This window comes from Vipera berus (genome assembly GCF_964194415.1).
Source record: "Vipera berus genome assembly, chromosome: 1".
In the NCBI taxonomy this organism is placed as follows: Eukaryota; Metazoa; Chordata; class Lepidosauria; order Squamata; family Viperidae; genus Vipera; species Vipera berus.
In genome coordinates this window covers 216575484-216647572 of record NC_138202.1, presented here as the reverse complement: position 1 = coordinate 216647572, position 72089 = coordinate 216575484, and positions in this window count along the sequence as shown.

Below are 72089 nucleotides of genomic sequence, written 5' to 3'. Positions count from 1 at the left end.
AGTCACCATCCCAAACTCAGACCAGATGACACCCTGAGACTTTGCCCCTGGAACCTCAGCCAGCTATGCCAGTCAGAGTCCAATTGACCTTACTTGGCTGATAAATATGGCAAGGTTGGAACTGGCTTCATGATTAAGAATTTCCTGGGTATTTTGGCTGGCAGTTGTTTAAACTAACAGCCATGATACCTTTCTAGTCTATGTGGCATGTTTTGGCCTTTGGAATACTACTTTACAATGGTTGCATGGCTTATCTGGCATTTTATATAGTAATCTGGTCAAGACATTTACAGTTGGTAAATAAGATGAAGTAGCAAAATCAAGGTCTATGAATTTTACTGAAGGGCCTCTGGGTTGGCTATAACCATGAGGAGACCAAAGCAGGAGTGAGTTAAGGAAGGAAGAGGTTTCTAAATGGTGCCATGAGGCTTTTAAAACTGTTGGCCCTAGTAAGGAATTTATGAGGTGAGGAAAGCTTTGGTTCAGGCAGCAAAATTTCTAACATTCCTCTCCAGATAAGAAATATGAGGTGAGGAAACAGCCATGGTCTTGGTTAAAAGTCTCAAATTCGTGAAATAGGTACTACCATGTTTTCCCGAAAATAAGACCTACCCCGAAAATAAGTCCTAATTAAGACCTCACCCACTTGCCCACCTCTTCCCTTTCCAAGCCAGACTGCTAGCACTTTCAGCCATCTGGCCCCCTTCGCAGCTCTGCTCACATAGCCACCAAAGCTGCTGGAGAGAAACAGGAAATCAGGTGTGCCTGATTTCCAGCTCCATTGCGTTTCTCCATTGCGTTTCTCCACTGCCATGTGCAGGGAAAGAAAAGTTTGTGGGACTAAAAAAAAAAGTTCAGTCAGACCTTCCGACTTATGAGATTTGTGTGTGTGCGAGAGAGAGAAGTGAGAAACGTGATGGAGCTGGAAATCAGGTAAGCAAAGAAATGCTTGGGGGAAGTGAGGGCATCTGGGCAGTAGTGCAGCAACTGCCCAGCTCCACAGTGGTGGGGAAATGCGATGGAGCTGGAAAGCAGGTGATGCGTAGGGCAGATTGGGGGGAATCTGCCAAGTCTCATGGCAGCAACATTGGTACACATGATGTGCAATGGCGCGTCCTGCCACAAGTGACCAAAAGCGGCTGCAGAACAAGTGGGGCAGTGTGGGAGGCCTGGCTATGGGAGCCTCTGACAGCGTGAGCTGGAGGAGATTCCCCCCTCAACTGTTAAGTCTCATGGCAGTGGCACCATCCTGCTGCGAGCGAGCAAAAGTGGCTGCAGAAGAAGTAGAGTGGTGGCCATGTGGGCTGCTGCCATGAGGCGAGACAGGTGTGTGTGTGTGTGTGTGTGTGTGTAAAAATAAGACATCCCCTGAAAATAAGACCTAGTACCTCTTTTGGAGGCAAAAAATATATAAGACCTACCCCGAAAATAAGAGTATTTACAAAAGATACTATTGTTTTTTCTACCATCAGCTAAATTAGACATATTACATTGAGAAAAATGTAATATGTCTAATTTATTTTCGGGGAAACTTGGTATATACGTTTGCTAAGTCCTGATATGCCTAAAAAGGCATTCACTGGCACACAAGCAATACAGGTCACTACATTAAAACTGTACTGATTAACAATATAGTTCTTTATGCAGGATGATTCTTTCTTGGTACCATTCATTGCACACAAAAAACATAGTGCACCATTGGAATGATTTCTCTAATTGGAGTCCCCAGATGAGGGGAGGGAAGCTTTGACTGCTTCTCAAACAGGTGATTTGATTCATATACCTTACAATAACAAACAATAACCCATCCAAAACATGCACCTCCCCAACAGTGCATGTACACTGAACATGTACCAATATTGGCATTGTAGACTCTCTCCCTCCTGTTATCTACCTATGGGTTTGATGTGACAATGTGCATGAACAAGTGGTAGAAAGATGGGGAAAATACATTTTTCTTTCCAGGTAAATAAAGCATAATAATTCGGAGTAGGCACTGGAAAATTTTATTTTTCCCTTAAGTTGCTACTAGCATGTAAGAAGAAAGGGAAAACAAAAGTACAGGCATGTTTTATAGATGAAAGTTAGTATAAATGATGATCAGAGAACAGAATGAAATCAACAGCAAAAAGTGTATTTTCCTGGATAAAATGCAGATTATTGCATGTTATTAAAAATCTACATAGAATTAGAACTCTAATTTCATTATAACTCAAGTTGAGTTTGACATGTACATGTACTAAGATGTATCCATTACTTTCTGCACTGCAACATTCTGGAGCATGTGTATTTTTAAGTAGTTTTTTTAAGAATAGGGACATAGTGGTTCAGAGGTTTAAGACGCTTAGTCTTAGATCACTAAAGGTCTATAGCTCAGCATTCGAGACCTAAGAGCTGAGTTCCCATTGCTTGTCCCAGCAGTTTGAAAACATATAAATGCCAGCAGATGAATAGGTACCACATATAAGCAGGACTTTTTTCTCATAGAAAGCTCAGAATGGCGTTCCGGCACCTTTTTTTGCAAAAAAAAAAAAAAAGCTCCCCCTATTGGCTTTCGAAAGCCTATTGCAGGGATAGGCAATCTTGGCTCTTTTTTATGACTTGTGGACTTCAACTCCTAGAAATCCTGAGCCAGCCATGCTGAGGGGAAAGAGAGAGGTTTCCAAGCTGAGCCATGCTGGCTCAGGAATTCTGTGAGTTGAAGTCCTTGAGTCATAAAAGAGCCAAGGTTGCCTACCCTGCACTAGAGGAGGACATTAAAATTATTTACAAGGTTACTTCTTTAGGAACTAAACTTTTAGAATCTAAAACAGCTAATTCAAAAAAGCCAACAGGAAAGAACCTCACATTTTTCATCTGCTTCTGTCTTTTGGAAGGTAAAATTAGATAACAAAATAATCTATTTCCTATGTTAACATCTCTGCAATTAAATCAATAAAGGTAACAGGAAAGAAATGAGAAACATTTTTCTCAATGTAATATGTCTAAATTAGCTAATGCTAGGAAAAAAATAGTATCTTTTGTATATACTCTTGAAAACTATTTTGAATCTATAACCATCTATTACAACTAAACCACTTTAAATTAAACAATTCTTAAGAATGAAATATTCTTAATTTGGACTTTACTTTTACTGTTTGGACTGTTGTGTGTTTTGAAAAATAGATTATTTAGAATCTAGTTATGTTGCACTTCAGTCTTTAAAGAATTAACCTAGTATATACATAACAATATTTATTTATTTTATTTTATTTATTTTAATCCCATTTATATCCCGCCCTTCTCCGAAGACTCAGGGCGGCTTACAATTTAAGCACAAACCAATGTGCTTAGCAATAGCCTTCATTCTATGTATATGCCTGCTTATTAGGGCTTTCGCCCCCCCCCCTAAGCGGCATTATTACAAAGTCAGCTTATTGCCCCCAACAATCTGGGTCCTCATTTTGCCTACCTCGGAAGGATGGAAGGCTGAGTCAACCTTGAGCCTGGTGGGATGCGAACCTGCACTAATTGCAGGCAGCTGGTGTTACTTAAGGAGGCATTAGCCCACTGCTCCAATATACGATGTTTTCCATTGTGAGCTTAACATCAATAACAACATTTATTAAAAAGGCTAAAATAATTTCTGGTGGTATTATCTGTACATTAAAATTTTGTTTAGTCACAAACTTTCACTTTTCACATTCTGGACAAGCAGTGGTCATGTATCCTAGCAAAAGATGTTACATATGTGCATAAGTGTAGTCAGTAGCATATGCCTTTTTAAAAAATATCAAACATGCAAAGAAACAAAAATAAGTCCAAAATATCTGTATTACATCCAGAAATGCCAACTTTGCAACCAATATTTCTCATCCATAACTATGGCACCCTAAGGATACCTGTATACATGCAAATGCTACTCTGGGATCTGTAATGCAGCAGGGATTGCTTTTTCCTTCCAGTAACAGATTGCTGGGAAATACCAAACATGGCATTGAGAATTCCAATGTTTGTTACAAATTTTTCTGGATGTGGTTGGAAAGAGGCCAAGAAATGCCAGCACAAATACATCACAGTTGCTGAACGTGCACACACAACTAATTACAATCTTCAATTAAATGTGATATATCTAAAATGAGATGGGCTGTCTCAACTGCAACTTGCAAACCATTCCATTTTGTGGCAAAACAATCCAGGACAAGCTGATCAGCAGAGCTTAGAGAGGACTCATTAACACAATTTTTGGGAAGCAAAGAAACAGAAGGGCAGTTTAACATCTTCCAGTTGATGTTATGTTATGTAACATCTTCTGGCAGTTGAAGTCCACGAGTCATAAAAGAGCCAAGGTTGCCTATGCCTGGCCTATTGGCTTTTGAAAGCCAATATGAATTGCTGCTGAGTGCGCCAAAAGACCCGGCCGGCAAATGTTGCACAGGCAAGTTGGCTGCAGCGAAGGCAGGAACTTTGCACCCCACCCTGCTGCCCGATTACACCATCTCAGCTAGGTAAGTAAGATATTATTTGCAAATAGGATGGCAATAAACAATTTAGGCTGCATTTACATCAGGGCTTTTCAACCTTTCCAGAAATTGTACCACTTTTAGAACATGACAATATTCAAGCACCACCAGTGCTTAAGAAGGTGTCAAAAACTTGATGACTAAAAAAAAGGGGAGGGGTATTTTGGGTTTCATTGGTTAGATTTATTTATTGAGAGAAATGGCTAGTTTATAATATTATAGAAAAGCAAAAAGTTGAGGTTCAATGTTAATGCTTCCTTCTACTCCTGTAACAGAGGAAGTCAGAAGTCAGTGCCTTTTCTTTTTCCCTTCTCTCCCTCACTTTTCCCTTTTTCTCTCACCCTTTGCTTGCAAAAGCCCCCCCACTTGCTCACACTTTGCTCACAAAAGCCTCCAGTTGCTCTCACTCACTCCTCCATCTCTTTCAAAGGCACCTTGTTCAGTCTCTCCCCCACTCACTCCATCTCTTTCAAAGGCCTCTTGCTTACTGCCCCGTTGCTTCCAAATGCCATTTGCTCATTCACTCACTCACTTACTGCCCCGTTGCTTCCAAACGCCATTTGTCGTTCACACACTCACTGCCCCGACGCTTCCAAATGCCATTTGCTCGTTCACTCACTTACTGCATTTGGAAGCGACGGGGCAGTAAGTGAACAAGTGCCTGTGCCTGAGGCTATCAGCTGTTTGGCACCGGAGACCACTGCCACGAGGAACACAGCTCTGGGTCGGGGTTCAGAGCAGCTCCGGGTGGGGGCTAAGCACAGGCCGTGGCGTGGCAACTGTGGTGAGGGGAATCCCCATGGCATGTGGCTCCGAGCCTCAGGGGCAGGGGTGCAAAGGACGGGCAGTGATGCTGTAGCAAGACACCGGCATCACTCCCAGTGATAGCACTTCTGAGTTCTGGCACCTTTTTTTTTTTAAAAAAGCACTGAATATAAGCATGCAGGAAGATAACACCATTCTATGTTTTACTGTATGCTCTGTGCTGCAACATGATGTTGTGCTGGTCACATGACTGTGGAAAGATCTCTGGATAATGCTAATGTTTCTTAGGCTTAAGAAACAAAAATAAGCACTGACTCCTTAGGTCAGCCCCGACTAGTGGAGTAAAACCCATAGGGACACCATTACCTTTAAGGATAGTCCCTTTAGGAGGGCATTGCAGTTGTGCAATTCATTAGAAATGGGCATGCATAATTGTGTGGAAGGCTCTCAATCTAGATATATGCATAATTAGAACTACTGTACGGAAGACCATTTTTCAGCAGGAACTATGAATGCAAGGAATAACTCCAGATTCTGCATCAGTCGCAATGGGGAAAGTACAACTCTATACAGAGTAGAGACGGAGAGTTCCCAGATCTAAATACAACCACAGAGTCTTGTCAGAATTAAGCCTAAGTCTGTTTCTTACCATCCAGACCTAAACAGCCTCCAGATGCCAGGATAAAACATCAACAGCAACACTTGGGCAGCAAGATAAACCATCAAGTATCATCAGCAAACTGTTGATACTCAGCTGTATGTCTCAGCCCGTGATGAGTTAAGCGATACCATGACCTCCCTCTTGCAGTGCCTGAAGGCTGTTAGGGGCTGGATGGGGAGCAACGGGTTGAAACTGAACCCTGGCAAGACCGAGTGGCTCTGGGTTTGGGGTTCTTTGGTCCCTGGATAATTGCCATCTTTGGTCTTGGATGGGGTGGCACTGCCCCAAATGGACCCTTTGTGTAACCTGGGGGTACTCCTGGATTCATGGCTCAAGAGCAGGTGGCAGCCATGGCCAGGAGGGCCTTTGCACAACTGCAGATTGTGTGCCATTTACGCCCTTTTCTGGACCAACAATCCGTACTCACAGTCAGTCATGCCTTAGTTACCTCCCATCTTGACTATTGCAACACGCTTTACATGGGGCTGCCCCTGAAGAGCATCTGGAAGCTCCAGTTGGTACAAAATGCAGCAGTCTGCATGGTTATGTGCAGACCTCTGTGTGCACATGTGAAACCTCTCCTGCAGGAGCTGCATTGGCTGCCAATTTGCTTCCAGGTACAATTCAAGGTACTGGTTGTCACCTTTAAAGCCCTTCATGGCTTGGGACCAGGTTATCTGAGGGACTGTCACCGGTCACATCTACTTCACCCACTAGAACAGGGAGGCAAGGAATGTTGTGGGTTCCATCCCCTAAGGAGATGCATCTGGCGGGATCAGAAGCAAGGCATTCTCAGTGGTGGCTCCCTCTCTCTGGAACATCATTCCCTCAGAGATTAGACTGACTCCCACTCTAACACTCATTCAGAAGGCACTGAAGGCCTAGTTCTGCCAGCAGGCCTGGGGAACCCAGAGAGGGATAGAGCCCATCAAATGGCTAGTTTAATGTGTGTTGTCGCTGGAGGAGGAGGGGGGATTATTATATTATTTTTTATTTTTCCTCTTGTTATTTTTATAGGGTTTTATAGGGTTATTTTTTATTTATGTAAGACACCTTGAGTCATCATGTGCGAGTAGGCAGCAATACAAATCTTCTAAATAAATAAATAAAATTTCTAAATAAGGTACTGAGTCTTGAACTAACAGATGACTTCACTCAGCAAATCCATGATAATATGAATAGAAGGGGAAAGAACATTGAGCCTTGAGGCATCCCATAAGTGAAGGGCCCAGGATTAATCTCTTTGGCCCTGTTAACATGGATTGGAACTCACCAAAGAGAAAGAAGAATCACTGTCACATAGTGATTCTATGTGACAACTCCAAATTCTGTCAGTCAGTCCAGAAGGATATCATAATGAATGGTTTCGAAAGTTGATATAAGATTAAGGAGAGCCAGGATGGATGCACCATCCCATGCCAGTTCTGCCAATGGCTATCAGCAAATATCAGCAAAAAATTCTGCCTCCATTCCGTGTACTGCTCTGAAGCCTGACTGAAATTAGTCTAGATAATATTTAATTTCTTCAGGATCCTCTGAAGCTGTTGTCTGATCTTCTAACAAGATGCCTTAAAAGGGGAAGTTGGAGACTGGACAAAAATTGTTCAGAATTGTTGGAACCAGTCACGGCTTCTTGAGGCAGGGGCACACAAAGGCCAGAGGTATTACACACATCCTCAGGAAAGCTGACATCACCAGATGGATTTAAGCCTCATATCACCTCCTGGGCAGCCTTGACAACCCAGGAAGGACTTAGATCTAATAATAGATAGATGCCTGGCTCTAAGTCTAAAGGATCCTGTCAACATCATCCAAAGTCACACACTCAAATTCTTCCAGGTAAATCCAGAAGGTTATGCCACAGGTACCTCAACCAACATTTCAATCAGAGAGTCCAACTCTGAGAAAACCTGCATACTTTATCTATCAGATAAGTAGAATATTCTGCACATTGGCCCTGAAGGGATTTCTGGGACTCATCCACCCCACTTAGTAAGGAATGACTAGATAGCTATTAACAGAGGAAATAAGGCAGAAAAATAGCTCTGTTTCTCCATTCTTAACACCTCTGTGTAATCCCAATTATTCCCATGTTCAGTCAAATTCACTTTTTGTCTTCCTCCAGTGGTGCTCCAGGCAACTATCCTGGCACTCCTCATTCTGGAATTCAGAACCAAGGAACAGCTTAGGATTGATTTCCTGGAAGAAATCATATAGGGCAGGGGTAGGCAACCTTGGCTCTTTTATGACTAGTGGAATTCTGGGAGTTGAAGTCCACAAGTCATAAAAGAGCCAAGGTTGCCTACCCCTGATATGGGGCCATAGGATTCAAGGCTTCCCCACCCATTCCAGGCTGTGACTAAAACCTCAGCCAAACTACTCATCAGATCCTTGAGTGAAAGCCCAAGTTTCCTCTGGAACTCTCTGGAACCCACAAGTCACTTGGGGGCGAGTCATTTTAACAAGCCATCATCTGTAGGGGGAGACTCTGGGAAGATCAGAAATGAAGGGGCTGAGGGATACCTTGCTCCAAGAGCTGCTGAAAGGAAGCCAAGTGAGGAGGGTGACTCACATCGAACTTGCCCTGCTTGCCCAGTCTATAATTTTGTTTGTCTGAAACTTAAAACACCCAAAGCGTTTTGGGTTTTGGTGGTGCCAATCCAACTTGAAGCAGTTCAGCAGAGACTCTGGAGTGTGGTAGTTTGTCCACAGAAAGTGCATAGCCCCAGTCTGTGGCTAACCTACAAGGAGGTAGATCATAACTGAGGTGTTTAGGGCCAGGAGTTTCCAGTTCCTCCCAAAGCAGGTTGCATCTCCCTCCTACTGTATATAGCAGGGCAAAAAAGACAATGCAGCTGGCCTTGATTCTATTGAGCTCCATTATTGGATTTCTTACATTACTTCTAAAAACAATATCCAAAGAGGATTTGGAGGTAAAGTCATGATCAACAACTAGATTTCCTATAGCTGCTGCTTTGTAAATGAGGTCAAGGCAGGAGGGACATTGCCCTGCCTCCATTTTCCCTCCTATTACATTGAAGAGCAATGGCCTCTTGCTGTCCTTACATGTGGTGACTTTCCAAGTATCGCTGACCTGTGATTCCCAGTAGTCTTGGGCTGGCTGTTTGGGGCAGGAACTTTCATTTGTAGATTTCTCATACAAACCCCCAGGGAGGGTAGAATGTAGAGGTTTTGATGGGGGTGAGTAGAAAAAATAGCTCCTATTAAGGTCTCACTCTTTTCACCTGGTAGCATTAGCCTTGCCAGGTGAGCTAAAACACAATAAGTCTACGGTGACCTTTCCTTATTCCACTCTGACTACAGTGGGTAAAGTTACCCACCACTTCTCCTCCTCATACATTGTAGAGGGCACCTCGCTGTCATAAAACAAGCTGGCTTCCTGCCCAAAGGGAATGATCTGTCATCTCCGAGTGCAGTGATCCATGTCCTGCAGTTATTGCAGTGCATATGACACCGTCTCTACTGTATAAAGCACCTTAGGGGGTCTGGTACTGCTGGAGGACTTGTTTTATAGCACTGAAAGGTGTGCAGAAGGATTTTATGGAAGCCTCAGAGGCCTAGACAAAGGTCTAATCTGGAAATGTTCAGAAATGTGAAGGTGCATAATATGCATGCAGAAAGGCTGCATAAAATATGGGGAAAGAATATGTTTCTTTAAAAGGGAAATGTTTTCCACTTCCACTAACAAGAAGATAGGGATGCTTGTGTGCTGCCTTTGAATTTATAGCTGAATCTCTAGGTAGATTATGTGTACACACACACACACACACACACACACACACACACATATCCCAACCTTCTACTGGAAAAATCTCTCCTAAGCTGAGGACCTCACCATCCTTGAATGTCTGCTGCATCTGAAGCCTGCCTTATTGCTCTGGATGGGTTCATTCTTCCTCCTCCAGTCATAGATGCCTTTGAAACTCTCAACTTCTAGGAATTTCTTGTCTTGTTCTGGATGCTGCGAGATAGGTTTCATAGTGGAGAATTACAATAATGATTTAGAAATGAATCCAATCATCACCTCTGCTTGAAACTTTATTTTATAGTTCATTACCTTCTTGTGTTTAATTCTTATAATCTTTTCCAACCTGGAGGAAGGGAAAGCCTGTGTTTCATTATGTTTGCAAAGGGCCCAGGTTTTAGATTTTCAGATGATCATAGTGTCTTGGATTTTGTGTGTCAGTTTGGTATGACATGCAAGCTCACTTAAGACTCCCTTGGCTCTGAGAAAAGAGAGATTCATAGTACAAATTTGCCATTTGGCAGCCCTTGAGGATTTTAGCACTTTTCAGGCATTCTAGATCATGCAGAATGTCTGAATACCCAAACTGGGGGCTGCACAATGTTGCACTAGAATTCATCTGGCAAACTATAAAGTCCTTCCCCTCTTCAATTGCTAGGAAAGCAGGTTTTGCCCAGCCAGCACAGATGCGTAACTGTCTTCTTCAGAAAAGTAAGCAGATCTTCTGCAGTGAAAAAATAAGCATAAAAACTCAACAGCAACAAAGCTCTATTGATTCCAAGCAAGTCAAAAGCAATCACACTCACTTGCCATTCATTCTAGTCCCCACCACTAGTTGGCTGAGCCCTAGGACAGGTCCAGGAAGTGATGGTTGAGAGTTCTGGACAAAAGCATCTTTCAACAAGCCTTTTCAATAAGCATTATAATTTAGCATGTCTTGGGTTGCACAATCTCTATAGGAGAAGGAGTGGCAGAAACCCCCCCCCCCCGGGGGGGCAGAGTCAAAAGAGAAATCAGCCTTGAGTCACTACATTTCCACAAGCAGTCCAAATCCAACCTCTCTTGAAATCCATTAACCCTAATCAAGTGACAAAATACTGCTGACCGCTGGTTGACTAGATTCTTGTGCATAGGCATGTGCAATAAATCACCTTAATTGGAACTTAAATGTGTGGTCCAGTTCTTTTGCACTTGACCGTCTCATACCTATTTGCACATTGCTTGAAGATGATGCAAAAGCCAGCATGCATCAAACCATTAACAACCACCTCTTTGTTCTCAGAAAGCTCCTTTAATCATTTCTCTAATAATAGTTGCTCATACCTCACACATCAGCTCTCTTTTCATTGGCTATGTGCAATTACTGTGCTTTGTTGGCTATGCACAATTAGTATACCTCTATCAGGAAACTATGGAGTTATTTTGGCCTATTTTATATTATGTAATTTTTGTCCTATTGTTTGACTTACTACCCTCCACAATAACAGAGAGGAAGCCTTTCTGCATAAAATTGTGCTAATCCAAGCTTCCCAAATCTTCCACAAATATATCCACGCATGATAAACCCATTGGATACATCTTCTGAGTCTGCCAGGTTGTTTGATTTTTGGTGCAGAATAAATTAGGCATCACCCAGGATCCTACTTGCTATCTCCATTCTGCTGCTGTTGTGTAAAAGAGTTACAGGTGAAATAACCAAACCTCCATTCCATGATAATTAACCCATAGTATTGTTTTCAGTAGCTCTAGAAATTTATGTGGCTTTTGATAGAGGTATATACAGTAGACAAAGTCAACTTTTCACCTAGTGCATGTTCACATTTCTCTTTCCTTAATTTTACCTACCTTTGGCCTCATTTTGCCAGTTAATTGCAGCATAGTTTAAAAAATGCACAACAAACATTCTGACTTATGATACCTTTCCTGCTTTGCTCTGCTTTGCTTTATGATTAGATTGTTGCTTAAGATGATGAAAAGTTTCATCTATGGCCCTTAGATCCTAGAATTAACCCCTTTCTTCTCAACTTTCCATTCACTGATGTGAATCACCCAAAGGAAATATGATCCAAGTTTTATATTTTTGTAAGCATAGGTATAGAAATACTTTGCTACTTCTAAAATATCTTTTCTTTCAGTAGATGGCACTGTTTGTTAAACTGATTACTTTTAAGATGTTCTAATCTATGACAAGCTTGGATAATATGCAGTCTGCTAGAATTTTATGGAAAGAATAGTCCAAACTTGCATTTACATGTCTTTATTACAGTGAGGACTCAATTAGAAAGGATTTGAACTGGAAAACAAAAACTTTATCTCCTGTGGTAGAGAGAAACTCTTGTAGGCACAATTTTCCCTTAAAATTTAGTAAAATTCTGTGCATGTATCCATCTTATTTACATCCAACTTATTTGTGAAAGAGATTACTTTTCCTCTCAAGATTTATTGCTCTGTTGCCAAGATCATAACAAATGCTGCACTGATTGCTAAATGTCAACAAAGGATTAATAAGACTCATCAACCCTGTAGCTCGTGGAGGGTATAATTCTCTTTTTCTTTTGATGCTTGTCTCCAAATATATTGCATAGTCAGCCAAATGATTCAACACGATTTTGCATTTTTATCAGCATATTGGGTTCTCCCCAAGGACTTTGGATAGGTAGATCTTGTTTGATGGCATTAAAATTATAATCATAGAATGTAAACTGTTCCAAATAAAGCTGCCTTTTACAATTGACTGATGGTGATTTTGTCAATGCTAATGGTGTTCAAGTGGTGCTTCAGATGTTTTGGGATCACATCCAAGGTGCCTATTATTACTGCTTTATAAAACCCTAGTAAGACCACACCTGGAATACTGCAGCCAATATTGGTCACTATATGACAAGAAAGATGTTGAGAGTCTTGAAAAAAGTCAGAGAAGAGCAACTAGGATGATCCAAGGCCTGCAGACTTAAACATATGAAGAACGGTTGTAGGACTTGGGTTTGGCTAGTCTAAAGAAAAGAAGAAATAGAGGAGACATGATAGCAGTATTCCAATATATGAGGGGCTGCCACAAAGAAGAGGGGGGTCACGTTATTCACCAAAGCACCAGAGGGCAGGACAAGAAACAATGGTTGGAAACTAAACAAAGAGAGAAGCAACCCGGAATTAAGAAGAAACTTCCTGACAGTGAGGACAATTAACCAGTGGAACACCTTGCCTCCAGAAATCATGGGTGCTCCATCACTGGAGATCTTCAAAAATAGGCTAGACAGTCACTTGTTTGAGATGGTATAGATCCTCCTGCTTGAGTGGGGGGCTGGACTAGGAGACCTCCAAGGTCCCTTCCAGCTCTATTCTATTCTAATTATTTAATTAATTAATTAATTAATTATGGGTACTACCTTTGCTTTTTTATATACAACAATGTGAAATTACAACTGCTAGCTCTTTAGCTGGTGTTGTCTTTCATACACATTGAGTTTATCATAATAACTAGGATGTCTTAATGTGTTGGCTTAGGATATGTGTAGATTCAAGTACTGTGGCCTTTGGTAATTGACAGCTGGAAATTTTGTCAATCCACAGATTTTCTAAGTGCTGTCCAAGATTTTTTTTGCTATGGCTCCCAATGTGTCAATGACCACTGGGACCCCCTCAGCCACTTTATGTATTCATGTAAGTTCCAGTTTTTAACTTGAACCACTGCTTGTGCTTAGCTGTCTTTTACATAATCAGCCAATTCGTGCTTTTCTTCTTTGACAGTTTGTTTGCCTCCATTTCTGCAGGGCAGGTATAATCTATCAATATTATTATTATTATAATTGTCCCACCTATTTTATATATAAATCAAGGAGGTGCCATTGCTTTTTCCTGCTTCCTATTTCCCCACAACAGCAACCCTGTGAGATGGGCTGGGTTGAGTCAGTGTGTCCGGCCGCAAGTTACCCAGTGGCTTTAATGCCCAAGGGAGGATTCATACTTACAGATGATCATGGGATTGTCCAGCACTGGGATAAAAAATATATGGTTAGTCAAAAACATAATGTTCATTCTGCTCACATCAGACAACACTAACTTCCCTTTGAAGGATGACTGTGATGGACTGTAGTCTGGAGTTGCAGGAGGAAGGGGCTCCCTCCAGAGGGAAAAGAGACAGTTGAGATTGGAATGTCTGGTGGGCAGGAAGAGAGCAAGATTGGACCCTCCCTAGCAATTCACAGAGTACCTCTATAGTTATTGCAGATAATGGCTTTAGCTGGCCAGATTCTATCTTTAGGTGAGCAACAATAGAGGAGCTATTCAGAAGTAACTGTGTGGTTCCTGATTTCTTTGGACCTGACAATGACCCAATGGGTCACACAGTTGGTGTGTGTGTGTTTATGTGTATGTACCCACACAAAAACACAGCATATATATACACACATAGATACACACACACACACACACACACACACACAGAGAGAGAGAGAGAGAAGGGGTGGGAGAGAGACATACCCACACATATGTACACATTCAGAACATATGCACACATGCACAAACATGCAGATAATGTTGAAAGCAGTACCGTATATTGGTTTTAAAATTGCCGAATTAAAGGATATTAGAATGTATTATATCATGCTGTAACTTCACATCCATGATATTCATAACTCACATACTGCTTTTTCTTCTTTCAAACCTCAGTTAGGAAAATTGGGGGGAGGGGGAGGCAGGATGGTATTCTGCTTTTTTAAAAATAATCATCACCTTCACCAACCACCATTCCTCCACTGTGGTAGTACTGGACCTTTCCACTTAATAGTCTCGCTGCAGCGAGCACAGATACGTCTTCAAAAAAACAACAACCTGGTGGAACTCTTGTAGAATGGCTGCTGTGCAAATTTCTGGGGAGATGCTGCTCTTTCAGTGGGAAGGTGCTGTTTCTAGCGGTCATGGTTCATGCATGTTCCTTGCAAAAGAGAAACATGATAAAGGATGTATAGTCATTACAACACTGCCAGGTGGAATGCCAGATTGTCTGATTAATTGTAGAGCATAATTGATTAATTGTAGAGCATAATTTATTTAACAATGGTGGGATCTTCATTAATTACTCAAAAAAATTTATACCCTGCCTTTTAATTAAAAACCTACTGTGGCAAAAACGCATCCTTCCTCTCTTCCTTCCTTCCTTGGAAAGCTGGGCAGACTGTATCAGAGAAACTGATGCTAGAAACCCTACTTGCCAGTGGATGTCAGTATGAGCCCTAATGTTGGTGTAGCTCAGCTGGTTTGCAGAAAGACCTTTGCATAGGAAACTGAAGGAGGAGGAGGAGGATCACTCTTGCTAGCTTTCTTTTGGATTTCTCACTGTTTTTTCAGAAGACCAAGGATCAATGACTTTTCCTTTAGAGACATTTAAAATATAACAATATTCCATATATTTCCAGGGAAGTTGATCAGTATTCAAAAAAATAGAATAAAACACATGGTTTAAAGCAAAATCAAGCCAAGCCAAGCCTTTGGTTAAGATTGCCACAACTTTTGAAGATTTGTTGCATTTGTTACTAATGATGTAATAATGCCCAAATATTCCTAGAGCCTTTTGGAGTGAGATCCATGTAGCTGCCATTCTGTTGGCATTCCATAAAACGTTGAAGATCTGATTGTTCTTCCAGACCTTACGATGTGACAAATGAGGCTCCTTGGGTATGTCTGATTTATTTATTTTTTTGCTTTCTGTTTATATATTGTGCCTAGTTGCCCTCTTGTTTTTTGGTTTGCACCAGCTTTTATATTACTACTTATGAATTACTCAGAGTCCAAATTGGATTACATAAATAAAGTAAACACTCAGCGGTATGAATGCGGCATCAGTTTCCACTGATTTTATATCAGTTGTTTCTACACAAATGTAAATTGAGTATAATCCATGACTCTCTTGTCTTGATCAAGGCCAGACCTCCTTCCTGATAATATCACTCATCACAGATGTGCTTTATCAGGTAGTTAGGGACACCTGCTCAGCTTACCTACCCACTTATTGTAAAGATTTACAGAATAGCCTTCAGTCCAAATGAAACACTCTTGTTCAACATTGCAATGGTTCTTTTTAATGGTCAAGAAGAGATGCTACATTCTCTGGCTGTATTGACATTTGGGAAGATTGGGTGAGAAAGTAGAGTAGAGTGTCAGATTTTTCACCTCAAACTAACAGGCTGAAAGTAATTTACTTCTTTTCCAGCTTAGCTATTTGTACTTGGAGTTCCTCCAATTTAGAAAACTGACACAAAGCTAAGTATATGATTCTTCTGCTCAGCATCAAGTTGCTCTCTGATAGCATACCTGCAAAGATTCAGACATATCCAGGTAAGGTTGTCCTTCATACTTTGCCCAAGGACAAGCTCATGATCAAAATAGTCAAATTTAAAATTTAAAAAGCAGTTGGGGACAATTGCATTTTGCAGGACTTCAGTGTAGACCATCCGAAAAAGTCTTATGCTCTATGGCAGGGGTCTTCAAACTTGGCTCTTTTATGACTTGTGGACTTCAACTCCCAGAATTCCTCAGCCAACCAGGGCTGGCTGAGGAATTCTGGGAGTTGAAGTCCACAGGTCATAAAAGGGCCATGTTTGAAGACCCCTGCTCTATGGGACCAGCTGGCAGCATCATCTGCTGCCTCGAAGAACTGGCATGTATTTGGATAATACTGTAATTTCCTTATGCGTCTCTCTGTACTTTCAGTCTTGCAGCAAATAAACTTTTGTTGCATTGTCTACATTCCTTAATTTTGCTTATTGCTTCTGAATCCTAAAAAAGAACCCCTTGGCTCAGCTGGCCATCATTACCAGGACAATGGCAGCAATTCAAATTTCCTTATCAAGTGAAACCCTACAGTCTGTCACTTTAGAACAGTGTTTCTTCAAGTGTGGTTGGAGGGTCTTTGGGAATTCCCTAAGACTCCTTCAAGGGTCCACAAGATTATTGTTATTAATAAACCATGAAATAAAATAATAATAAAAAACATTTTATGCTATGTATAATGAATTTCACATTATTTTTACATTTTTAATAAATATCTACAAATTCAACCATTTTAATTTTTAATATGGTAACAATAAATATAAGGCAAAACAAAACAAAACATAATTTTTAAATGTAAGGGGTGAGGGTTTCCAGAGAACAAAAAGAGAAACACTGCTATAGAATACTGTAATTGGGAGTTGGATGGCATAAATAAATAAACAAACAAACAAATAAACAAATATTCTATCTATCTATCTATCTATCTATCTATCTATCTATCTATCTATCTATCTATCTCCTTCCCTCCTTCCCCCTCCCTCCCTCCCACAACTGAGTCTACTCTATCCAATCAGTTCAACAGTGATAGCCTTCATTGATACTTAATTTCCCGGCACCATCTTCTTTCTTCCTCTCCTCCCCAAAACCCAAACTAGGGAGATAGGAACAAGACTGTGAGAAGGAAAACACCTTCCTGTTTGAACCCTCTTGTCTCGCCTCCTACTTGCAAGAAACCCAGTACACAACAGTAACTTTAAAGAACTTACTGGAGCAAAACAGATAACAAACCCCAAGGCTCAAGCTGGTACACAAAATGACCGTTTGAAATAAGATTGGGTTTGTGAGGGCATGCACAACCACAGAAAGAACACGGAAGTACATTAAAGTTATTTTTTTTAAAAAATCTGGATTCAAAAGTAATCAGTGAGCAAAAGAGTAGCCACCCAATGCCACCCAATCTTGATTAAAAATGTAGATTGAGGCTCATGGACAATAGCTGTGAAAGAAACTGAGCCAAACTTTGAATATATCAAAATAAAAGAAAATAGGCTTCCGGTTTGCGCATGCGGCGCTTTCGGACACGCAGAGAGAGCTCCCTCCCTGCCGTCCGATCTTTCTTCATTGGAGGACCCTGAAAAGGGTCAAAAGTCGCCCTGCAGGGGCGACCACCGCAAGGAGGCCATCCTGTGATCGTGGAAGGGCAGCAGCCCTCCGCTTGAATCCGGAGCAGCTCCTTTTGGCCCGAAGAAGAGACCGGCCATCAACATGGCCGATCATTAAGCCGTTCCCTGCTGAAAGTCAAAAGCACTGTCTAGCACAACGAAGCAATCTGGAAGACTTGGGTGAGACTTTTCCTTTTTTATCCCCCTAACTGCCTGCCTGTGGGACTTTTCTGAAAATTTTCTTTCCCCCTTTTTTTGAAAAAACAGCTTTTGTATACTTGGGGGAATAACATTTTAAGCCTTAAAGTGAAGAAAAAAAACACCATCTGATTAAGCAAAGAAACTAAGCAATCTAATTCCTACCTATTAAAAAGCTCATATTTTTGTGGGGATCTACTACCCTATTTTCTGTTTAAGATGTGAACTAAGGAAAAAAGAATGGACTAATTATATAAAAGCTTTATATTAATTTGGAAAAAAAAAAGATTTTTACAACTTATTCTATATGCTACTGATAACATCCTGTGGCTAAACTTGGAATTGCAAGTAAACCTTTTGCTTATTCTGACAGCTGACTGAATAAGAGAGTTGTCCTTGATATTATCTTCAAAGATAAGTGTGGGAACACCTGGCACTGAAAACAACTTTTAGGAGCATTGGAGGTGGAAAATTACTGACTTCTATTAAAATAGCCTCCATGGAAGACTTACCTGTAAACACTAATGAAATGGATGACTATATCCCACCACTTAACTACAAATTGATATCGGACACAATCTTGGCTATAACTGAGCAAATAAAAGCCAAATTGCATGATCAACCTGGCAACTCAAAGCCACCAGACCAAACTTTGACCTTAAATGATGAACGGACAACCCAAAAACAAATAGAAGAACTATATATTAACACTGAAATAGGAGACTTCAAAGAGCAACAAATGCAGCCTACAGAGAACTTTGAAGTCCAAACTCCAACTTTAACTACAAAACTTACAGTTCAAAAAACAAGAACACCCGAAGAAAGCAACATTAAGAGCGAAGATATCAAAGGCCTTCAAATACAGTATGTTGAGGATTCAGCTAATCAAACGATAACAACATTAGCTACTACATTCTACCTAACCCAGATGGAAATGGAACAAGAATTACATCAAACATCAAAAACTGAGCTATTAAAGCAATATTTCAATGATTATAAAGGGGACATCAGCTTTGCAAAACTGTCATTTGGATGGTCTCTGTGGATTCAAATAAGAGGAGGAAGAAAGGGAGACACATTTGAGAATTTAAAGACACTAAGATGGAAGCCTGATTGGCACAAAAGGAAGGCGAGAGTTAGATTTAAAGATTTAGACTTGTCTTTTTTGGGGGATTTGTAAGGACAGAACTTAAAAAATCTTTTTTGACGGACTAAGGGGAATCTTAAAAAATATATATAAACTGATTTCATATTTAGGTTTTAGATTTTTAAAGGAAAACAATATTAAGCTTTTAGAATAAAACTTTGAATTATACTATAGAATTTAGAAACTTATAATATAAGATAGTATTTTAATAAGTGTTGAATGGTTAAGACAAAAACTCTTTTCTAACAATTGGTGATTTGTTAAGATGAAAACTAGAATTTACTGTTAAATCATAAGAATAATTTGTAATGAACAATGTAAGTTTTGTAGACAAGAGAATTATTCTTTACTGAAATAGGGAATTGTAGGTTACCCAAAAAGTAAGCTTTCTTCTGTATATTATAGGCCACTTTAGAGTATTTTATTGCAATTAGGTAAAACTTAAAAACAGGATTTTGATATGTATTAGTCTAATTACATTGAAAACTTTCTTAATTGATTAGGTCATATCTAGAAATGTACTAACTTGATCACTTTATGTGAAAACTAAGGGAATTAGAGAGGGGATCTTTATTGATGCAACCTGAACTATTTACAAACAACTTGTTATTTGTTACTTTTCACTACCCAACCACCATATTGCTTCACAAATACATTTATATGTAAATACTGAAAAACCAATAAAACTTGAATAAAAATAAAAATAAAATAAAATAAATGATGTGTGTGACTGGGTTTTTTCCCCAAGCCTTGAAATATCTTGGAACAGGTCTTATAGTCTCTCTCGCCTGCACTTAGGATGGGCAGCATCCTCAAAACATCACACAGGCATCCTTGATTTGAAGTCTTTCCACTTTACTGTTCACCTCTACAATGGTTGAATGACTCTAGAGCAGTGTTTCTCAATCTCAGCAACATTAAGATGTATGGAGATATGGAGATATGTGTCAAGAACAAAGAGATATGTACGAAGGTCAAGAAACCTGCTCTAGATGCTTCAAACTGACATTGGGAAAAATGACTTCATACAAAATGTCCCTCTGGCAAATTCTTTCCTGAGCCTCAAGGAAGAACAGGAAAACATTTGCATGCCCTCAAGAAGACTATTTAATTCCTCTCCTGGTCATTATTTTGGACTTGGTAAAAAGGAAGCCCCACTCATAGGAGTATTGAGCTCTACCAGTTTAGACCCAAACACTCTTAAGAATATGATGTCTGAGGTGCTGTTAATTTATTGGGTGTCCTCTTAAGCCTAGTTACCAGGAAGCATAAGAGAAAATTAAAAAAAGAGAGTCATACCTGGCAAGGAAATTCTTGACCTATATTAAGACGGTGGCCTGATTTCACATGTGCAGAGATGAGAAACTAGGCCTCAAGTGGAAAATGAGACTTAACACTTAGCCCATCCCATCCAAAGGTGTCCAATTCACTTGTATTTTGTAACAACTCAATATATCCTCACAGCAAACAGCAAGATGCATTTTTCCAAGCTTCCATTTACTTTGAAATCCATACATCAAAATGGCAAGTCCACCCAAAGATGAAGAACAGATTTGTCTTTTTACTGTCTTGAGGCAGTAAATGTTTACTTTAAATGTCCTGAAGTGCCTGTCCTTCTAATACCCAGCTTCTTATATCCCAATGCTCTCTTTTTTTGACTGGACAATTACTTTTTGAGGATTATTCTTTTGTTCCTTTCCTCTTCACCAGCTTATTCATCATGGTGATTTATTTATCGTTCCTAGAATTATTAAACTGTTCACAAAAGGGGTTCTTTGACTGAACACCAAGAGAGTCCCTAAGCTCCATTACACAGATGACAGGATGAAGCTCAGATGAAAAAGATGTGAAAAAGAAAGAGAGGACAAATAAATAATTTAGTCATGCTTTTTTACTGGCAGCAAGAATGACAAATGTCACAGCCTCTCAGCGAAGGAGCATGATGGAAAATAGCTTCTTAACATTGATGACTGTACCGGCATTCCTTTTTACAGGCTGGAGTCAAAGATGATATTGTTTAAAATTATGACTTCTGTGGCCCAGAAGTCCTACAGGGGAGCCAGGTCAGAATGAAAGGGTAATGGTAAAGACCTTGTAATGAAATCTGCCATGGATGCCTGAAAATCATAAAAATAATTAGCTGCTGCAAGAAGATCGGACAGACTGACTACCAACAATGGCATGACACAGTAGCAACAATGGTGCATTGGAAGATCTGCAAGAAGTGCCATTTCTCTGCAAGCAAGAACTGGTAGGACCACAAAATAGAGAAAATAATAGAAAACTAAAAAAAAAAAAACTATAGTGCTCTGGGACTTTAGAATTCAATCAGACAGGCACCTGCCACATAATACCTCACACCTAGCAATTGTCAATAAGAAAGACAAAAAAAAATCTGAATAGTGGACATGGCAATATCTAGAGACAGCAGAAGAGAAAGAATTGGAGAAGATAATAAAATGCAAAGACCTGCAAATAGAAATAGAATGACTATGGAAAAAGAAAGCAAAGGCAGTACCAATAGTAACATGCACCTTGAGTGCAATCCCAAAACAATTGGAGCATCACTTGAACACCATTGGCATTGACAAAACCAAAATTGGTCAATTGTAAAAGGCAGCTTTACTTGGAACAGCTTACGTCTTGTGATGATACATTTAACACCATTAAAAATCCACACCTATATATCCCAGGACCTTAAGGACTCAATGGGTTGATAAAAATGCCAAACCCAGTCTAAAATCTGAATGAGTGTGGGAACGATCATAATAATAATCAATAAGGACCATGCTAAATGTTGGAGTTTCTGGACATCTGATGACAAATGGGCTACAGGACTTAGGATTGTTGGCTGAACAACCAGGACCAACTCCCGCAAGAAAAAATTGTTTATCCATTGCAAATATATAAACATGGAAAACAATAGGGACCTTTGGTTCAATCTTAAAACATCTAGAGCATCATTTGAATATCTTCAGCATTGACAAAATCACCAGTTATAAAAGGCAGCTTTAATTGGAACAGCTTATATCCTGTATGATACCTTTAACACCATCAAACAACATGTGCCTATGCCAGGGAAGGACTCAGTTGGATAAAAATGCCAAATCCAGTTAAATGTCTGGCTGACTGTACAATGAACCATAATAACAATAAAAAGCTCTGATTTGCTTAAAGAGCTTTGATAGTAGTGGAAAAACCATACATCACAGCAGTTCTTATGCTATTAGGTTGAATATAAAAAAAATCAGATAGTGATAAATTTACTCCAGTTCAGTTTCAGCCTTCTTTGTCAAGAAACAAGGCCAAACAGAAATCATTACACTTTTCAACAGTGTTGGGGCCAAGCCCACCTTGAAGTTTAAATCCCTGGAGCCTCAGAAATAAAGATACTGCCTTACTTTACCTAGTGTCTATTTTTAAAATAATGCCTCCCTATGAACCCATAATCTTGTGATGACATGCTGTCATTCACTTTAACATATGGCTTATGTTGCCTTGTTTTGCCAGCTGAGGTGGGTGGACATAGTTCAGATTCTGAAGAATGAATGAATGGCAGGTGCCTGAATGGACAAAATTAGAAAAGCTTTATTGATCAGTTCTTCATACTTACAGAAAATTCCTTTCCCAGTCACCTGCAGTGGGTGCAAAGAATGTCAGAAAAGGCTAGCCTTGGCAACAGGCTGCCTTTGTTGGGTGAGTTTTATAGCCCTTCCCCCACTCCCTCCCCTTCCTAATGCTTAGACTGCTTGAGGGAAATTAAGTCAGGAAATAATTGCAGAGTTTAGGCATCAGCAAGGGTTGTTGTGGTATGTGAGAGTGACCTTGGAAGGTGGGAGAAACAGTCATACTGCAATTCCATCTGCTTTACTTGTTAAACTGCATTAAATTAGGGTGTCAATACTGCTGAATGCTTTCTTTTTGGCAGTGGAAGAAAATATTTTCCTATATGGTCAGATAAATGAAATTATACCTCAGTTTTGGCATCCTTTTCTAATTTCCCCTCTGTGTGCACAACACTTCCATCATTACCTAATGGAGTGTTTCAACAGAAGGAAATGTCATCTCCCATCTTTTTAAAAAGTTCTAAATGCGTATTTCAGTTGTACTTCCCTTCATCCTTTTAATCGTTCCCACTTACTGTTATTTACTTGCTTTCCCATGCTTACCCAGATTCTCAATGTGCCTATAAATTAACAGGCTCTAATGACTGTGATCATTCATTTAAAAATAAAATTTCAAGGCCAATAAAAAACACCCCATCAATTCCCTTGCCAACATCCCTCTTGCTATCCAACAATCATATATGTGATCAGGAGGATATGACCCAGGGCAGACATAATCCTAAAGCCTAACTTCCAGATGTGTGGATTTTATTGCCCAAAGATCTCCACCCATTAATCTTGTTCAAGTAAATAGAGGGTGCTTTTGCTACCTTCCCACAGCGCTTGATATTTTTCTTACTTGCTGCAATAACAAATCCAGTGCACAATTAGGTTGCAGGTGAGTTTGCGCGTGGACCCTCTAATGACTACCACTGCAGTCCCCTGTCAGTTACCTGGTGGGAATGCTGACCAGCATATAGCTATTTCATGGCAACATAAGCATAACAGTAGTCCGGACAATCACAGGATACTCTGAACTGAGTTGTCAACATCTGGCTGAGGTGAAAATCTTGGTTGCATAACTTTGTGGCATACCAGGTGGGAAAAGCGGATGGTCTGGGTGAAGATATGAGAAGTTAATGGCAGGTGTGGATGGGCTGTTTGGAGGGGAAAAAATATACCTTCAAGCCAATTTTGCAGCTTTCTTAGCAGCATTTTTTTGAGAGAGGCGCATTCTTTCCTAAGTATGATAGGAACAATTGGCCCAAGCTCACCCAGCTGTTTTAGTGAGTTAGGTGGGAGTACAACTCACATCTCCTAGTTTCTAGTCTATTGTTTTAACCACTAAATCAAACTGGCTCTTAGCAACGAAGGAGGGAATATTAAAAAAAATGATCTGCTCCAGGTGTCAGGTATGCTAAGTACACCATGAATCAATAATGTTATTAATATTTAAGGGGTCACAAGAACTACCCTGATTGGAATATAAAAGACAAGGCACAGAAATAAATGGGCCTCGGAAAGAAGAGGAGAAAAGCAAACTCAGCCTCCCCCTCACTTTATTTATGCATGTACTTATTTTAAATATTAATATTCAGCTTTGGTAATTAGCTTCATTCACACTCTCATTTTAAGGCCCTGTACTGTAGAAGGAAATTGGCAGTTTTAAAGCTCATCTAATTTTCATTCAATCAGAACTCACATCAAGTACTCAAGGGCCTGAGAAGGACCCAACATGAGGAAACAGCTGGGAGAGGAGGATTCACAAGGTTTGTGATCTGTTGAAACAACAATCCTGAACACACCTGACCGCACAACATATTTTTCAGCTGGGTTGCCTGGTTTCTAGTCACACCTGCAATATAGAGAGGCAATAATTGCAAAAATGAAACCTGTAATGGAAATCTGCTACTTTATAATTAACATTTCACAAACAGCCATAAGTAAACTGCTATGGCAGAGCAGGCAACCTTTTGAAGCTAGAGGGGTAAGAGTTGTAAGAGAAGCTGTTACCTCAACACCTGCCAGTTTATGCATGTGTGCACACTGACAAATATTTTCCTCTATGCAGATAACCTCCCTGAAGGCATCCCTACCTCCATGAGCATACACTTTTGCACAGATAAATAATACCCTGTCCACAGCCATTTGCTCATTCATACAGAAACATCCATGCACATCTATTGCCCTTTCCTGATTTGTCTTTGTTTTCAAGAAATATTTACAAGACCAAGAAGCCCAGAAAAAAGCCACCAGATCTAGGGTTGCTGCAGGATCAGGCAAGAGTTTGAGTGGCTATGAGGTTGTGCAAGATCCATCAATGAGAGGTGGGGGAAGGAATTGGGGCCAGAGGCTAAGCAATCTCATGGAGGGACTGGCCTAGGCCAGGGGTAGTCAACCTTGGCTCTTTTATGACTCGTGGACTTCAACTCCCAGAATTCCTGAGCCAGTTGGCTCAGGAATTCTGGGAGTTGAAGTCCACGAGTCATAAAAGAGCCAAGGTTGCCTACCCCTGGCCTAGGCAGTCACAGGCATCCTGGTACCTTCCCTTATGATTAGGGCATACAATACATTTCCTGATAATAGGGGACGGAATTCTGTATACAGAATGTTTTTTCTTCTACTCCTGCTTTTTTCAAGGAAAAACATCAGCTACAGCTGCTGTTAACAAAGAACAAAACAGAAAAAAACCCCCAGCCTTTTCCATCGCAAGTGACAATGCTGGCAAAATACATTTTATTAACCCATTAAACCTCTGACAAAAGAAAAATACTTGAATTAGCGTATACGTACCTGATATGGATATGGATACTCTTCTGGATTAGTAACTCTCCCAGCTGTCCAGGAACACCAAGGCTTTGTGTTATTGATAGTCAGTTTTTGTTCTTGAGGCTTGTTTTACTATAAACTCCCTAATGAGGCACCATGTACATGGCACCTCATTAAGGAGTTTATAGTAAAACAAGCCTCTGTGTGGGGTGTTGTATAGGCTCCGCATACTGAACACCTAAGTAAATAATCAAGGAAATGTGTCATTGTAAATTATTTCAGTTGAAGTACTGGATTTAATTACAATGACAGTACAGGGTGATTGAACAAAGCAAAAAATGTGTTTTATGATCTTGTCACTGTTAAATTTGGGCTGGACTAGAAGACCTCCAAGATCCCTTCCAGACTCCTATTCTATTCTATTCTATTCTATTCTATTCTATTCTATTCTATTCTATTCTATTCTATTCTATTCTATTCTATTCTATTCTATTCTATTCTATTCTATTCTATTCTATTCTATTCTATTCTATTCTATTCTATTCTATTCTATTGTCAGATCTGTAAGTCCTAGCCATTTTGGGGTGGGCGGGGGTGATGATGATGAAAATAAATCTTTCGTTTGAGAAGGGGAGGAATTTAAAAAGAAGTAAATTATGTAGGGGTGGCTGCAGTGATGGTGGTTGGCTTTTAAAAGACAGGTGTGAACTGGGTGATCCAAGCCCCGACTCTTCTAGAGTTGAATTGAATATGCATGAAAAGGGGCAGGCTTTGGTCTCCTGGTTGTGTCTGCCATTTTGAAACCAATGATCATTGTTGCAGACACTCCTGAGAATATGTCTCCTCTTAGGCTGTTAATCAAAGACTAAGCTATATTGCCCCTTTATTTCCTAGAATTGATCCCAAAATACATTTCTATACACATTATCTGGGAATAATGCAATTGAACCTACTGAGTATTATTTCAGAGTGCACATTGATATTTTCTGAGCTAAGGTAGTGTTATATTATCTCTGCAAAGACTTGTTCTTCATTAAAACTGTCATGGGAAGAAGGAACGGTGAATAGGGGAAGAGGGAACACTAATCTTGAAGTCTTCTTTCATACAATGTGGTGACAGTACTATGGAAAATGGACAATCACATAACCCTCTTGGTCACCTTATAAGAAAGATTACTACAAGAACCCCAGACTTCATTCCCAGGAATTAAATCACATTGTCTACTATTTTTTTTTAAAAAAAGTTATTTCTTTCCATCAGATTGAGTACATCCAGAATAAAAGTAGAATAATTGCAATTATGCTAATAATAATTATCAGATAAGAATAAAAGTGGAATTATAATTGCAATTACGCCAATGATAATTGTCAGATAACTAACTATAAACTTGGGGTTGATAGAAGCTTCTTGACAGTTAAGGTGTTCGTGTTTTTTCCAATTCAAATGCTGGTCCCTCAATAGGAACTTTTTGCTACTCTGGCAGGCCTTGCCAAAAATTATTGAGTTTTGTGAGAAAAGGTTTTTCTGTTTTGCTTGATCCCTAAGAAATCTAGGCAGCAGTTCTGACTGAGTAACTTAGTATACAGTTACTATTCTAATACTATCATTATCTTGCATAGGAACATATTTTATATTAGCAGAAAATCATTTATGGTGTAAATACGTGGCTTTAACCTGTTTTCCCCCTCTTTTTGTAAAACACCATTCTATGCCATATTCGATCCTCCTCTGGGTGCTGAAAGCAGTTTTTTGGGGAAAGGGCAGGAAGAAAAATATGGATAACCTGTCACGAACAAGTGGAAACACTTCCTGCTACTGCACTGAATAAAATCCGTTATATTTAATTCAATGCTTTAAGCAAAACTGAACATTTTAGAACAAAAAGACAAAGCTTTCTTCTTTCTCCAGCTATCCTATAATATGTCATATTTCTTTTAGTTTTGGCAGCCATCTAAGTGTGACTTGGTAGCCTGGATGTTTTTATTCTCTGAATCAACCAAATTTGGAAATCTGCTTGAGATCATAGCCAGAGGCTATAATCTGGAGTTTCAAAAGTCTGTAGGGCAGCAATTTTTACTTCTTTTTTTTTTTTTTTGCTAACCAAGGCAATTCTACTGGATTGGCTCATTATTTACTTTTATCTTTCTACCTATTGGGCTTTCAGGAGGGCTACCAATAAAAAATAAAGTGCGAGCACTTAAAATCTCATAAACACAGTTAAAATCATTACAGAAGTTGTGTAGTCAGTTCGTTGCAGGCAATAAGCAAGACGAAAGTTGCAAACAGAAACATGCTTTATTGAAGTAAAGCCGAACAGAACTGAAACAGTGGCTGCTGTGCAGCTATTTATACGGTTGGCCACTAGGCGGCGGCCAATAGATTTGAAGGAAGCTATTCCTGCCCCAAATCTACCAATGATAGTCCTGGAGACAACAAGTCTGGCTTAGTCAGTAGCCGTTACACATACACACCAATGAGCAACCATTAATACAGCATTTAAACAGACACGTGAATCAGTACAAGCAAAACCCCCAATACATTACAATAGAAGTACCTTGTTATGACCCTGGGATCTCTCTCCTGTAGACGTCCGCTTCCAAGTTCTTGTTGTTTCTGGGTCTTGAAAAATGAAAGGAAGAGGAGTTCATAATAAGTAATAACTCTAAATTCAAAAAGTCATGAAGAAAAGAACCACAGGGCTCTGAACAACCCACTTAACTCCCCCAATTCGTTTTTGTATCTCCAAGATTCCTTGAGGATTTGTCCTGCTGAAACTCGGTGCCAACATTATATTTTCCCTTCCTTTTTTTCCACAAACCCCCCCCCCCATAAATTAGGTGGGAATCTTAATGGACTAAAAATGAAGTGGATGGACCTCTTTCCTTTGACTGCCTTGATCTGCATTTGTGAAAGCCGGGGGGGGGGGGCTCTGAACTTACAGTCTTCCTACGCTTTCACTCAGCACTTCTTGTGTTATTGGAACTTACATAAGGAAAGGTTACTGCCCCTAAATGCTGCTTTACTCCCCTACTGTAAGGGCTGGTTGAGAAAGGACAATAAGACAAAAATGTCCTGCTAAGGCAAATTGTGCCACATCTTTGCCTTAACAAAGATAACTGCATTGTCTCTACAGCACAGATCTATTAGTGAGGTAAGTTCAAGACATTTTACCTAGACCTCTTGTGCAAGCAATAGGTTTTCACTATAAGACAGACTTTTTAAATAATAACAGCAGAAACAGCATGTATCACTTCATTCCTAGAAGTGGTGAAATTTGCTAGTGAGTCATGCCAGCAAGCCTAAAAGTTCTAAAAAAAGTAAATGTTCACAGAAGGGTGCGCTTTCCAAACTTTAATAAGAACTTACATTTTTAAACAGATGTTGAAGTTTTAAAAAAGTTTTTAGGTTAGAGGAAGAGACTTTTGGTGTGCTAATTCAGCACAACTTCACTATAAGGTCTTTGTAGGACACTTTGGGTACTAATATTCTGCCCTTTCTTTCCTCGCCTCCACTAACTCCTCCTTTGAAGAAATACTACAGGGGAAAGTTTAAGAAGAGCATGTTGCTTCTCTATTGTAGTTTACACTCATTCTTACAATAGGTTCAATCAAACCTTGCTGTCTTTGAATCTCAAATCACAATCTGAATTCAATCGTGCTATTTTAGGATTAGATCTTCCAAGATCCTGGGAAATTTTTATACCCCAAATCAACTCCTCACAAAACAGTATTTTAAAAGATAGATCAAAAGGTTGATCTGCAATATATCTATCTATATACTAGTAAACTCTCATGTCTGTAACTTTTATCTGTATGAAACAATGCATCAGAAGGCAACTATTTTTGAACCAAGGTACCCCAAATGGACTAGTTTACACAATGCATCCAAAATCTGGGATACATGACTTCCATGGGATTGAAATTTGGCAAAATTGTTATTGCTTCGGTGCTGCCATGCTGGCATACTGCCACACAGAAGTTGAGTAGACTGCCCCTATCCTGGCCCTCTGAAGGCTGGGTAGACCAGTTGAACCATCAGCTGCTAAAGAGCAGTCAGCTACAGTCAAGCTGGCAGGAAGCTGAAAGTTGCTGCTGCTTGCAATGCTCTTTTGTTCTTAGACATTCTCTCTCTCTCTATTTAGATAAGGAAATATCTCAAGTCCACAATGGCCCAGTTGGACACGGGTTGTCCAATGTGCTGCTAAGAGTCTTGTGTCTCTAACCTTGAAATGGGCAAAATGGTGCATCTTAGGGCAAAATATTGTCAAACATATAGAATGCTGAAATCCATTACTCCCAAGGGAATGAAGTTTGGGAAACATGCTTCAGTGCTTCTTCAGTGCTGCCAGGCTGGTGCATTCATGTGACCCTCATTTTCAACATTCTGTGACAGTTTCCCAGCCACCTGTGCAATCTTTTGTTCCCCGCTTCCCAGTAGTAACTACTTACCTGTCTGCTGGGAAGGGCAAGATGGCAGAGGGAAGAAAGGGAGGGAGGGAGGAAAAAACAGGGAGGAAGGAATCCCCATACACCCTTCCTGGCCTATATCACCCTCCCATGTGCTCTCCTTGACTATCATGGCCCCCTTCATACCTTATCTGACCTATGCAGTGCATATGACCTTCTTACTCCTTCTTAAGTCTCCATAGCTTACCCTCTTGGACATTGCCATGCACTTGCACACTTCTTGCACACAGTCAGACCCTTCATGACTCATGCCACCCCACACGTGCCTTTCCCAATCCACACAGCATCTCTCACACAATCCCCACATACTTCCCAAGCCACACTGCCATGCTTCCCAACTGACCCTGCTCTACCATACCTTACAGTACATGACCCATGCAGTACTCTCTGTGTATGTGCATGCACCCTTCCCAATCCATACTGCCCCCTGCATGTCTTCCCCAAAAGGCATAGCACCTCTCATATACTGCAAGCACATCTACTGACCCCCACAAGCCTTTCTTGACCTATGTGGCCCCTTCTGTGCACTCCCATAGTCTCTCAATCTGCATGGCCCATGTGCCCTCACCAACCCATGTGGCACCTCTTATACACACCACAACCCCATGTACCTTTCTCAACCAGTACCTCCCTCACGGATGCCCTACCCAAGCCATGGCGGCCCTTTGTTGAAAAAGGTCTCTACCTCTTAAAACGTCTAACTGCATCAGTCTTTTTTTAAGGATTTTCATAATTATGCAAAGTATATATATATCTTCCTCTGGCAGAGCTCTCCTCTCCTTCCAAAAGACTAAGCCTTATTCCAAACATTGCTTTCTAAAACAAAATGGTTTATGAGTAGTTTATACATACTTTTACCAAATTAAACCAGTTTTGGGGTTCATGTGACATGATGAACTGTAAAACGATCGTATGGGCTAGGTTCACACAATATTCTAATTTGAAATACCTTGCCAAACTGTTAAATGCAGTTTAATGTCTTGTACAAACATAGTTAAAGACTACTACCAACTTACTACTACTTAATTCAGTATGTTTTTGGCTGTTCTGTCCCATATCCTTCTGGCATGTAATAGAATCTACTGTAGTTGGACCATATGTTCTTCCTGTATAAGTGGCTACTTAGATGCAATCTTTCACCTCAGATGATCTAATTAGTCAGTTTTTGCTATGAATATGCTATTGGTTCCAAGAATAGTGGAAATAAGAAGCAAGAATTTTAAATACAGAAATGTGACACATTAACTTCACCTCCTAAGCCTGGAGGATAATTTGTGATATCTGTTATAAAATGTTCTAATAATTGCCACCTCAACTCTAATTCACATCAGAGCAAAAGCAGAAAGCAGGCGCCAAAACTTTTTAGTTTTTAAGTTAAATGATGATGATAACTTTATTGTCACTTTGAATGTACACCAATCGGCATACATCAAAATGAAATTTCGTTGCATACAGCTCTCAAAGGGTCACCACCTCCAATATATACTCCTTGTTCAGGGCCCGCTCAAATTTCACATTGTCCATTTTAGTCTCTAGGGAGTGAACGATGGCAAACAGGACAGATGGAAATGGGGCTCCATGTGGATTAGCCCTCAAGTTAGCCTGTATTCTGACAACCTCGCCTTCTTTCCTTTTTCTGATGCTGACTCTTCCACCCTTTCCTTAAAGAGGCCTTGCCTCTTTTTGCCCCTGGAGCACACTGCTGCCGCCACCACCAACTCCTCCAAAAGCCTCTCTCTCTTCCTCTGGGCCTGCCGACAGCCTCATCCAGTTCCTTCGCTCCATAAGCTCCAGGTCCTGGAAACAGTCCTGATTTGCAATACAATCCATCAATGGGCCAGCAGTCAGATCTTGCTGCTGGTAGAACAAATTCAAACAGCGCCAACGACTTTTAATGGTCTCACCAACAGTTCCAAAACAACTAGAAACTCGCCAGGCCAGCAAAGATTGTCGGTCGTATGTCGTATGTTACCTTAGTTCCACCATGTTGCTCAAACACATTAAAATCTTCCTGATCATGTGGCCTATAGCCCTTACTATCCCTCCCAAAACTATTCGCCTTCAAGAGCCAATGCAGCCGCAGCCATTCCAGGCGCCGCCATCTTAGAACCTGCTTAGAACCTGCTTCATTAGGTATTCTAAGTAACATATGGCTAAATGCTTACTTGCTGCATTTGGAGCAATGCTGCCCAATGCTTAGAAAATCATATACCCATATGAAACTTTTCATCCAAATCCACCAGTTTACTTAACTTTGTGTAGAATAGTTGCCTTAGGGAATATAATTACTGTAGTTCCATTGTTCAGAAGTGGGTGAATAACAGCAGTTATTATTGTCAGACCATTATGACTGAGCTTATAATAACTGAAATGCCTACTTCACATTAGAAATAGGCAACTACATATCTGAACAGATGCCAGTAATATCTATTAAGTGCCATTAGAAAATAGAAAAACTATTTTTTATATAAAAAGAAAAATATGTGCCTCAGATGCAAATTAACGTAAATCAGAAAGCTATCAAAAACATGAAATATGTCCTCCAATTTTTGGAAAGTTGTTTTCCTGTGAACCAGGCCACTGTTTCTTTATTTCAATCATAGTATATTTTATTTCATTTTTTCCCCATAGCACTAGTTTATTTATTTTATTTATTTAATTAGATTTTTATACCGCCCTATTCCCGAAGGACTCAGGGCGGTTTACTCTAGAGCTTACATAGAAACATTTTCTAGAAACATATGGAGAAATCAGACTTTGAGATGTCATGTACTGTAGATCGGTGGGAAAAGTTTCAGTATGGAGGAAAGAAAACCTCCATTGTTCTGTCAAAGTCTTTGGTCATCTGCAACTCTAAATCCCATTTATCAGTTCATCATTGGGGCCAGAGGTAAGATTTTCCTCATTTGGCTCGTGAGTGCAAAGCACTTCCAGAACACACACAGTTCTGGAAGTGAAGAAAACCGTGGAAATAGAATAACAAATTAGTTTTCATTCCCTGCACGTTTTCATTGCTGTCTATCATACCCTGTCATAAGGTAGCTAATGTTTAATTGAGTTCCTTCATCAATTCGTATTGCCTTTGTGGTGTCTGAAGCAGCTTTCATTTATCTCTATAAATTGATCTCTTCTATGAAGGCTGGTGCAGTTAATTATTATAAAGAGGGTTCATTCGTAGCACTGATTCAAACTCCCTCCAAGGCATTCCAAGGATAGAAATAAAATGGTTGAAGTTCAAACATAATCCCTGTACTCCTAATAATGAACAGGCCCCCTCAGTTACTGAGCAAATTTTCCAAAGTGTCAGTGATTTCTGGACAAAGTCAGAATTCCATTCCATTGTCATCCTGACAAAGGGCAGCAATTTATTTCTTTAAAAGAGGCACAAGAAAGCAGATAACATAAATTTGATGACTGGAGAAGTGAGTAATTAAAAGAGTAGGACTTGGGAATGTATTATTTATCAATCTAGAGGGAAAGATGGGAGTTCCTTTTTTTTCCCTTAAAGCAATGCTTCATTAGAAACGAGTTTTCTAAGAGTGACAGGGCTGCACACATAGACTATAGTCAAGCTGTTCATTTATGGACAACCTTGCCAACTTCTAGGGGTACATGCATGCCATCCAGGTGAATAGTGACAGCGTGTTCTATTTCATGCAAGTTCCTTGGAGAACAGCCAGAAGAACCAAAATTATTTGATGGACAGGCTGTACCTTTTTTACTCTTTACAATCCTTTACAACCCATACCTGGTTGAAGGGACTCAGAAATCAACCACATTATTGGATGAAAGATAGGTGCCAAATGACTCTACCTCAAGAGATCTATGAAAACATGGTAAGATAAGTATGCATATTAGAAAAATATGCACCTAGCAGTTTTTATCTCCACTGTGCTATATGCCAGGGTATTTTCTGATATTTATTTATTTATATTTATCAAATTTCTATACTGCCCATCTTACCTAAGTGACCCTAAGTGCACAAACTTTCTTCTTTTTCTACAATTTCCTGAGATGAAAGGGCTACAACTACACTTAACACAGAAGGAATGTCTTTTACTTTATCATTTTATAGTATGAGACAGTTTCCTCCAAGCCACATCTGCCAAATGAATTAGATTACACCTCCCTTCATCCCTAGGCAGCATGGACATTGTAGTCAAACTAGGTAGAAGTTAAAAAAAGACTGAAATAAATTTTAGTGCTGGAATCCTTTAGCAATTGGTTAGAGAGTTTCCTACAAAAAAAAATCACGTATGGTATTTTCTGTGAAAATTAGTCATACTTTTAATCTAAAGTTATATAGACTCCATGCTGCATCTCAGTTGTAACATGTTTCTTGTGTTTCGCTGAGATGTAATTTTGTCTCTGCATTTCTGCCTTACTCTTTTTGCTCAATTTTTAATGTGCTAATTATCCATTGAAAGTGATCAGAAGGCACTTAGCCAAATCAATCTATAGTCTTGGATACACCTGCTAGAAGGTAAGGCCCAGTGAAATTATGTGGTCTTTCTTTGAGACTTAAAATATTTAAAAATGATCTATAAGTATCTCACAAAGTGAATGTTATGTTGACAAGATTATTGATGCAGAGTCTGATGATGAAGTAGCCTAGCCCATGCACTTTTTGTATTCAGAATAGATTATCCACTTCTGACATTTTTAATTAAAGATTTTCCTTCATTTCACATGTAAGTCTGACAAAAACGATTCTATTTGTTGCGGGGGAACAGATAAGACTTTCTAGCAACCAATCACTGGGTTACATACAGCTGAGCAGTTTAAGTCATTCAATAAGCTCAGAATTGAATCAAATTTACACTCTGATTTTATTTGAGTTATACTCTGCCTTTCATTCAGGAGCTCAAGGCACTGTACATAGTGCTTTCTTTCTCCTGTTTTTGTTCCTCATTTATATTTAAAAGGAGTGCACATTACGCTGCTTGTTAGCAAATTCTCAAAAACTTTCTGAATACATTATGTAATTTGTATTATTTCTGATGTATATCAAATATCAGCAATTCTGGTAAGCTGACACAACAGACATATCAATAAAATGACAGGATATAGCACACATGTAACAAATCAAACATGGCCACTGAGGACAAACAACAAATACAGTCAATTTGTGGGTTCAATTTCCTCCTGACTTTCATTCCTAAGAGAAAAACCAGTTCTTCAAGGCTTTATGAAAGGCCAGCAGAGTTGGGGGCTAATCTAATTTTGGGAAAAATAATGCAAAATGGAATTTTGTTCAATGTATTTTGAAAACATTTTCATTTATTGGTTTTCATTCCCCTGGCAGAGATATTCAGTTGAAACACATTTTGATTTTTTATATATATAATTAAAAATACTTCCCCTCTAATTAATGTCCTTATTTTCCACCTATTTGATTAATGTAGTTCCACCCATGGCTGCTATTTTCATAGGAGAATATAAAAAATAATACCATCTAATGAGTTTTCCACATCCCATTATATCCTGTCATGGCAGTCTGAAAAAGAACTCATAACAGTCTCAGAGACTGTCTAGCTTTCATTTGCTGCTTGATCCAGCAGCTGGCATTTCAGTCCTAGATCCATCCAGCAAGTGAAATCAACCAATGAGGAAACAAGGAGTCAGGATGATCAAAATGGCAGCAATAGCAGGATAAAGGCAACGACCTTGACGCCTTCTGGCCCCAAACAGAGACCTATCAGATCTCATACCAGAGGGATGATGATGATGATGATGATGATGATTTAAAAATGCAATCCCCAATATTCGCCCTTCACTCCGGGATAGTTTGAGTAAGAGGAAAAGCTTCCTATGTGAAATGGACTGAATCCATGCCAAGTGATGGCATTGAGTTTTTGGTGATAAATGTTGATTTCTTCTCTTCCTGAACATAACCAGCTGCTTCCTTCTATATATGTAGTTTGGACTAGTGCTATTGAACCTTGGCTGCAAATTCCAGACAGGAAGTAGATCACAGCAAAGAAATTCAGAGAAAACTCTTCTCTGTCATCTACTGGTTGTCCTGATTTGCTTTAGTCCAGATTTGGTCATTTGAGGAGGAAGAGAACGTGTGACTTTTGCCTGAAATAATGGTTGGGAAAATAACAGGATGAAGTTTTAAAAGAAACTGGTCATCTCTATATTCCATCTTATATTAAGATGATTTGGAAGATTCTAGGTGACCAAGTGTTGGATTGGTATTTTCATGTGAAGGTAAGGAGATTTCCAGTTACACCCAAAGAAGTAAACTTGTATAAACTATATGCCACAAAGACTATTTATTTGACAGAATAAAGCAAAACAACCTATTCCAAACTAACAAATGGGTGAACATCATTTCTTTCTACTAGGTAGTTTAGGAGTTGTGCCACCAGACCTATAGTCAAAATGCAGATGTTTGTGGGGAGGGGGGAGAAAAGAAGATACTATAATTATGTTCAGGGAAAATCCAATATATAAGAAATTTTAATACTGAAAAACAAAATAGGATTGTAGAAAGAACACAAAATCCAAACATCCAGCCAATAGTAACTGTGGAATAGAAAAGATTGTAAGAAAAATTAAAAAAGACAGAATCTGAACCAAGGGGTGGTGGTGGGGTGGTGGTGATTGTTTTCTGGCATTTACAGTAAAAGATCATAGGGGGGGGGGAATGCATTGCAGCATTTGCAGTAGGGCCACTTGGAATAATACAGTCAGTAAGCCAAAATGATCAAGAATTATTGCAGAACAATGATCCAAAGAAAAATAAAAACACAAGCAGGAAAAAAGAGAATTCTTTATCTTATTACTCATGTGGGAATCATGTTCATATCCTCTAACCCAGGTGTCCCCAACATGCCACCCCCCCCCGGGTGTGGAGGTGAGCAAACTTCATCTGCGGATGTGCAAGATCTAGATTGCACATGAATCATCTCTTCCTCTTGATCAATGGAAGACAATTTTAATTCTGAAGCCAGTCCCTGGTGCCAGAAAGGTTGGGGACCTCTTCTCTAACCTACTGTAAATCATGGCCACAGGTACCTTCTACTTATATTCCAAGGTGGCCTTCAGTTAACAGAATGTACTCATCTGGAACACAAAATTCTTATTTCCCTTTTACAGTATATACATATAAACATACCTAGACACCATACCCAAAATAGTAGCTGAAAGAATATGTGGATAGAAAGAGAAAGTCTAGTTTCAGAAGCAAAATTTCAATCTTTTATTTATCAGATTAGCTCTTAAAGAGATCAGTGATACTGGTATCAGCTGAGTAAAGCATAGAAAACTTATTAAACTATTAAAATTACTTGTTACGATACTGACGATAAACCTAATCTTTCTGGTATAATCTGCAGGGTGTAATCACTCCCTCTTCAATTTTATGCTGTTATTGATTTTGATCTTCTCAAAGCCAGCCTTTGTGACAAATTTTCATCCATGTATACCTACTTTTATCAAGGCTTGTTTTCATTCTAGCTATCTGCTTTGGGCTAATTCTGCTACGAGTTACATCTGGCATTTTTGTGCCATTAAAAGCTCACACAAAATACAGACAAGGTGGAAAATGGTACCATTTCCCATTAAGTACCGGAGAATTAGATTGAAAGACAATTCTATTTTTATTTTAATAATGATAAAAAAACCGAGCCACACTGTTAAGCACAAAGGAACAGCATTCTTTGTTTTCCTGCTTTGCACCAACTAACTGACTAATCTGCCTCCATGTTTCAGTATGAGTCATTTTATTGTTATTCTTATCTTGGCTGTAAAGTTCAGCATGCTATTATAAAATATTAATAATGGATGGGGAGTACTAGTTTTGTGATTTTTTCCTCCCAATCAATACTTTGACTTTAGGACACCTGATGGTAGTAAATGCTTACATGTCCATCCTTAAAACTATTTGGCACTTGCACTTGAGGAGCTGAAAGGACATTCAAAATGTTAAATGCGTAGCTCACCACATGTCAAGGCAGATCATTATTGTTCTTGTACATCAACTATTTAGAATCAGGTGCTGTAAAAGCAAAATAAACTTGTGTGGAAAAATGCACTGGAGAGACAGTTAAAATCTCTCCCATCCTACAAGATTTACCAGTAATGTTGTTATGTACTGGGCTCATTAATAATACCACATGGGTTGCTGGAGCAGCTAACGGCTCTCCAGCAACCCAGATTACAAGTCTCCAGCGCTATAATTGGCTATCCCTAGGTGGCAATGGTTACTTCAAACCTATTGGCTGCCGCCTAGGGGCTAGACTATAGGCTATTGCGGCTAGTTGCAGCCATTTGCTCAGTACAGATTCTGCACAAAATAAACTATGAGTTTCCCTGTACTCGGTTACCTCGTCTTCATTCCTGCGCCAAAGAACCTGCTACTTAACAAATGTTATGGTGCTTTCTTGTAATTTGTGCTATGAATTGACATGATAAACAGTTTGTATTCAGACTTCCTTCTAACTTGAGAATTGTTGGAGAATGGCAGGGGGAAAGCTTGCTTCATCTCCAGAGAAAAGTGTAGGAAGGACACCTAAAGGTGCTTTCCCAAAAGGCAACGGGAGTTTCTTGGGTTTTTTTCTTGAAAACATTTTGCTTGTGATCCAAGAAGATTCTTCAGTTCTGACTGCATGGTGGGAATGGAAGGCTTTATATTCTTTTTTTTAAAGTAGATTTTATTGATTTTTTTAGAATGACAATCTTTAGTGTAAACAACATGTTGTCTGGGTTCATGTATTTAACAACAGTGAATAGTAATTAATTTCTATATTTTCATAATCAACATACTAACTAGAAATACTTTTCCTTGGTCCTCTCTTCTTCCAATAGGTTTTCCTTTTACCAACATTAAGCAAATATAGTTCTTAATACTATCAATACATACAGATTTAAATATGAACATTTTTTCTAATATTTAACAATAACATCAGCATGTAATGTCTTTTTAATCAGCTTATTTTACAATTGCATTTGCAAAAAATCATTTTATGTAAATCACTATAGGTCCTGTTTTCAGAACTCTTATTTAAGCCTCAGTAGTTTCCTCTCAGTAGTCAAAACATTTCTTGTCATTTATAGTTTTCTCAAAATTGATTACATTTAAATATCCAAAATATTTCATACGTTTAAATCATCCCAATATTTTTACATTTCCCATATCATAAAAAAGAAAGAAAAAAGAAAGAAAAATACTATACTACTTATAGATCACATTTCTCTTACTATAAAACCCCTTCATTTCCAAGATTTAACTATTCTTGTGACCATATTTAGACAAATGTTTGGTCATATGATATTTCATCTGGTATGTCAAGTCATCTCTCTTAAATCTAGTTCTTGCCTGTTCTTATTTAAGCTTAGGTTCCTTTCAGTATTCAGAACATTTCTTATCAGTTATAATTTTCTCCAAGTTGATTAAAATTGAATATCCAAAACATTTCATTCGTTTAAATCATCTCATTGTTTTTTACATTTCCCATATCATAAACCAATACTATACAACTTATAAAACACGTCTCCCTTACTATAGAACCCATTCGTATCCAAAATTTAACTATTTTTAAAACTATATTCAAACAAGTGTTAGTCATGTAATACTCCATCTGATAAGTCAAATCATATCTCTTGAGTCTGACTCTCACCTTCTTCTCTTGCCTAGCAGAGTCAGTGTGTTCAGCTTGCCATGTAATTCTTCCTGTATTTTTATAAGTGTTGTTAAGAATGGGAAAGACAAATTGAGTAAGGTGGTTTTGAGGAGGAGTTTCACCCATTTATACTCATTAAGACTCTTCCACTTTTCTTCTCCCTCAATTTCTCTTCCCATTGTCCATTTTGTCAAAACTTCTTTCTTGTCTTCAGGTTTGTTTTGATGTTCTGAAAAATGAAATATCTTTTCTGTTTCCAATATTATAGCAAGATCTTGTAAATTTGTCTTTGTGTTAAGTTGTGTTTTTTCTCATTTGTAGCTTCCATTTTTGAATCATTTTTCTCTAGTTTTTGTTCTATTATCTGATTTGTTTGTTCATTCTTCATCACCATTTTCTGAGAATTTCTTAATTGTAAGCTTAGACAAAAAATGTGTTCATTTATATCATCAAAGTTATTTTTAATCCCATTATGATTTGAATCCATTGTCATTTGAATTAGTTGTAACATAGCATAAATTTCCTCTGGAGATTCGAACCTGGGCTGGTTATATATTAGGCAGTTGTTTTAATTCAGCCCAGGTTCGAATCTCAGATAAAGGGTATGACTGACTGATGAGAACATAAGAAGTTCGAAATGGCCATATCAGTCTCCCTAAATTCTTTATTAGCAATTTGAATAATTTACACAAATAATGAGCTATCATAAGTTGTGACTATATCCTGTGGATAGCCTTGGGTTAGGCCAAAACAAGAAAGAAAGATTTAATTAGCAAGGTGCATTCAAAAGACTTGACAATACTTAACACATATATCTCCCTTGCTTCCTAGCTAATAAAGAGAGAAAGAACCTGTGGCTCAGGAGTTAAAACAACTGCCTAATATATAACCAGCCCAGGTTCGAATCTCAGATAAAGGGTATGACTGACTGATGAGAACATAAGAAGTTCGAAATGGCCATATCAGCCTCCCTAAATTATTTATTAGCAATTTGAATAATTTACACACACACACACACACACACACACACACACACATTCAGTCATTTAAAAACCATCCAGTAATTTACCTGCTAGGAGAATAGCCAAGAGGACAAAGTTTTTCTTTCTCTGCAGACTATTCTTAAACTTAAATATCACAACTCAGTAAGTATTTACAATCCAAGAAGGTCAGCAGTTTTCATAAACAATTATATTTCTCATTCTGCAATAGATAGCCCAGTGTGTTTTCTTTCTTCTATTCCCAGCTGTTCTCTGTTTGACTAAGAGTCATTGAGGATCAAAGGGATAAAAATACTCTGTGTCTGGGCATCTTGCCAATTTCTGAGGCAAGACGGCTATAATTCTATACTCTGTTCCACCACTAGATGTCAGTGTCTGTTTATTTTTCAGCTTTTAAAACAAAATGATTATTTTCTTGTAATTCCATCAATATTCTTTTAATTAGAAAATCTTAACAATTTCCATAATTTTCAGTTTTATTCAAATTATAGCTTTACATTAGTCCATTTCAATTTATTTCTGTCCCCCATAAAAATTAAATGGAAGGGTGGGGTTATAGTCCCCTTCCTTCTCACTTTCAGAGGATTTTTTTGCTTCTTGGGGATCTTTTCCAGGAAATCAGTTTCAAAATAGAGAAGAGAAAATCAATATTCTCACTCAGGTCCAACACGCTGTTTACAGGTCTTAGTTGGTGCTTTTGGACTTTGGATGCCAGTAGCTTGGGCTAGTCACTGGAGTGCAGCTAGCCTTTCTCCTGTTGGGTTGGAAGGCTTCCCCTGAATCAAACAGATCAACCACCATCATTCCGTCATCATCAGGGTGCCCCTCCTTCTTCACTGCCTCTCTGGGGTGACATTAGTCCCATTTAGGGTCCCCAGGCACGGTGAAACCAGCCATGGGGTGTGGAGCTCTGCAATCCCTCAGCTGCGTCACTAAAATGCAAAACTGGAAGTTGGTAGGCTTTATATTCTTTGCAGTCATCTGGTCATTAGTACTCTGAGGGTCAGTCATGAGCTTTTTGACAGTTATTGAGGCCACTTGGGGGTTTTATCTGTACCCTCAAAGTCACCTGAATCAGAATGCAAATGAGTGTGGAAACTTCTTAGGACTGCTGAAAGAACACATTTTACTGCATTGCACTGCAAATACCACTTTGCTCAGTTTGTGTCTGGGTGTTTTATCCTTGGGATGAACAAGCTTCTGCCTGAATGTATTCTTGGATTTAAAGTGTGCATGTATGTTATGTTGGTTGAAAAATCCTCCTGAGCTTTTCAGATATTCCTGCAACATATGAAATTACATATGTTATGTTGGTTGAAAATCCTTCTGAGCTTTTCAGATATTCCTGCAATGTAGAAACGACAATGTTGCTTTGTTTGTTGTTCTCTTCTTTATCTGTTATGGAGGAACTCCTGCTGGAACTTTTTCTGGATTTGATGAAGGCCCAGTTGGGATAGCCACAAATTCTGAGGGCTCCTTTGATGAGTTTTTGTTCTTTTTCTTTTTCCTCTTTGCTGGTAGGCAAACCTTTAGCCCAGTGGTGTAGGGCTCTAATCCCTCCTAGTTTGTGCTCTATTGGGTGGTGAAAATCAAAATGTAAATACTGAACTCTGTGTGGGCTTTCTGTATACTTGAATGTTGAGCCTTCTGTTTTCCTTAATGTGCTCTGCACAGCCCAGGAAAGCCAGACTATTTTCCTTAACATCTTCCCTTGTGAATTTTATATACCTCTCCAGAGTATTGATGTGTTTGGTGAAGGCTTCCACTTCCCGTGTTTTAATACTTGACCCAAGCATCATCCACATACCTATAACAATGAGTGGGTAGAATTCCTGTGAAGGAGTTTAGGGCTTTGGTTTCCACTTCTTCTACATAGAGATTGGTCACAATGGGGGACACCGCTGAGCCCATAGTGTAGCTGAATTTTTGTCTGTAGAAGGTATTTGAGAAGCTTATGAAGTTGCAACTAATGCAAAATATTAGTATCAGTATATATCAAGAACACAAATGACACCAAATATTGAGCAAGATATTTCAGTTCATGTCTTTTATTTCATATACTAAATAAATAGTTCACTGTGGGGAAAAAAAATAAAAAAACCCATCAGTGTTCATTTAAAAGTCTGCCAGCCTGCCAGGAAAAGATGAAATTTAATTTTTGGTGGTGTCAACTGTGTCAAGAATGCGGACTGTTCTCAGGAAAATGGAAATTGCAGAACATTTTATTGTCCTAATGTGAAATCTATACTCAGAAGTCCTAGTCCGGATGGAACATGACAAAATAGATTAGCTCCAGGTTGTCAAGGAGTGAGACAAGGCTGTGCTGTTTACTCTCTATCTATTTATTCAGTCTACATGCAGAATATATGTTGAGGGAAACTGGAATGGAAGAAGATAAGCATGGTTTTAAAACTGGAGGAAGAAACTTCAATGATCTGCACTACGCAGAGCAAGCTACTCTGAGAGCTGAAAAATGTAATAATTTGCAAATTCTAGCAATGAAATATGAGGAAAACATGAAACACTGGTGAATTTAAAGAAGACCAAACTAATGACAACAAGTGTGGGAAACAGCCTTAGAATTGCTAGATCATCAACAGTAAAGGAACCAGCAGTCAAGAAATCACTGCAGATGTTCTCTTGATATGGTAGCATGAATATCTGAAGATATTCAGATGTTGTGGAATGTCAGTGCCTACAAGGACGAGACCTGTGCAGCCTGTATTCCCTACAGAAGTTAAAAATGGACTTTGAAAGAAGCAAGATAGAAAGTATATTGGCATTTCTTGAACTTTGGTGTAGGAGATGACTCCTGAAAACACCATGAACATCTAGGAAATCAAACACATGGATCATAAAATAGATCAGTCCAGAATTCTACACAAGGTACAAGTGACCAGTTTTAAACTAATGTATTTTGGAGACTTTTTGCAAAGACTAACTTTCTACAATGCTGGAAAAAGTGGAAGGAAGCAGGAAAAAACAGTATGACCTACAGCAAGATGGATGGATTTGATTCCAGTGATAATGAGTGTGCCATTGAAAAATCAGAGGGAACTAGGCTGGGGATAAATGATCCTAGAGAAAATCCATTTGTGTGGTTGCTAAGAGTTGACACCAATTCGATGGCATGTAATCATCGTTATAGTGCACAGCCAAGTCAGCAGACTTTGGATGCTGTAAATTACTAAGTTATTTAATTTATTATCATCTTATCATTGCCAGGGAAGAGACTGTGAAGTCTCCTCCTTTAGATGCTATTCTGAATGGTTTACATCAGATATTATGCATTTTGACTTGATTGGGCAAGGCCCTACTGAGGAATATATGCTATTGACCCTGAAGGTATAATATATATTGTTTATGGGAAATAGCTTCTGAAAGCATGATCACAGAGGAATTTGTCTCATCTACTTTTAAAGTTGTCTAAGAAGAAAGAAAATAGCTATCATCACATCTTCTCCTAGCAAATTCTATACTTTTGTTATTCTACATGAAAAAAGTCACCTTTTACCTGTCCTGAATTTTCAGCAACTCAACTTTGTAATTTAAAGTAGAGCTAAAGAGTCTACACAATTCTGGCATTGCTGCCCTACAAGTTCCAACATTCCTCACCATTGTCTTTTCCCCTATACTAGGTAAAGGTAAAGGTTCCCCCACATGCGTGCTAGTTGTTTCCAACAAAATGGGGCCAGTGCTCATCTCCGTTTCAAAGCCGAAGAGCCAGCGCTTGTCCAAGGACATCTCCGTGGTCATGTGGCCAGCATGACTAGACGCCAAAGGCGCATGGAACGCTGTTACCTTCCCACCGTAGTGGTCCCTATTTTTCTACTTGCATTTTTACGTGCTTTTGAACTGCTAGGTTGGCAGAAGCTGGGACGGGTAACAGGCGCTCACTTTGTTACACGGCCCTCGGGATTCGACCCACCAAACTGCTGACCTTCTGATCGACAAGCTCAGCGTCCTAACCCACTGAGCCACCGCGTCCCTTTTTTCCCCTATACTAAAAAACCCTAAATGTTGCACATTTTCTCTCTCTTTTTTTAAATAGAAAGAGAAAATAAAGGCTCCAAGAAAACAAAAAAGAAAGAAAAAATAGAGGAAAAAAATCCCAAGAAAGCAACTCTACACCACCATCATGACAGAATAAACAATTTCACTATCTCTTCATCTCTTCTTAATTAGCAGATATAAAACTCTTCATCCTATAATTCACCTTTCAAACTATAAGAAAATCCAATAATGCCTTCTTCAATCCAATCAACATAATGTCCAAAGGGAATCCTAAAATAATATTAATTAACCAATTTAAAATTCATCATTCCATATCTCAACTCTCAACTATAAGCAAACCCACATTTAGAAGGCATAGAACGATCTCAGTTTCCTAGTATGAACAAAAGGCTTAAATTTAACATGACAATTTCTCGTTTAAAGAGAACAATTTCACAAAAATCCTTACTTTAAGTGGAAGAGCAATTAGATACAAAACCAATTTAAATGTTATCAGATTAGAATACATAAAATAACTGTAAGGAAAAAGGTCTAAACACTAAGTTAACTGTAAGTTAATCCAACATACAACATTTTTTCCATTCTAGGTGTCATACCAAAAATAACATATTCCATTTTAATTCTGATCACCAACTAATAAACCAACTTTGTGTTCCTTCTTTTTACATAAAACAGTTTTGTTCTTTAATCCATTCAGAGAATTATTGATCTTTATTTAAAATTTCTTCAAAATTTCAAAAAGCTTCTTTTCTAAGTCCAACAAGAAGAAATAATTCTAATCCCCTCTGGGATTGCCATTTTTATTTCTTTTTTCCTTTCTAAAGATTTATCTGATTTTTTTTGTATGTCTAGTAACAAATTCTTGTTCATATTGTTCTCAGATAGACTTTGTTTCATAACTTTTTCTATAACAGCTTCTTCTGGGACCAGATTGTTCCCAAAAAGATACAACACAGTGCCATTATTGATTCAAAGTCCCAATGCAATCCCTCAAAATGACTCTGAACACCATTATTTGTTGCTTGTCTTGTTATGTCTTCAATATCAAAAATATGTTTTTCTTTCAAACAAAATGCATTTATTCTTTAAAATTAATTTCAAAGTCTTAATATTCAAAATCGAATATTCCAATGTTTTCTGAGCTTAGTCCATTTAAAACTTTCTACAACCAAAACCTTGCTGTTTATTTTAAAATCTTAACGCTTATAAAGATACAGCTTCATTTTCTTATATTAAGAATGGAAGGCATTGAACTTCCAGCCTTGTCATTTTGAAGGTGTCTAATTTCTTTAAAACAAATAATAGGCAACTTCTGAACCAGCAATGTGCAAACTTAGTATCCTTTGAAAAACTCTGGTTGCATCTGGAGCAAGTATAGCAAATTCCCTTGGTCCCAATTCTCCCACCCTCTGGTGACCACTGAATTACTGTGTCCCTGTGAGAAGCAACCATATGGAGTGCAGCTTGGGTAATCTTGCATCTTCTTTTTGTCCAGAGAGTGTGGAAGGAGTTGATCTACTTCTCGGTTCCTTATTCTAAGCTGCAATCATTCTTCCCCAGAAGTTCAATGTTGTACATTTTCTTATTAAGAAAAAAATCTAGTTATGGGATTCCCTGACCTCATAGATCTATGTGGAACTATCTCTATTTTGTTTTTCATTTTAGTGGGGGTTTCCCCCCCCCAAAGGTTGCTTGAATTTTTTTGTTCTGTGCACTTTCAATCTTGTAAGTTTTGGGTTCACAGTATACTTTTACAGGTAGTCTTCATTTACCGTGTTTCCCCAAAAATAAGACCACGTCTTCTTTTTTAAATTTTTTATTTGCCCCCCAAAGAGGCATCAGATCTTATTTTCTGGAAATGTCTTACGTCTGGCTCCGATAGCCCGGCCCAGCTGGTCCAATTCTTCTACGTCCGAAGGAGCAGCTTCATTCTTCAGCTACATTCTGGCCTGCATTTTGCAGTCAGGCTTTTCCAGAAGGCCTATGCAGCTGAGTATCGAGCTATGGATTAAATCCATAGGTTGGTCCTTGGCTGCATAGGTCTTGTAGAACTGAGCTATGGATTCAATCCATAGCTCGGTTCTCAGCTGCAGAGGCCTTCCAGAAAGGCCTGTGACTGAGAAATGCAGGCCTGGTTCAGAAGATGCCATGGAAGAAGGGGGCCAGCGAGGAGAGGCCTGGCTGCAAAGTAAGTGGGTACAAGGTGCTGTGGGGCAGATCCACACCCCTACCCGGTCCTAGCTTGATTTTTAAGTGTGTGCCTCACCCCCAAACTAGGGCTTATTTTTAGGGTAGGGCTTATATTACTACTACTGCTAAGCTTGTAAGCCGCCCTGAGTCTTCGGAGAAGGGTGGGATATAAATGGAATTAAAATAAAAAATAAAAATATTAGCCCCACCCCCCAAAATCAGGCTAGGACTTATTTTAGGGATAGGCCTTACTTTTGGGGAAACACAGTAGCAAACATAGATGGGACTGGAAACTCAGTTGTTAAGTGAAGCAGTCACTTAAGTAAAATTGTAATTGTGTTTATGATCTTATTTCAGCTTTCCTTTGCTTTACAGACCTGCAAAGACTGAAAATGCGAAAATTGGTTGTAACATTACTTTTTCATCTCCACCATTGTAACTATAATAATAATAATAATAATAATAATAATAATAATAATAATAATAATAATAATAATAATAAGAAGAAGAAGAAGAAGAAGAAGAAGAAGAAGAAGAAGAAGAAGAAGAAGAAGAAGAAGAAGAAGAAGTTGGAAGGGACCTTAGAGGTCATCTAGTCCAACCCCCTGCTCAGGCAGGAAACCCTATACCATTTCAGACAAATGGCTGGCCAGTTGCTTCTTAAAAACTTCCAGTGTTGGAGCATTCACCACTTCTGGAGGCAGGTTGTTCCACTGGTTAGTTGTTCTAACTGTCAGGAAGTTTCTCCTTAGTTCTAGGTTGCTTCTCTCCTTGACTTGTTTCCATCCATTACTCCTTGTCCTGCTTTCAGGTGCTTTGGAGAATAGCTTGACTCCCTCTTCTTTGTGGCAGCCCCTGAGATATTGGAATACTGCTACATGTCACCCCTCGTCCGTCAGTCTAACAAATAAATATGTTCTGCGTTAAACTTAGGTCACAATAGTATTTACCAGGAAGTAAAATACAAAGTGATCTGTGTATGTGTGTGTGTATCAGAATTGTGTGTTAAAGGTTTAATTCTCCTTGGCTCAAATTTGAAAAGGAGAAGCAGAAATATAAGGCACTCCATGAGTCTTATTCCCCCTTTTTTCTTTTCAAAATCTCCTGATAGAAAATGAGGTGTTCCTGAGAACAGACCTATTAAGTGGGTTAAAGATTTGGTCATCTGTGAAATTTTCTCAAAGGAATAAATAAAGAGCCTTGGTGGAGCAGTGGGCTAATGCCTCCTTAAGTAACACCAGCTGCCTGCAATTAGTGCAGGTTCGCATCCCACCAGGCTCAAGGTTGACTCAGCCTTCCATCCTTCTGAGGTAGGTAAAATGAGGACCCAGATTGTTGGGGGCAATAAGCTGACTTTGTAATAATGCCGCTTGGGGTGTGTGTGAAAGCCCTAATAAGCAGGCATATACATAGAATGAAGGCTATTGCTAAGCACATTGGTTTGTGCTTTAAATTGTAAGCCGCCCTGAGTCTTCGGAGAAGGGCGGGATATAAATGGGATTAAAATAAAATAAATAAAATAAATATTCTCATATCCAGCATATCTGACAGCCTATATATCTAAGAACAGAGATGCTAAGGCGTGGCAGTTCATTCATGACCACATTTACAAAGAATCTGGAAAGCTCGGTTAAATTTAATCTTGTGAACAGGACATTCATATTTTATACTTTTTTAATAGTGTGTGGCCTGAGCTCCATCAAATATCTCTGAAGTATCTTAAACTTTTGAAAACACGCAGTAAAACAGATATAAAGACTTATGCAAAAGAGCTAGCTTAAGTATTTGGAACAACTTTCAAATATGAATGGAAATAATAAAATTAAAGCAACTTATTCATCTCAGGGGACAAATAAAAATGTCACTGTTATTGTCACACAAACTAACACATGACAAGAGACTGAAATAAAGACATGTTTAAACTACTGGAAATTTTCATTTTATTTTGCTCTGTGTAAAAAAAGACCATTGTGGAAACTGTCTAGCCATAACAAAATGTTTTTAGCCCTGGATAAATTTGGTATGCAGGGAAAAAGTTAAGGGCCTACTTTAATCTCTCCCTTTGAAAACCACAAGATATGAAGAGCTTTAACTGGGAGGGGTCCTGCTCATGGATTATATGCGGTGTACACTATTTCCTTGAGTAAGCTTCCACTGGAAATAAAAGGCACTGATAACTCCTATAATCAGAGTTCAGAAAGATAAAATGATGTTCAGAAAGGAGAGGATACAGTATTTAGGAGGATAAATTAAAGTTAACTGTGAATAGCAAATTATTTCAAAACAATGAGCAATGTCTATTAGCAATGTTCCAACTTGAGGCTTCCAGATGTGCTGGATTTGAAGTCCCAGTTGACGGTTCTATTGGACAGTGCTATGTTGGGCAAGTATGGCCCACAATAGGAATGAGTATTTTTCTTCAAGTTGAGGGCTGAAATGTGTTCCCCAAACTAATGGAGGAACCATAGGAAACTATGGGGCTGATTCGTTTTAGTTCATTTTTTTTTTGTATTTGAGGGGTTCTAAGGGTGGGAATGATAGTGGAAAGATTTGTACAGGTCAAGGATTCCATTTCTATCCTTTCAGAAACCTGAAATATTGCCTAAAATTCTGGCATCAATTTCAGATGTTTTACCTCCAAATTACAAATATACTATCTCAGGCCTCTGAAGGATAAAGAATAAAACAAATTGCCTTCTATTCACTTTTCACTTTTAGTTTTGAGCAAACAAAAATAACATCACCAAAAATCAGCATTTTTGCCACTGTATTCACTTGGGGTGTTAGAGCTCAAAGTAGACTGCTGAATCCATCATCATCATCATCACCATCACCATCATCATCATTACCATCATCATCATCATTGTCTATCCACTGCAGGATGAATGCCTCTTCTGCAATATGGTCCTGAGCTTTCTTTTGCCAATTGGGCCCGAAATACTTGTTGACGTCATCAATCCATCTTGTTTTAGGTCTCTTTTGTGGATGCCTGGAATGATGATGAGCGGAAACCGTTCTATGACACCTGACATCAGTTCTTTCTATGTGGCCAACCCATTTCCATGATTCATGGATTATTCACCCAATAAAGATTATTGGCAAAATTAAACAGATCGCATGATTTGGTATGAAGAAAAGACCTAGTTCTTTTTAAGGAAGCAGTATATAAAATAATAAAATAGAAAATAGTTTACAAACCAGTGAAGTATGAAATATAAAAATAATATAGACATTTTTGTTTCCATCTAATATCATACTAGCTCTTGTCTGACAGGAAAGTTTGATTCAGACCCAGTTTGAATTTTGGAAATTGGTTGCTTTTGAATTTTAGACCAGATCAGAAAGTGATGGGGCCTAAACTAGAAATTAGCTTTGGAAAGCTGAAGTGTTGCCATTTCATTGACTAGCATGAACATCTATAAATAGCTGAAACAGAGTAAACCTTTCTGAGTGGATAAAACTGTAGGACACGGGTGTCAAACTTAATCGCATCACGTGACATTTTGTGACGTATCATGACTTTTTTTGCCTTTGTGGAGCCAGGGTGGGTATGGCCTGTGTGTGAGGCATCTGGCCTGTGGGACGCCAGTTTGACACCCTGCTGTTGGAGATGACCATGCTGAACCCAAGGGAGGGGTCAAGTGCATCATCAGTCTCAAGTCCCTTCACACCCACAAGTCCAGCCTACCTTGAATTCCTATGACTCTTATCTACCACCAATTTGCTTGGACCATTAGTAGTTCAGATTCTTATAGAGAGCTTAAGCTTGAAATAAAGCTGTATACTTATTTGAACTGATTTGGCACTTGACAGAAACTTCCCCAATGTGCACAGAGCTAGAAATGCAGGGTTTGGGGGACAGATTGCAATTTATTTATTTTTAAAGAGAAAAAAAGGTACTAGTTACTTCGGGACAATGGATATCATTTGTTGACATTGTTGCATCTTTTGTTGCACAAACCTTACCAGGCTTCACCAGGGTTTGTGTGTATGTGTGGGCTCATGGGCATGTGTGCCTGGAGACCTTTGACAAAATGGGTGGAGAGGTAATAAAAAAAGATTTTAAATCCTCAACTCCCCCATTTCTTTGCAACATAATGTCTATGGAAAATGCATAGATTTTATGCACTATAATTACTCTATTAATACTATAGCTTGATATGTAATCTGTCAAATTTGAACCACTAAGTGGCAGCAAAGAGTTAATTGTCTGTGTATCTTTGTTGCCACCTTATGGCTAACTGGATTATTGCAGTCCAAATCTGATAGACCTATTATCGTTAAGAGAAAAAGGGCAGGGATTTGAAGTTAGGCTCCTTTTTCTAAAAAAAGAAGTGGGTTTGGACAGAGCTGGATGGCAGTTATCTCAAAGATAAAATATTGCAATAGTTCCCAGATGAGCAGTGATGAGAAGGAAGACTTCTGTCAATTTCTCTCCTTTTCCTTCCCTCTTTCCCTTAGTACTATAGCAGAGCCTATAGGCACTGCAATGGCTTTCTGTATCCATGTGGACCTTGTTATAGTTGAAATTACATACTTTTAGAGGAAAAGGGTGTGCCAGTTCAAATGTTTTCTTAGCACTGTGCAGTGGTCCGAGTCAAATAAAAATAGAGTTTATTTCGTATTTCAAGAGAATAAATCAAGAGAATATACAGTGAAAAATATAAATCAGAGCAGACAGATATTGCAAGTTATATATGGCATACCACAAACAACTACAACAGACAGAGGGCAATACCTGATGATGTATATACTTGAAATCCATTGATTCCTGTACGATTTTAAATAAAAGTTTCACTTTTTAAAATTGCCCTAAATGATTTTTCCTAAAACAAAAGTAGAGTAGACAAGCAAGTTGAAGAGGAAAATATCAATTTATTAGACTCTACCAACCTAATTACAAGCCATACATAGACTATTTCACCCTATTTTTCCATGGAATTTAATTTAGCCCTTGGCAAATGTTTTGAACTAGTCATTGGCAATGATAAATAGTTGCTCATTGCTCAGCAGAGCTCCACTTCTACAGCAAGGCCCCATGATATACCATAAAATTCTATGGCTGGGCCTTGAATGATCTGCCATCAGGGGAACATGGTGCTTTTTATATTGTTTAGCTTCGGCAATTCAGCCAGTTAGATTTTATCCCATATGAGGAAATAACTTTTTACTTGATGGAAAACACAAAGCTCAACTCTGCTGTCCAGATTGCAAAAGATTTGACAGATAAAAAATAATGAAATTTGTAAAGCACTCAAGGAACGAGACATCCTCTTCCATCTCCAAATGTAATATTCATGCAGCCAACAGATGTGATACATGTAGTCACAGCGTGGATGAATTTGCTTTGTTACTCCCCAGTAATGAGCAATTACTTTGGCAAACACACAGTGCTTGTTGACAGGAACAGTATCTGAATGCATCAAATAAATCAAAATGCATACTCAAACTTCCTTTGAAAGGCTTCTCCTCAGCTTTAAGGTTTGAGGAAAAAGGAAAAGTCAGAAGGAAAGGAAATTGCCATTTCAGAAGGCAATAAATCTTCTTTGAGAACACTGGGAATTCTCTTTTACCCTCCACATATTCTGTGCAAGAAAGAAATGTACAGATGGCACTGAAGAGAATGGTATTGATTCAGACAATCAATTTGGCCTCTCACAACATGTCCCAACTTTCACCATCATTTTACAGTGAGAAAGTAGCTATAGTTACATTGCAACAATGAAGAAGTCCTGCTAAGAAACTTAGCCTGAACCCTTTATCCTGACTACCACCTGCCACTGAATGAATGTCCTATAGTAGACCTATTAAATCAGAGGTTTCGGCATGACACATCCGGCCTGCGGGCTGGCAGTTTGACACCCCTGTTTTAAACTGAAAAGATGTAAACTTTCCTGAACCAGGAAGCCATGGCAGTATTAATTCACACCCTTATCACCACATGGTTGGACCTATACAACATGCTACATGTGAGCATGCCTTTAAAGGTGACCTAGAAACAACCCGACCTTTGTGTGTGGGGTGTGTGTGTGTCATTTTATTGTTTGTCAATTGCAGAATGACAACTATTTTTTGGTTACTGCACTGGTTCTCCAGAAGCTTCTGGACAATTTGAAGCTGCTGATTGTTACTGAAAACCCTAAAGAATACAGTGACAGGTTATGTAAACTGGGGTCCCCAACCCCTTGGCTGCAGAGCGGCACTGGTCCAGGGCTTGTTATGACCCAGGCTGTGAGCAAAGTATCATCTGTGTATGTGCAGGATCTAGGTTGCATGCAAAAATATCCCCCCGCCCCCCAATCTGTGGAAAAATTGTCTTTCATGAAATCGGCACCTGGTGTCAGAAAGATTGGGGATTGCTGACCTAAAGAATTGCTTCATCCAGGAAAATGCTGATCTGCCTGTGAGAACTTTCAAGAGAGTCTGCTGAAGGTTTCCCCTTGGAAGGTACCTTTATGGAACATACCACCCTAGAGAGTAGCCACGCCTCATTCATATCTGGTATTCAGGAAGAGGGTTAAAACTTTCCTTTCTGAACAAGCTTTCAATACATAGCTCTGTTAGGAGACTTTACTGTAATATTATCATGTCTTTAATTCCAGAAATTTTGGGATGCCCCCATTACATTGTAGACTGCGCAGAAACTCTGGATTAGCCATTATGAAAATTAATTTTATATATACATACATATATATATATATATATATACACACACACATATACACACATATACATATACATATATATATAGTATATACACACACACATATATATAATACACATGGACTAATTTTTTATTTCAAAAATAAAAGTTTACTGATGTGACCTATCCACTTAATTTTTTAGCCAGACCACATTCACTACTGAGAGAACGTGATTCCCCCATCCCTAGCTGCAGTAGCTATCATGGCTACTGTTAAAGCAATTTGTACCTTTTGCCTTGATTGCAGAGATTTATTGGGCAAATTTGAAATATAAACAATCACAATACAAATTTTAAAAAATCTTGGCTAATAAAACTACCAGCAATATGATGTTATGTATAATAACAACGCCAAAATTTATCTGTGGGAAACCAACATTCTTAACTGTTGCTTGTGGAATTTAATAGCAGACTATTCTGAAAATGGTATTTGGGAGAAGCATGGCCAAAGCAGGTTATTGAACACTTCCGCACTAGCAATTTATGACATCACTCATCCTTTCCAGTATAAAACCTGTCTTCATTAGTGATATATCTCCACAGTGAGAACCAGATGATGCTATAAATTACCAGTGAGAAAATGTTCACTGATTGCAACAGCAGTAGGAAAAACCTTAACAGTAAGGGAGAAAATAGTTGCAATTGCAACTACAACTATTTTTCCAAGGAAACCTCCAGCTTTAAAGATTAATAATTTTCTCAGTTCTGAAAAGTATTTCTAGAATCTCCAGCCCGATTCAAATGGGCATTTAAAATCACATTTTTGTTTGGGATATGAATCTGATATTATTTGCCTAGGGTACCTTCATGTCTTGCCTGTGGTGACCTAGCCATGTTGGTATGGCATCACATTCAACTTTACAGATTAGTGTACAACACATTGGGGACTTTACTGTGAACAGAATCCTCAAGAACTGAAGTCAGGATTCCTACATGGGCAAGAACCTGTAGACATTCTGCGGGTTTTCTCTCTAGAGATAGATTTCCAATTTCCAGGCTGTCTTTTCTTAATTTGCAAATAGCAGAAGCATAGGTAGATTCAGAACTGAGCTCCTGGGCTAAAATAGGTTGCCCGTAGTCAGTCCAATTCTAAGAAAATCTCCAGTGGGCAAAGGCAACAGCCACAAAGAATCATTATACCAAAAGAAACCAATATGCACTCTGAGTTGAAAACACAAGGGTAACTCATCCCATAAGCAACAAATGTGAATTCCAAGAAACATCTGCTTTCAAACTGAGAGACTGCAGCTTGTGGTTATAGCTAGATACCATAGCTCATATTTCTGCAACTGATACCTTTTAAGTCTGATCTGGCTACAAGGCCAGCCAGGTGTATTGAGTTAAATTCATTCAGCTGGGACTGGCCAAACCTGATTTGCCTGCCAAGGCATTCAACATCCTGGTGCCTTCTGTGGATTTTTTGTGTTTATGTTCCCTTCTTTGGGCACTTAGTTGTTTTTTCTATTGAACCTAATGTCATTCAGGTGGGCTGGGTGTCTCTTGGCACCATTGAAGGATAAATACAGTGCATAAGATCCATATATTATAGGGATTTTTTGTTTCTTTCAGGGGTGTCAAACTGCTGGCCCATGGGCCGGCTTCATCATACTGAAGCCGCACCCACCCCATTGCTGGCAATACAAAAAGAGTTGTGATATGTCGCGACACGTCACATGATGTGACGAGTTTGACACCCGTGCTTTAAGTCAATGATGATTCCTAATAACTGCCTGCACTAGTCCCTGAAGTTTTCTTAACAAGTTTTTGGAAAATGTTTACTGGTTTATTCAATTATTATCTCAAACAAATGACTCTGGAGTATTTAATGTTGTACTATATTGTAACTTTTTAATTGCTTTAGCATTGTTTTATGATTGTTCAACCCTAGAGTTATATATATATAGGGATGAGAGAGACAGAGAGTGGCTCAAGATGACCTAGCTGGCTTTGTGCCCCAGGTGGGACTAGAGCTCATAATCACCCAATTTCTAGTCTGGTGAATTACCCCAGACTGGTTCTCTGAACCTTAAAGCCTATGTCTATTGAATTGTGTATATGAAGCATGCAAATTTCTCTAGTTCTGGCACTATTGTATCCACTCTCTGTTTATCACATTTTAACCTTTCATACTTTTATCATTTCCATTTAGCCACACGTTGAAGCTCAATTTCCTTGCACTGTGACTTTTTTAACATTGCATTCTTTAAGACTCATAATATGTATTCTTAGCTTGTCTGATCCTTTCCTCATTAACAGTGAAATGTTTAAGAATAGGTGGATCAACAGCAGTACATTTATCTTGAGGATTGTATGATAATGTTGGCATCAGTGTTAATTGAACTTATGTGGAGAAACATAATTGTATTCATAACCCTTGAAAAAAAACTCCACAGAGCAGAAAGCTATGTCAAATATGTTTGGCATATGGAAGGATAACTTAAAGCTTTTGCAAGAATTTTGCTCCAGCAAAGATTCTACAAAAATGTTCGAGATTAGCATTACTAAGAAGAACTCTATTGCTTTTATAACAATTGGGTATCAGGTTATATATCTGGAAATTTGTTACAAATCTTGATTTCCTCTAACATCAGAGGTATAAGTAAATCATTTTTATTTTGTCTGTGTGTTTTAGTTTGGTTTTGTTTGATTATTACAAATGGATATTTGCTGTATGTCTCCTTAGTTGGAAGAATATTCTAGTGTTGAAAACAATTAGTCATTGCAATTACTTTTTCACAGGTTTTCCATTACACCTATAACTGAGATCTTGACATGCCAAATGCATTGTTAAGAAAGCCATTGTAAATATTATGCCGCCTTATTATTATTATTATTATTATTATTATTATTATTATTATTATTATTATTATTATTATTATTATTATTATTATTATTATTATTATTATTATTTAAATTTTTATACCACCCTTCTCCCAAAGGACTCAGGGCGGTGTACAGGGCAATAAATATTAAAAAAACAAAGTACAAAAGTTAAAAAACAATTAAATAATTTATGCCCGATATATACAATAGTTAAAACCATATTAAAAAACCCAACCCCAAACCCATCAGACCAGGCCGGACTGCTCAAATAAATAGGTTTTTAGATCCCGCCGGAAGGAGTGAAGGTCGGGGGCCATCCGGAGCTCAACCGGCAAGCGGTTCCACAGGTCTGGCGCGCCCACAGAGAACGCCCTCCCCCTGGGGGCCACCAGTCGACATTCACCAGTCGACATATTAGAACACTGTTTTAATTAACTAATGGGAGGGAAGATATTGGCAACCTACTTTAAAGCCATCCAGGCCCCTATTTGAAAGTTGAATTATGTTAGTTATGAATGGGATCATACAAACCTTTTTGGGAGACTTGGTAAGTCTCAATTCAGTGCACAAATAGTCCAACTTCATACTTCAATGAAGAAAATTCCAATTTTAGAAAAATAAACCAATATTTTTCATAATCAAAACATTGAGTAGGAAGGTATCTAAGATGAATGCATGGAGTCTTCTAGAATTTGAAAGGAGCAGTAAGGAGCAGTAAAAGTCACCTTACTTTGGATAATTATTTTTTTTTCTCTTCATTTTTTAAAAAGCCCCTTTAGATCATTTCACTTGCAGCTGTCTGCTGGAATTCTCCTTTCTATGAAAAAAAAGTAAAACTGAAGGAAAGTATGCTGATGGCTTTTAAACTAACATGAAAACTGTAATGTTTTTTTTCTATTTTATTTTTTAGTACTTCGAGTATACAGTGGTCAAGGATTACGCGAAGACCGCAGGCTCAGCTACTCCGGTTTATTGAGGTACACACACACTAGGCAAAACAATGAGGGTTTGACTTCCTTTTATAGTCCGCTGTCAGTTGGCTCCGCCAATCCGGGACCTGCCGCTTCCCGCTCGTCGGATGGGCCAATCGGCTGCGTCGGTTAAATGACAGCCCGGGTCCGCGTGTGGAGCTGTCAAACGTTGCACCTGCGTAGTAGCTCCCGGCAATTTGACAGCTGTCAAATTGCCGCGTGTTTTACTGTCAGCGGTGATTTACCTCACGTAGCGTTTTAACAATTAATCATAACTTGATATAACTATAACGTAACAGTTGATAACATTAACAGATGAATACATCACACCCCTTACCCCTCCCCCGAACTGGTGCTGTTCTTCTCTCCTTGTTGTTGCGTGTTACCCCGCCATTCGTAGTCTCTTAAATATGTTGGTGGTTGTCTTCTCCGGCAGGAGCGTCGCGGGGTTTCGCCGTTCTCTTGTACCCCTTCCCCCAGTCTTGGTTAGTTGATTGTGGGGAGGTGACGGGTCCCGGGTTCATTTTGTGGGGCCGGTGTATTGGCTGGGGTTGGTGGAGGAATGTTTTGGGGTTGCCGGTTCCTTAATTGGTCTATGTGTCTGCGGATCTGTCCGTTGTGTTGTGTGTGTATTACGTATGAGAGTGGCCCCGTTCGGTCGATGATGGTGCCTTGCAGCCACTTTGGTCCAATTGTGTAGTTACGGGCCCATACGTTTTGACCTATGGAAAATGTTCTCGGGGGCAGGGGTTGTTCCGTTTCGATGTTGCCTCTGTCCGGGTGCATTCTATCCAGACGAGTGATAAGCCGCCGTCCCCATCGCAGTTCCGCCTTGCGATTTTCCCGTGGTGGTGCATGGAGTGGTGTGCTGGGCGAGAAGGTATTGGGAGAGTCGACGATGCCAGTTGCCATGTACTATTTTTCTGAGGGCGTCCTTGGTGGATCTCACCATGACTTCAGCCATCCCGTTGGAGGAGGGGTGGAAGGGAGCCGATGTAATATGTTTAATAGAGTTGCCCCTCGTGAATATCTGAAATTCGCGAGAGGTAAATTGGGGTCCATTGTCGGTAACAAGGGTGTCTGGGATGCCGTGTGTAGTGAAAAGCCCCCGCAGAACTTGGATTGTGGTGGCAGTGGTGATGCTATGGACTGGGGCTACTTCTAGCCATTTTGAAAAACTATCTACTGCAATTAAGAATGTTTGTCCCTGGAATGGTCCTGCGAAGTCTAAATGGACCCTGGACCAAGGGTTTTTGGTCGTCTCCCATCTGTGTGGTGTGTTCTGAGTTGGAGCTGATCTCGTTAATTGGCACGGGTAACAGCCGGCAACGTAATTTTCTATGTTGCTATCTATGTTAGGCCACCACACATAACTCCTCGCTAGGGCTTTCATTTTTACGATCCCGGGGTGGCCTTCGTGTAGCGTCAGTAAAGTTTTTTCCCTGTGTTTCTGGGGTACTACCACCCTATTTCCCCAAAGGAGGCACCCTAGATGGGCTGACAGCTCGTGTCGCCTAGTGAAGAATGGTTTAAATTCCTCCCCCGGGCAAGTGGCTGGCCATCCTGCGGAGACCCATTGAAATACTCGGCTGCAAATTTTGTCTGTGGCTGTAGCAGAGGAGATGTCCTTTGCTGTTACGGGGGTATCTGGAAGCTCCGTGATTGCCAAAATACGCCCTGCTGGAGCCGGGTCTGGGTCAGCATTCGGCAGGGGCAGCCTGCTGAGGCCGTCTGCGTGTCCTAATTCTTTCCCTGGCTTGTGGATTAGTTGGAACGAATAGGCCGACAAGAAGGTCGACCATCGCAGTATTCTAGGTGAGAGTATTTGCGGGGTTAGTTTGTTCCACGTGAATATGCCCAGAAGGGGCTTGTGGTCGGTGTAAATAGTAAAATTCCTACCGTATAGGTAGTCGTGGAATTTTTTGACTCCGGCAACGATGGCTAGGGCTTCCCTATCAATTTGGGCATAATTTCTCTCTGCTTTTGTAAGGGTCCTTGAATAGAACGCTATAGGTTTTTGTTCCCCTGAGTCCAGGAGATGACTTAGTACTGCTCCTATGCCGTACGGAGATGCATCGCAGGCGATGCAGAGGGGACGGTCTTCTCTAAATAAGGTGACTGTAGAACTGTGGCACAGGGCGTTTTTGAGTTTGTTAAAACTGGCATCGTGTTCTGATGTCCAGAGCCAAGGGTGTCCCTTGTCTAACAGGCGGTGTAACGGTTCTGCTAGGGTAGCTTTGTGGGGTAAGAATGCGTGATAAAAGTTCAAGAGTCCTAAGAACGCTTGTAACTCTTGTTTATTTTTCGGTGTGGGGGCAGCTTTGATAGCTTTGATTTTTGCATCTGTTGGGTGAACCCCGTGGGCATCTATTTTATAGCCTAAGAACTCCATTGAGGGAACACCTATTTGGCATTTCTGTTTGTGTAGTTTAAGACCTGCTGTTCTGAATCTGGTCAGAACAGCTGACAGGCGTTCCGCTAAATTTTCCTTATTTTCTCCGGCGATGAGGACATCGTCGAAATAGGGGCATACCCCAGGAATCCCTTTTAATGTCTTTTCCATTACTTCTTGGAAAATTCCTGGGGCTGCCGAGATGCCAAACTGAAGGCATTTGACTTTAAAAGCCCCGCGGTGAGTTACAATCGTTTGCGCATCTGCGGTTTCAGGAGTTACTGGAAGCTGTAAATACGCCTGCGCCAAGTCAAGCTTGGCAAAGATGGCGCCGGATCGGACAGAGGAGAGGACGTCTTTCACCGCGGGGACCGGGTAAGCATGTGCGTAGAGTGCCCGGTTTAGAGTAGCTTTATAATCGGCACATAATCTAATTTGGCCATTAGGTTTTATAGGTGTCACTATAGGAGTTTCCCAGGTCCCTCCGTCGGTGGGCTCTAGGACTCCTATTTTGACAAGGCGGTCCAGTTTGTCCTCAATCTTCTGTTTGAGGGCGAACGGGACCCTTCGTGCCCGTATCCTTATGGGTGGCACCTCCGGCTTCAGTTTAAGGGTGATCGGGGGCCCTGTGTAAGTCCCTAAAGAGCCATCAAAGACGTCTGCAAATTGTTTGCAGACGTCTTCAAGGCTTGTGGCCTGTACTTTGTTGATGCCTGTTAGTTTTATGCCTAGTGCCTTGAACCAGTCCAGCCCGATTAGGTTGGACCTGTTCTCTTGGGTCACTAGGACGTTAAGTGGTCCTCGGAATTTTTTGAATTCAACGAGGATTTTCGCTCGGCCCTTCAGGGGTATTGGGGACTTCTGGTAGTCCGCCAGGATCACCTGGGGTGGTTTTAAAAGGATCTGTTTCCGGCTCTTTTGGCAAATTTCTCTGAAGGTTTCCCCGGAAATTAGGGTGACTGCTGAGCCGGAGTCTACCTCCAGTTCACACGGTACCCCTTGTAACCTGGCTTTAATTTTTACCTTAGGGGTTAGACTGTGGCTCCCCCCCTCTCCTTCCTTCTTATTAATGACCTGTACTAGGTGTCTGGGGGGCTTGGCCTTTGGCCTGGGCCGGGGTGTCATACCTGGGGACGTTGCCTCGACCTCGTGGAGCTCTCCGCGGTTGCGGCTTCTGCATGCTGTTTTGATGTGGCCCGATTTTCCACAGTTGTGGCACCTGGCGTTCCTGAACCTGCAGGAGGATCTGATGTGGTTTCCTCCGCAGCTTGCGCAAGCGACTCGGGGTTCCCGGTTGTTGTTTTTGGGTCTCGCCCCTTCTCTGTTTTCGGCTTTCCGTGTTTGGAGCGTTTTGAACCGGCGGTGGATGGCGTCCACGTCGGTGAGGTCTTCTAGTTCTCCCTGGTCTCTGGGGACTATTTCCCCCTGGTTTACGGCCCCGGTTTGACCGTTTTTGACTTTGGCGAAATCTTCAGAGTGGGTGTTTTCGTATGCCTGAATCTCTCTAGTGACTTCAGCTAGATTCAGGGTTGGTTTCGCCATTATTTTTCTCTGGAGGTGCTCGTCTCGGAGACCGAGGACCAGCTGGTCCCTTATCCGGTCCTCCAAGTCCGGAAAGTGACACCATCTGGCGGCTTGTCTTACTCCCGCTACGAAGTCGGCTGCCGTTTCCCCGGGTCTTTGGCGTCGCTTCGCGAACTGGACTCTCCAGTAGGTCTCGGAATGCATCGGCATATAGTGTTTGCTGAGCTTTTCGGTGAGCTCAGCATAGGTTACCTGCGCGACCGGTTCCGGGCTGCATAGACCGACGGCTACGTCGTACACCGCGGTCCCGCTCAGGTATAAGAGAGCTGCCGCCTTAGCCCGGTCATCGGTTATTTTACTAACCAGCAGGAACCCCTCAACTTGGCCTAGGTGTGATTCCCAGCGCTCGGGAAATCGCGTGTCGAATTCTCGTATCTGCCCGAAAGCTGCCATGCTGTCTCGGTTTTCCCCTCGGCTTGCTTGAGGTGGAAGTTACAACTTCCCAGTGACCAGCTCTGAGCCTCCAGAAGAATGCCTTCCTAAGCTCAGTGACTTCAGCTTAGCAAGCCGATCCCACCTTAGTCGCCAGTCGAGTATACAGTGGTCAAGGATTACGCGAAGACAGCAGGCTCAGCTACTCCGGTTTATTGAGGTACACACACACTAGGCAAAACAATGAGGGTTTGACTTCCTTTTATAGTCCGCTGTCAGTTGGCTCCGCCAATCCGGGACCTGCCGCTTCCCGCTCGTCGGATGGGCCAATCGGCTGCGTCAGTTAAATGACAGCCCGGGTCCGCGTGTGGAGCTGTCAAACGTTGCGCCTGCGTAGTAGCTCCCGGCAATTTGACAGCTGTCAAATTGCCGCGTGTTTTACTGTCAGCGGTGATTTACCTCACGTAGCGTTTTAACAATTAATCATAACTTGATATAACTATAACGTAACAGTTGATAACATTAACAGATGAATACATCACAGTACTGACTTGGGAAAAATATACTCTGAAATAAATGCTAAAATGGATTTTAAAAAATCATAACAAAAATATCTCATTGTATTTTGAATAATTCTATTTCCTCCCAGTCCTTTCCCTCCCAAAGTATTTAAATTCATTAGCAAGAATTAACAGCATTGTGCCAAATAAACCAACATAATTAATGTTTAGGTGGTTTCAGTATAGATCCACGCTTTTATAGTATTTTTATATGCAGTTTTCCTAGCACAGCAAGTAATTCCGGAACTGTTATATCTAAACAGATCTGAAAGGACATTGATTGTGTAGCCTTTCTAGTCATTTTATAACTGAAATGTGTGGCATTTATGTAGAGTGAAAGCCACCAAGCTGCTGAACTGCCAAACCCCAGTTAATGTCTCTAGCAATCTAATTAGCATTCTCTCCATGGGCACAATTTATGGCACAGCTCTGAGACCGATTCCCCATTAACAGACACTCTGTTACTAAGAGGGTGAAAAAAGACATCTATAATTAAAAGTGGATAGCTTTGGGAAGGCCTGAGTCATAACATTCTCTCTCGCTCATTTCATAGATAATTTACTTGCTCTCAAAAGAAGAGAAAGCTGTGATTTTTCTTGGTACCCAAATGTTCTCATTATGATGGAATTAGCCCACAGAATAAGGCTAAGGCTAGGAGAATAAAGGTTAGGAGAATAAAGAGCCAAAATAAAACTTTAAAAAGCTTAACTGATACTAATATCTATCTATCTATCTATCTATCTATCTATCTATCTATCTTTGTCTGTCTGATTAATAACACCGCTTTTTGCAAATGTCACCTCAAACTTGACCATATAATCCTATTTCTTTGATTGTTTACCATGTTACACTTGCACAATATAATATATTCATAATTCAAGTCATAAAGCTTTCAACATACAGCAATTTCAGTGAAGCATGTATGTATGTATATTATATTGCATTTCAAATATGATCTTTATTGGCAAAAAGAGGCCCTAGTCACTCCCTAGTCAGCTACATTCTCTTTTATGCACTGCAACAGACTCCACCATTCCTGGGCCTTCTAGCTATAATGGTTATCAGCTCACAGAATCTTCAGACTAATGGCCAATTGCTATATTAGCTGTGTATCCTGGCAGTTGTAGTCAGTGGTGGGATTCAAATATGTGAACAACCAGTTCTCTGTGTGGATGCCACTTCCAGATGTCCATTCTGGGCCTGGGCAACAAAAAATTAGCTACTGGTTCTGCTGAACTGGTGCGAACTGGCTGAATCCCATCACTGGTTGTAGTCCAGCACAGCAAGAAAGCTTAGGAATGAATGATGCATTACAGCATTCACAGGGAGAACAAACTATAAATTACCAGATAGACAAAATGCATCATGATACACTTTCCATTTTAAAGCATTGTTTAGCAATAAAATATTCATTGGGGGTGGGGAGGACAATGATTAACTATGATAACTGAGAAACTAGGGAGTTAATTTTCTTTATTAAAAAAATCAGCAAATTAGAACTGTGTATAATTATCCCATAAAATGTCATCCAGTAAAACAACATCTATCTCTAAGGTGTCAATCAATCGTTTCAACATGCAGCTGATAAATAGGAAGAGGTCCTACAGGACTACGCATGCCCAAGATGGCGGATGTGCTGGGCTGAGCTCCGTGGAGTGTTTCCAGTTTTGGCGTCCTTACCGGTCTTCTGGGGTTCCTGCGAGCCCGCGGAGATGTTTTTCCTCTGTGCCGTGGCTCGGAGAGTTGATTGAACTGAGAGAGAAGAAGAGTCGGCATGTTGTTGGAGTTGCAGCCCTCCATTTTCCATCTAAGCTTCGGTGTCTTCATCTCGGAGGTCCCGGTGGAGCTGGGAGGAGCTGCGGCTTGGAGGGCTCCAAATGGTGGATCCTCGGGGCCGATAGGTATGCCTAGAGTGGCCTCTGATACTCCCGTATGCTTTGTAATGGAGGTTGACTCGGCGTTGGGATAGAACGGTGGAGTGATCGACAGCGAGCGGAATGGGGAGCGCTTTGCTGGCTCGTTACTTTTGCCTGTTCTCGACCGGGGAGACCTGCGGCTGGCGTGGGATTGCCTGACTTCTGGTGCTGTGTGTGGCTGGCTGGGCGACGTGCTTTTTGCCTCCGGTTTTCAGCTCCCTGCATCGGGGTCCATCTATCTGCCGTCCGGCGTCTCCTGCTCTCCCCGCTTTGCTCTTCCCGCCTTGAGATGAACCGTGCTCTCCAACCTAACTATGGTTACCCTCAGGTTATGCCTGATAACTGCTGCTCTTCTCTTTCTCTCTCTGTGGTCCCTACTGAAGCAAGAAGGTCTTGGACGAGCCTCCGTGAGAGGGCGGCCCGTATGTGTTATCATCGATACCAACCAATTACTATCTGCTGCCTCCCTAGAGGTGAGAGATCTAGGGAGGTATGCCTTCCTGAGTTGGTATTTGTCCATCCCATGATAGATCCGGGCCCTTCGTGAGAGGGAGGTGCCTGTTCTATTTTGGAAGTCATCTGATTGGTACCCAGCTCAGTGGCAGGGAGCTGGTGAATTGCACACTCTTGACCTTCCAGCTTTTCAACTTTAGACTGATGGACTGCCTGACTGGACTCCCCCGGACTAATGGTTTTATCTTACTCCAGCACAGCCCTATTGGCGCTCAGGGGTGCCCCCCTCTCCTGGGCGCGACCCGCCTTCCTCTCCATCGTTCCTCTTGAGGATGGGCCCAATTATTGGGACCCCGAGAGATGGCTGGGCAGGGACAGGAGCCTCCTTTCCAAATTTAACAAGAGGCCCCTGGTGTGTTTTTTAGCAAAATATTTTGTGGGGTTAGGGAGGGGGGTGGGTTTACAGGTTCGGTTGGAAACTGGGGGGGTTCCACCAACCGTTTCTCAGACCAGGTCGGGGATTGATCGTGTCGTGGTGGGGGTTGGGCTGGGGGCCTACGGGGCCCCGGAGCGGGGTGTGGGATTGCCTATTCCCACGGCGGTAGGGAATGGCCGCAGGTGTATGAACAGAGGGCCATATCAATATCCGGGAGTGCGTCCCCGCTGTCTCCAAGCGGTGATGCGCTCCGACCCTCTGATTTCAGCCCGTGGTACCGGGAGCGAGGATGAGCAGCCACCTGAGCTCAGGCTCGTGTATTTCAATGCCAGGTCCGTAATGAATAAGGCACCTCTCATTCGTGAGCTGATTGAGGAGGAGCATGCGGACCTGGCTTGCATTACGGAGACCTGGTTGGGCCCAGAGGGCGGGGTCCCCCTGGTTGATCTGCCCATCAGGCTTCCGGGTGCTGCACCAGCCTCAGGCTCAGGGTAGGGGCGGTGGAGTGGCAGTAGTTGTGAGGGAGACCTTATGTCCGCGGGAGGCCACCATAGTCCAGATAGTCGGGTGTGAGTCCCTCCTCCTGAGATGTGGCCCTAGAACTCAGTTGGGCTTGCTGCTGGTGTACGTTTCGCCTAGTCGCGTAGCAGCAGCCCTGCCTGAGCTTCTCGATATTCTCTCAGGGTTGGTGGTTGAGTTCCCCAAACTTATAGTTTTGGGTGACTTCAACCTACCATCCCTGGGGGGATCATCTGAGTTAGCTCGGGAGTTCATGGCTTCCATGACGGCCATGGACCTGACGCAGGTTATTCAGGGCCCAACTCATGGGGCGGGTCACACGCTCGATCTGGTTTTTCTAACCGGACGGTGGTTAGATGATCTCAGGGGGGGTTCCCCAACTATTATACCCCTGTCATGGACCGATCACCATCTCCTGCGGTTGGTCTTCTGTTTTGCCACTCCCCGTCATGGGGTTGCTGAGCCAATAAGATGGTTCCGTCCTAGGTGCCTGATGGACCCTGAGCGGTTCCAGACAGCGCTTGGGCCCCCACCTGCCTCCTTTGCTCACAGCTCGGTCGATGCCCTAGTGGAAGCCTGGGAAAGGGCAGCCACAGAGGCACTCGACCAAGTTGTACCCATGCGGCCGTTGACCCGGCGCAGATCCCAATGGGCTCCACGGTTCTCCATGGTTCTCATGGGAGATGAAGCGTCGGAGACGGGGCCTAGAGAGCTGTTGGAGATCCAGCCGATCCGAATCCGACCGGTTACGACGAAGGTCGTTTACGAGAACTTATCTCGCAGCGATGAGGGTGGCAAGGTCTAACCACTTTGCCACCCTCATCGCGTCCGCAGATAATCGCCTGGCCGCCCTGTTTAGAGTGACTCGCTCTCTCCTTAATCAGGAGGTGAGGGAGGAACCCTTGCAGGGTCGAGCCGAGGAGTTTAGTCGATTTCTGTCAGACAAAATCGCTCGGATCCGGACCGGTCTGGACTCTGACTGGGCAGAGTCTGACGATGAGGATACGGGCAGCCTTGTCGATGTAATCTGGGAAGAGTTCGACCCTGTGACTCCTGAAGAAGTGGACAAGATCATGGGGAAGCTGAGCTCCACCACGTGTTTGTTGGACCCGTGTCCCTCCTGGCTGACTTATGCGGCCCGGGATGGGACACGAGGCTGGCTCCAGGCAGTGATTACTGCCTCTTTGAGTGAGGGTAGCTTTCCCGCCGCCTTGAAGGAGGCGGTGGTGAGACCCCTCCTCAAGAAGCCTGCCTTGGACCCAGCAATATTGAACAACTTTCGTCCGGTCTCCAACCTTCGCTTTCTGGCGAAGGTTGTTGAGAGCGTGGTGGCGCAACAGCTCCCTTTGTTCTTGGATGAAGCTGATTATCTAGACCCGTACCAATTGGGTTTCAGGCCCGGGTACAGCACGGAGACGGCATTGGTCGCGCTGGTGAATGATCTCTGGCGGGCTCGGGACAGGGGCTACTCCTCTGTCCTAGTCCTTTTAGACCTCTCAGCAGCTTTTGATACCATCGACCATGGTATCCTGCTGCGACGTCTCAGGGGGTTAGGAGTGGGAGGCACAGTTCTCCAGTGGTTCTCCTCCTACCTTCTGGGACGCTCGCAGTCGGTGTTGGCAGGGGGGCAGAGATCGACCTTGAGACCTCTCATTTGTGGAGTTCCTCAGGGATCAGTTCTCTCGCCTCTCCTGTTCAACATCTATATGAAGCCGCTGGGTGAGATCATTTGTGGTTTTGGAGTTGGGTATCATCAATATGCTGATGATACCCAGCTTTTTATTTCGACCCCAAACTACCCCAGTGATGCCCTCGACGTGATGTCCTGCTGCCTGGAGGCGGTCCGGGTCTGGATGGGGAGGAACAGGCTTCGACTCAACCCTGACAAGACCGAGTGGCTGTTCGTGCCGGCATCCCGGGAAATTCCGATTATCCCATCTTTGGCCATGGGGGGTGAGCTATTACCCCCCGTAGATAGGGCATGCAACTTGGGGGTCCTTCTAGATTCACAGCTCTCTTTAGAAGAGCATATCGGAGCTGTGACTAGGGGGGCCTTTGCCCAGGTTCGCCTGGTGCACCAGTTGTGACCCTATCTAGACCGGGATGCCTTGCGTACAGTCACTCATGCGCTCGTGACTTCTCGTCTAGACTACTGTAATGCTCTCTACATGGGGCTGCCCTTGAAGTCCACTCGGAGGCTCCAACTGGTGCAGAATGTGCTGGGGGTTTCCCGATACTCCCATGCTACACCTTTGCTCCGCGAGCTGCATTGGCTGCCGGTTGCCCTCCGGGTGAGATTCAAGGTGTTAGTAATGACTTACAAAGCCCTACATGGCATGGGTCCGGATTACCTACGGCAACACCTGCGGCCGGCATCAGCTTCCCTCCGTCCAGTGCGCTCCCACAGAGAGGGCCTCCTCATGGTGCCTCCGATCAAAGAATGTTGATTGGTGGCCCCCAGGGGGAGAGCGTTCTCTGTGGGCACGCCAGACCTATGGAACCGCTTGCCGGTTGAGCTCCGGACGGCCCCCAACCTTCGCTCCTTCCGGCGCGATCTAAAAACGTATCTATTTGAGCAGTCTGACCTGTTCTGATGGGTTAGGGTTGGGGTTTTAAATACATTTTAATTATTGTTTTAACCTTGGGCATTTATTTAATCGCTTTTAACTTTTGTATCCTGTTTTGTATTTATTGCCCTGTACACCGCCCTGAGTCCTTCGGGAAAAGGGCGGTATAAAAATATAATAAATAAATAAATAAATAAAATAAATATGGTTTACCATAGTAAGAAAGATAACCATGAGGATCAACTTTCATATTAATTATTCCCCAATTTGTGTATTGATCTATTATAGGAGAGAACAGGTGAACACAGTAGTTAGTTTAGTTTAGTTTAGTTTTTAGTTTTTATTAAATTTTTATACCGCCCTTCTCCCGAAGGACTCAGGGCGGTGAACAGGGCATATAATAAAAATACAAAAATACAAAAGTTAAAATAGAATTAAATTAATGCCCAAAATAAAACAATAAAATATACAAATATTTAAAACCCTAAATTAACTCCCCATCAGGCCAGGCCAGCTTGTTCGAATAGGTGGGTCTTTAACCCGCGCCGGAAGGAGCGGAGATCCGGTGCCATCCGGAGCTCAACCGGCAGTTGATTCCACAGAGCCGGGGCGCCCACAGAGAAGGCCCTCCCCCTGGGGGCCACCAGCCGGCATTCTCTGACCGGAGGCACCCTGAAGAGGCCCTCTCTGTGGGAACGCACAGGGCGGAGGGGAGTTGACACCGGCAGCAGGTGGTCCCCGAGGTATTCCGGACCCATGCCATGTAAGGACTTGAAAACCATCACTAAGACCTTGAACCTCACCCGGAAGACAACTGGTAACCAATGCAGCTCGCGGAGCAAAGGTGTAACATGGGAGTACCGGGAAACTCCCAAGACAACTCTCGCGGCCGCATTCTGTACCAGTTGGAGCCTCCGAGTGGTCTTCAAGGGAAGCCCCATGTAGAGAGCATTGCAGTAGTCAAGACGAGAGGTCACGAGCGCATGAGTGACCGTACACAAGGCCTCCCGGTCTAGATAGGGCCGCAACTGACGCACCAGGCGAACCTGAGCGAAAGCCCCCCTAGTCACGGCAACTATATGATCTTCTAAGGTAAGCCGCGAATCTAGGAGGACTCCCAAGTTGCGCGCCCTATCCACGGGGGGTAAAGACTCACCCCCCATAAAAAGAGATGGAACAGTCTAGATCTTACCTAATTGTCTTGAGAGTCAGTTTGGTATAGTGTTGAAGATGCTGGCCTAGAAACCAGGAGATTGTGAGTTATAGTCCCTCCTTAGACATAAAAGCTGGTTGAGTGACTTTGGGCCAGTCACTCTCTCACTCAGCCTAATGTATCTCACAGGATTGTTGTTATGGGGGAAAAGAGGAGGAGGAACAAATATTATGTTCATTTGCCACCTTGAGTTAGTTATAAGGAAATAAACATGGGATAAAAATCTAATAAGTAAAATATTCTAGATCTATGTCCAATAAAGTAATAAATATGGGATAAAAATCTAATAAATAAAATATTCTAAATCTATGTCCAGTTGCAAGTGTTACTGGTTTATATTTCAGCAAAAGCTGGAATATCCTTTTTTTTTTATTGAAAAGTTTTAAAATACAGTTTTCCTTTAAAAATCCCCCCTTCCCCCTCCCTCCTCCCCCCTCCCTACCTCCCCCCCTCCCCCCCCTCCCCCCCAACTTCCCAGAGCTAAATACAAGGTATATATATATAAAGCAATCATAAACAATCATATACTAACAATTATAAACTCTAAAATCCATCACTCTCTAGCTTATATAAGATAAAACAAATAATAATAATATTGAATATGTATAAAAAGAAACTAAAATAAAAAAAAAACGAAAGAAGACTTATTCAAATGCTACATAAAACTTCTTAACCCTATACTTGTTCTGGATAAAATCAATCCATTTTCTCCATTCCATAATATAGCGTTCTTGCGAATGATCTTTCAAATAGGCCGAAATCTTCGCCATCTCTGCCAGGTCGGAAACCTTTAAAGTCCACTCCTCTATGGTCGGCAGTTCCTCTTTCCTCCAGTATTGGCCTATCAAAAGTCTTGCCGCCGTAATTAAGTTCAACATCAACTTAGTGTCCACAACTGTGACATCTGTAATTATTCCCAACAAAAAAAATTGCGGACAAAACTTTATCCTCTGTTTAAAAATCTTCTGCATATTCCACCAGACTTTTATCCAAAAAGCCTTAACCTTTTTACAAGTCCACCATATATGAAAATATGTTGCATCTTCATCACCACACCTCCAACATTTAGGCTGATAATTCGGATACATACTTGCAAGCTTTTTGGGATCTAAATGCCATCTATAAAACATTTTATAAAAATTCTCTCTTAAATTTTGAGCTTGTGTAAATTTTACGTTCCTCACCCAAATCTTTTCCCATGTGTCCATTGTGATAACTTCCTGGATATTTTGGGCCCATTTTATCATACAATCCTTAACAAGCTCTGTTTCCGAGTCAATCTCTATCAATGCAAGATATATCCGTTTGATATGTGCTGGTCCCTGATTCCTAATTTGCTTTATCAAATTTTCATCAGTCATTGTAAATCCATTTTTCTGGTCTTCTTTCCACCTGGCCCGTAACTGAGTATATTGAAACCAATTTTGAACAACCTTCTCTTCTCGCAAGAGGCTTTATGATTTCAAACACCAAACATTTCTTTCCAAACTGAGAATCTCCTTGTACGTAGTCAAATCATGTTTGAAGCCAGCATGAATATTTTCTATTGCGTGTTTTGGAATTGCCCACAATGGTATCTTGCAACTTAACTTATGTCTGTACTTCTTCCAAACTCTCAGCAATGCCTGTCTTAAAATATGCACCCTAAACACGTTGTCTACCTTCTTATCATACAACAAATATGCATGCCAGCCAAACAACAAATCGTGGCCCTCAAGATTTAATAACCTCCCTTGCGTCAAATTAATCCAGTCACTTATTCCTACTAATGCAGCAGCTTCATAATATAATTTAAAATTAGGCAATTTAAGGCCACCTCTCTCACGAGTATCCTGCATAATCTTAAGTTTAACTCGTGGTTTTTTCCCTGCCCACACAAATTTATTGATACCTCGCTGCCATTCCTCCAGATTGGAATCTTTCTTAAGAATCGGTATCATTTGAAATAAAAATAAAAATTTAGGCAGGACATTCATTTTTACTGCTGCAATCCGTCCCAACAAAGACAATTGCAATTTTTTCCAACTCTCCAATTCTTTTTGAATTTTCCCCCATAATTTTTCATAATTATTTTTATATAGCTTTGTATTAGAGGGCGACAAAATCACCCCCAAATATTTAACCCTTTTAACAATCTCAAATCCAGTTAATCCTTCTAAAAGGGCCTTTTGCGATGTTGTCATATTTTTGGCCAAAATTTTTGTTTTTTGTACATTAACCTTAAATCCAGAAACCTTCCCATATTGTGTTATTATCTCCATCAGGTCCACAACAGAATTCTCTGGCTGGGTCACTGTAACAACCAGATCGTCTGCGAATGCTCTCAATCTATAGTCCTGATCTCCAATTTGAATCCCCTTAATTTTTTCCGAATTCCGAATTTTAACCAATAATATCTCTAATGTTAACACAAATAACAAGGGCGATAACGGACACCCTTGCCTTGTGCCCTTCTCAATATTACATGCTTCTGTCAAGCTATTATTAACTATAATTCGGGCAGTTTGTTTTTGATATAATGCCCTAATCGGTTGTAAAAAATTTTCCCCAAAATCCATTTTATCTAAAACTTTCAACAAAAATTTCCAATTCAATTGATCAAAAGCTTTTTCAGCATCTAAAAAAATTAGCACCGCAGCAATCTGGTTGTTCCTTTCCAAAAACTCTAACACATCAACTATATGCCTCACATTATTTTTCATTTGCCTACCACTAATAAACCCTGTTTGATCCCCATGAATCACCTGTTGCAGAACCCTCATCAGTCTATTAGCCAAAACCTTAGCAAATATCTTATAATCTGTGTTTAAAAGCGATATCGGTCTATAATTTTTAACTTGAGTAACATCTTGGTCTTCCTTCGGAATCAAAGAGATAAAAGCTGTTCTCCAAGACGGTGGCACCTTTCCCCCCCTCTGGATTGTCTGGAACAGTT